The sequence below is a fragment of the Chenopodium quinoa genome, unplaced genomic scaffold, assembly GCF_001683475.1.
Source record: "Chenopodium quinoa cultivar QQ74 unplaced genomic scaffold, ASM168347v1, whole genome shotgun sequence".
Lineage (NCBI taxonomy): Eukaryota > Viridiplantae > Streptophyta > Magnoliopsida > Caryophyllales > Amaranthaceae > Chenopodium > Chenopodium quinoa.
The window spans coordinates 2350126-2413317 of NW_018742205.1; the positions used below are offsets into that span (position 1 = coordinate 2350126).

The 63192-nt window shown below is 35.9% G+C and overlaps 7 protein-coding genes and 1 long non-coding RNA gene across 10 annotated transcripts; 6 read left to right on the top strand and 2 right to left on the bottom strand.

Moving 5' to 3' along the window:
* The first annotated feature begins 6768 nt into the window (after positions 1-6768).
* Positions 6769-17605, top strand: LOC110728845 (glutamate synthase 1 [NADH], chloroplastic-like). 3 transcript variants are annotated; one of them, XM_021908518.1, is made up of 22 exons: positions 6769-7425; positions 7522-7641; positions 7762-7875; positions 8381-8533; positions 8780-8880; positions 8994-9090; positions 9541-9650; positions 9869-9972; positions 10097-10276; positions 10359-10702; positions 10827-10897; positions 10980-11449; positions 11574-12443; positions 12574-12728; positions 13016-13177; positions 13268-14863; positions 14948-15166; positions 15269-15537; positions 15634-15939; positions 16035-16302; positions 16437-16694; positions 16883-17605. In XM_021908518.1, the coding sequence occupies exons 1-22, from the start codon at positions 7066-7068 to the stop codon at positions 17162-17164; spliced, it is 6609 nt and encodes a 2202-aa protein (XP_021764210.1). In that variant the 5' UTR covers positions 6769-7065; the 3' UTR covers positions 17165-17605. The 3 variants fall into 3 exon arrangements, with proteins under 3 accessions (XP_021764210.1, XP_021764222.1, XP_021764217.1); XM_021908525.1 differs by lacking the exons at positions 6769-7425; positions 7522-7641; positions 7762-7875; ... (1 more) ...; positions 8780-8880; positions 8994-9090 and adding exons at positions 9173-9213; positions 9323-9386; XM_021908530.1 differs by lacking the exons at positions 6769-7425; positions 7522-7641; positions 7762-7875; ... (1 more) ...; positions 8780-8880; positions 8994-9090 and adding an exon at positions 9164-9293.
* Positions 17606-18118: 513 nt separating this feature from the next.
* LOC110728864 lies at positions 18119-20135 on the bottom strand. The gene is made up of 3 exons (XM_021908537.1): positions 19957-20135; positions 18517-18683; positions 18119-18393 (listed from the first exon to the last, which is right to left on the bottom strand). Exons 1-3 carry the CDS (start codon positions 20015-20017, stop codon positions 18376-18378), a joined length of 246 nt encoding a protein of 81 aa, XP_021764229.1. The 5' UTR covers positions 20018-20135; the 3' UTR covers positions 18119-18375.
* A 3010-nt stretch (positions 20136-23145) lies between these two features.
* Positions 23146-27877, bottom strand: LOC110728872. Its single transcript, XR_002512783.1, has 6 exons — positions 27402-27877; positions 26353-26416; positions 25811-26018; positions 25231-25340; positions 24045-24238; positions 23146-23531 (listed from the first exon to the last, which is right to left on the bottom strand). It is a non-coding gene; the product is annotated as an uncharacterized LOC110728872 (long non-coding RNA).
* Positions 27878-28426: 549 nt separating this feature from the next.
* Positions 28427-31533, top strand: LOC110728879 (putative RING-H2 finger protein ATL21B). Its single transcript, XM_021908550.1, has 2 exons — positions 28427-29369; positions 30961-31533. Exons 1-2 carry the CDS (start codon positions 28598-28600, stop codon positions 31455-31457), a joined length of 1269 nt encoding a protein of 422 aa, XP_021764242.1. The 5' UTR covers positions 28427-28597; the 3' UTR covers positions 31458-31533.
* Positions 31534-34541: 3008 nt separating this feature from the next.
* LOC110725617 (zeatin O-glucosyltransferase-like) lies at positions 34542-36126 on the top strand. Its single transcript, XM_021905091.1, has one exon. It carries the CDS (start codon positions 34592-34594, stop codon positions 35996-35998), a length of 1407 nt encoding a protein of 468 aa, XP_021760783.1. The 5' UTR covers positions 34542-34591; the 3' UTR covers positions 35999-36126.
* Positions 36127-47431: 11305 nt separating this feature from the next.
* Positions 47432-48349, top strand: LOC110726456 (RING-H2 finger protein ATL57-like). Its single transcript, XM_021905938.1, has 2 exons — positions 47432-47684; positions 48018-48349. The coding sequence occupies exons 1-2, from the start codon at positions 47432-47434 to the stop codon at positions 48347-48349; spliced, it is 585 nt and encodes a 194-aa protein (XP_021761630.1).
* A 930-nt stretch (positions 48350-49279) lies between these two features.
* On the top strand, positions 49280-51002 carry LOC110726467 (putative RING-H2 finger protein ATL21A). The gene is made up of 2 exons (XM_021905947.1): positions 49280-49946; positions 50593-51002. The coding sequence occupies exons 1-2, from the start codon at positions 49280-49282 to the stop codon at positions 51000-51002; spliced, it is 1077 nt and encodes a 358-aa protein (XP_021761639.1).
* Positions 51003-52856: 1854 nt separating this feature from the next.
* LOC110726475 (RING-H2 finger protein ATL22-like) lies at positions 52857-54186 on the top strand. Its single transcript, XM_021905956.1, has 2 exons — positions 52857-53427; positions 53714-54186. The coding sequence occupies exons 1-2, from the start codon at positions 52857-52859 to the stop codon at positions 54184-54186; spliced, it is 1044 nt and encodes a 347-aa protein (XP_021761648.1).
* The last annotated feature ends 9006 nt before the right edge of the window (positions 54187-63192 follow it).

The window sequence follows — 63192 nt, forward strand, 5'->3', positions numbered from 1 at the left end:
AAATTAACAGCAACTTTTGTGTGCAGCTTGCCACACCGTGTGGCCAGCTGACACACACCAAGTAACCCTTGATCGATGAGTAACCTCTAACCGAGTAACCCCTGACCGACTTAGTACCACTGACCGAATAACCCCTGATTGATTTAGTAACCCCTGACTGAGTAACCCTTGACCGACCGAAATATAGATCTAATAAAACCTGATTTGATATTCTCCCGTGTTGGGGTTTCAAAAAAAAAACCTTATTTGATATATTTTTGCAAATTACAAGATTAACTTATGTTTATGGCTAAAGTTTTGTCAAATCAAACCATTAGATCATGTCAAATTGGCTTAAAAAAATAAGGGTAAATTAGATTAAATTTTAAAAAAAAAAAGTTTAAATCAGATTAGATAAGAAAAAAAAAAATTTACACGGTAAGATACGGGGGTGCCCCTCCCATCACAAGAGGGGTGGGGTGAGGATCGAACTCAGGTCACTCTTGGGGGAGATTAAGGGACAAACAGTCCCTCCACTCCAATATTGTAGACTTAGGCCCTATTCACCTCACCTTAAAAAAATAATATTCAGTAAAAATAATTTCAGTTCAGTAAAAATCAGTAACTTTAAAGAAGAAATATAACAGAAAATCAGTAATTATAATTTCAGTTCAACAAAAAAATTTCAGTTCAGTAAAATTAATTTCACTTCAATAAAATTAATTTCAATTCAGCAAAAATAATTTTAATTTAGTAAAAATTATATCTGTTTAACAAAAAAATAAGGTGAAGTGAACGGGCATTAGCTTGGGTAAAAAATACAACAGTAAAAAGTTTACTTTGTAGAAATTTCAGTAATTTAATATATGCGTCAGCCATTTCGTCATCTAAGACGGTCAACCATTCACCTAACTCTGCACCCTTTACCATTTTGTCCTCCATAATAATCACAATCTAATCTAACATTCAACATGATTAATTAGGTGATACTTCCCCAGTTGTAACCAGATTTGCGTCAACTAAAGTATGCTTTTGAACATATTATATTAATATAAGATCTTACTGTTACTTAATTATACACTTATACATACACATGGTGTTTGAGCTCGTGTGGGCCACAAATGTCGTCAGAATTCAGGCCTAATTAAACAATTAACCAACTTCATTCATAAGTTTGATTACTATTTTTCTTCAAAAAAAAAAAAAAAATATTATAATTATAGTATGTTGGTATCTAATACTTTCAGTGGGATTAAGGGATACTATTATAATTTAGGCCTAACTAAAATATTTGTTTTATGGCTAGTTAATGGTGCCTAAAACTATTAGTGGGTGTGGGATCAAGGGATAGTAACCTGGGCACCGTGCCGGGCCGTGCCGCCGCGGGCCGTGCCTGTCGGGCCACGGGCTGGTTCGTGCCGTGCCGGTCGTGCCGGCGGGCCCAGGTTTTCGTGTCGTGCCGTGCCGGCCATTTTCACAGGCCAGCCCACGGCACGGCACGACCCTCGTGCCTGGCGGGCTCGTGCCGTGCCGGCCACGTGCCGGCCTGCGGGCTGGTGCAGTTTTCAATTTTTTTTTTTTTTTTTTTTTTTTTTTTTTTTTTTATGACAACATTATAAATTAATAAGTTTATAATGTATATAAGTTATAAAATTATAATTATAAGTTTTATAAGGTTATAACTTATAAGTTTATAACTTATAAGTTATAAGTTATTAAGTTATGAATTTTATAATTATAAGTTGAATATTTATGTTTTATAATTTGTATATTCAATATTTATATTTATATATTTACTTTATACTATTACTTTAAAATTTAATGTTTATGATTTATTAGTAATTGGTATAATTTTATTTTATTTTAATATGAATTTACAAATTGTAACAAAACGGGGAAAAAAGGCAAATTGGACTTTGGATGTGAATAATGCGTACTTTATATTATTATTACTTGAGTTGAGAAAATTGTACAATGATAACAATGATAAAAATCATACAATGATGGTATTAAACAAAAATTGGAAAATGATAAAATTGATATTTTTAAAATCGTACAATATACAATAATTGTCTATTCTTCTTCTCCTTCTTCTTGCTCGTCTTCGTCTTCGTCTTCGCCTTCGCCTTCAAGGTCATCGGCTAGTTGCATAGATTGGGAACTAGCCGAACCCGAACCGGAAGCGGAGGTTCCTTCTTCGTTGTCGTTGTGGTCGTAAGAACGGTCTTGTGAGCGATTTTCCGCATCCAACCAATCTTTGAAACACACGCACATTTCTAGTGTTTCGGGTTTTAGACTTGTTCTTCTATCGTCTAAAACCCTTCCGGATGCGCTGAAAGCTCGTTCGGAGGCGACGGAGGAAACTTGGATAGCAAGAATGTCTCGTGCCATTGCCGCCAAAGTTGGATGCTTCGAGCTTTGTTGTTTCCACCATGCAAGGAGGTCGAGGCTGTTTATCTCATCGTCGTCCATGCCTTTGGTGAAGTCGTAACTCAGGTACATCTGCAACTCCGAGACGTCGCTTTGCGTTCTCCTGATTGATGAATCACCTGAAAACCTTGAAATCAAGTTAGTAGCTTGTGAAAATAAATGTTTGGCCTTCTTACTTACGTTTTTGGATGGTTGGGAAGGCCCTGAGCGAGGAACGGTGCCATATTTGGCTTCATAGACTCTATATAAAGCAAAAAACTGATCCTTCACATTAGTCTTATAGTTTTCTACATCATCGTCAAGAAACATGCATTGAAAGTAAATGTCAACTAACATAAATGTGTTTTCATACTTTTGCCTAGGATCTAATATGGAAGCAAAAATATAAATCAAAGGAATCTCACTATAATATTTACGCCACTTTTTTTCCATTGCTGGAAGATACTGATCATAATCACTTTGATGGCGATGATCAGCGAAAAGTTGGGCGAGTAAGCATGCATTAGAAAGAAAGTTTTGAGCACAAGGATTGTAAACAGTAGAAAAACAATACGTCATGTTATATAATAACTGTAAAAATTGCATATATCTTTCACAGTTATTCCAATCATCATCATACAAAGCATTTTGTGGAAATTTTTGGTTGTAAAATAATGTTAACGGGCCCTTGTACTCAATTGCCTTTGTTAACATGTCATAGGTGGAATTCCACCTAGTTGGGCAATCGGTTCTAATTTTTATTACCCTTATCTTTTGTTGTTTTAGAAAACTCTTTCATTCTTGGTATCTCATGTTAGAGCTATTAATAGACATAATAGCATCTCTGATTTTGCTGTAGTATGGGCCAATTGCCCGAACTCCATCCTGTACACATAAGTTAAGTACATGGCAAACACATCTAGTATGAAGAGCTTCACCGTCTAATAGTACATCGGTTAAGTTTTGTTTGATAAGATTAGCTGTGTATGTCATAGAGGTTGCATTATCAAAAGTCATAGACATCATTTTATCTCGAAGGTTGTATTCGTCTATTGCTTGCATTAAATGGTGAGCAATGTTAATGCCGGTGTGTGGGTATTCCAGCATTTTGAAATGTATTATTCTTTTTTGTAACATCCATTGATCATCTACCCAATGGCAAGTCACACATAAATAGTGATATTTATAACCACTATCCCAAGAATCGGCTGTTAAAGATACTCTACAGTTAAGGTTACTCAATTCGGCTTGTAACCGGACTTTGTACTCTAGGAAATTTTTCATTGCGGCGGAACGAACGGTTTTCCTAGAGATTCTTTTATGTTGGGGTTGTAGTGCTTTGTTAATGTAGGTGTTGAATGCGTCACTTTCCGAGAAAAGAAAAGGTTGTTCGGCGTGTACTATCATTTTTCCTAGTTCATCCCTATCCCTCTCATAGTTGTATGTAAAGCCGTATGGATGGAATTGGGAAATTTTGGGCTGGGTTGGATCACTAGCTGGTTTTGCACAAGCTTTCATGTGTCTAGATAAGTGTCCCGTCCCGTTTTTGGTAACTGTCGTGAATACACTATTACATGTTTTACATTTTGCCCATTGTTCACCATCTTTACTTAGGACAAAATAACGCCATACCTCACTCCTTCGGTTTTTCAAAAGTAGCATCTCAGTTTCGGTTAACCATTCATGATGTGTGTGATGGTTAGTAGTGGGACTAGTGGGAGTGGCAGTAGAACCAGAGGGAATTCGGGTACTTTCTTGGCTACCTTGGCTAGAACAATAGTTTTGTTGATCACCGATATAATTAGGTGGAAATTGGTATGGTGGTAGTGGAAATTGGTTTAGTGGTGGTGCTGGAAATCCCGACGTATTATATGGCTCATAGCCCGGGGGGAAGTAAATGGGGTCATTGGTTTGACTCGTAATTTGGGGGCTCGTTGTATTTGGTGGTTCCCTAGAACTACTACTACGGATAAGTCGGCCTTTCCCCCTAGACCTACATGATGGGTTGTTCGATGCCATAATTAACAATTAATTTTTTAATAAAAAGTGGTTAACTATAATAATAATAATTAATAACAACAATTTTAACAATAAAAATATCAATAATAATAATTAATAACAACAACTATAACAATAACAATAACAACAAAAATAAATAATAACAACAATTGTAACAATAATAATAATTAATAACAACAATTATAACAACAACAATAACAATTAACAACAATAATAATTAAACAAGATTATTCTAATAATAACAATAAAACAATAATAAATTTAAGATTAGTTTAGATCTTACAACCGTGCTTCAACGCTCCACTAATTACGATTACGAACTTTTTAATTTTTTCCGATATTAGGAAAATAATTAGAGAATTTAAGAGAATAATTAGAGAATTTAAGAAAATAAGGATTATTAGAGATTTAGAGAATATAAGAGATAAGAAGAAGAGATTGTGATTTTGTGATTTGGGAATGAAATGGAGGTGAGTATTTATAGAATTTTTGGGGAGCAAATTGGCAAAAAACTAGCCGTTTTTTAGCCGTTTTTTTGGCTTATTAAGGAGCTAGCCGTTGCATTTAAACGGTAACATTACCGTTGGCCCGCGGGCCGTGCCTACGGGCCGGCACGACGGGCCAGCACGGCGGGCCATGGCCGTGCTCGTGTCGGGCCGTGCCTGGGAATTCTCAACCCTGTCCGTGGCACGGCCCGTGGCACGGAAGTTGAACTTCGGGCCGTGCCGTGCTTGAATTCGGGCCGTGCCGGGCTGCGCCGAACGGCGGGCCGTGCCGGGCGGCACGCGGGCCAACCCGGCCCGTGCCCAGGTTTAAGGGATACTAATGTTGGGAGGTCGTACAATAAATCATATAAACATTTAAGGGTAATTGTGTTTGGAATCCATTATAATTATATTGACCTAATATAATATTACTCCGTAGTAGATTTAAGATTATTAAATTGCTGAGACAATCACCAACTATCAATTCAATGAATGTCTTAATTATATTTTCACAATTTCATTAAAATGTAACACTTTTTTTGAAAATCTGGGGGACATGGACCGCACAAACTCATTACTAAATCCACATATGTATATATTTCAATGGACTCATAGGGTATTTGTAGCATTATATAAAATCGAGCATTAATATAATATTTTACATAAATTGCTAAAAATTTATAAAATACGGAGTACAAAATTATAAACATGAAAGTGCATTTAATAGTCATTAACTCATTATAAATGCCAACCAGAACAATATATATTACGTACAAGTATTTCATGCGTTCAACAGACAACACGATTATAATTTGAAGGCCGGAGTAGTCATTTAGTTATATTATTGTTAATTGAATTAGATAGTCATAGGACGTAGATTAATTACTCCATTGAAAAACTTATCGTCATTATCACATGCGCACATGTATAGTAATATGAGAAGCGAGTAGAAAATCATTAAACACTAACCTGTACAATTGTCGAGTCATCATAATTTATATTGTTCGACTAAAATAAAAGATCAAAAGTGGAAAATTATTGATGTTTATGAAACACTCACTTCAGATAATTAATTTGTTTTAAAATATTGTATGATATCTTTTAAATTTTAATATTTTGAAGGATTTTATATTGTAAATTATAGTACTTGTAGTATGAGTAAATAATTTAAGATTTAGTAATTAAAATTGTCCATTGATTAATGCATTAGCTCCCCTTTCCCTCAAAAAATAAAATGGCATTAATTAGTAAAATTAAACTAATGTCAAAATTCTCTCAAAATCACCCAAGTTGAACTTGGATAATCAAAGAGAAAAAACACAACTGCAGCTAATAAATTTGTGAAAAATCAAAAGGAATAAACTTCAAAGGAAATAAAATCAATAAATAAAGGAAAGTAATATCTATATAATCCATCCCCTACAAAAAAATCCATTACCCATAATTTACAGCTATATTTAGTACATTTTTCATTATTTTTTAAATTTTATTTGGATGGATAATTACTACATTTATCCCTAAATCCAAGATTAAAAACGACGCCGAGCCGCGGCGGTTCGGACCCAAACCCAGTGGCGGCGTAATCTTAACAACCCTTTTCACCTCTACCAATTTTGTAGGTTAACTCTATGAATTTACTTTTTTACCCCTGTATTTCCCTCAGCGGCTGTCGCGTGCCGCATAAGCTCATTCCTCCACGTGGCATCCCGACACCCTATTTCCTTCTGTCACGTCGATTGTGGTCCCCACTTTCCCAACTTTTTATTTATCTTTCACTTTTTTTTCCCGATTTTCCAAACTTTTTAATTACTCCGAATAAAAAAAAAAAAAAAACCGAGCTCAACACACTCTCTTTTTGTTCTATAAAAAGGCCACACAACCCATCTCTTTGAAACGCTTTCACCTCCTTTACTTTCTCTCTCCTGTGCTGTATTTTCTCTCTCTTCTCGCGGAAATCCGCCATTGCTGAGGAGACGGGAGACCTACAACTTCTCTCTTCTTTCTCTCTCTACTTCGTCAATACGACACCGTTTTCATCACCCTGTATAATCACCGGAAATCAATTTTCGTATATATTTAATCAATTATTATAATTATAACGACGATAATAATAACAATAATCTTAAATTAAATTAAAAATCAATCTTAAAATCAACCGGAAAAACTTGACGATATGTCGGTGGCAGCAGGGGTAGGTTCGGTATTAAACCTCCGAAGCAAAGTAGGTTCGGAGAACCATGGAGGACTAGTGGTGGTGCAACCACAGTTATGTAGGTTCGGTAAGAGAAGCTCCCGAAGCTACGCGGTTCGGAGGTCCGAAGCCAAGATCTGTGAGAGCAAAATCTTCGGAAATAGGTTAAGATCCGAGAGACTACGACCACTGCTCCGGGACCCGAACTCGAGGTTCGTTATTCGATCCGCATTATCTCAGGTTCCGGAGCAGCCTCTCGGGTTATACGACCCGAAAAATGATAAGGATTCTTGCGGTGTCGGTTTTGTTGCTGAACTTTCCGGCGAGTGCAGCCGTAAAACGGTAATAAATTGAACTTACCTATTTTTTAGGGTTTTTGATTTTAAGGATTAATTAATTTAATTTACTGATTATTTGGTAATTATGGTAAAAAAAAAGGTTACGGATGCAGTTGAAATGTTGGTGAGGATGGCGCACAGAGGTGCGTGTGGTTGTGAGACTAATACTGGTGATGGTGCTGGTATTCTTGTCGGTCTTCCGCATGATTTCTTCACCGAGGTAATATTTTACTTTTACTCGGCTTTATCTCATTTTACTTGTCGCATTTGACTTGTTTCAATGAATTGGATTGTGTTTATTTGGATTGTAATTTTATGAAGAGGTTGCGAATTGAATTAGGTGACAAAGGATCTTGGATTTGAATTGCCACCTCTTGGAGAATATGCAGTTGGGATGTTTTTCTTGCCTACTTCTGAGAGTAGAAGGGAAGAAAGCAAAAATGTGTTTACTAAGGTAATTTATTGATTTAGTTTCATTAGATTTGACATTTATTATTCTGTTACTTTTTGGTAGAAAGGAGGTATCACGTGACTAAATGCCTGTTTCCAGTGTTATAATATCATGTCCTCCTTGTGTTTTGTTGTTTGCGTTAACTTCCAATTTGTAGTTTGTTTACGGTTGAATGCATCAATCATTAAGATTATGGCAGTTATAGGGTCATTTTGCTTTGTCCTGGTGTGTGTTTAGATTTTTAGTTAAAAGAGATGCAAAAGTGTTGCGGAGTATAAGATAGTCGAGTTTGACACCTGGACATGAACCCACCCGAGTCTGAGTAACAATGGTCTTGGTCACAACAAAGTTTTTCATGAATACTTTTGTCTGAAGTTTAAGATAAAGAAATTTGACTGTTTGAATTATTTGTTAGGTTGCACACTTGCACAGCACTTGGTCATACAGTCCCTGGACTGGAGTTCTAGATTATGAAATTTGACTGTTGAATTCTGTGTTGTCTTTTTAGGTTGCAGAATCACTTGGTCATACAGTCCTTGGATGGCGTCCTGTCCCAACCGATAATTCGGGACTGGGTAAGTCTGCTCTGATGACTGAACCAGTGGTTGAACAGGTGTTTCTTACACCAACCCCTCGATCAAAAGCAGACCTTGAACAGCAGGTAGCTTTCAAATTATCTGAAATTTATATTTTTTCCTGCCTTAGTAACTATGCAATGCTGGTTATATTTTAGACGATGAGGATTTTGAAATTATGTATTTCCATAATTTTGATCTTGTTAGGCAATCAGTATCAGTAAAGCAAAAATATGATCTTTCTAATCTCTGTGATGTTATTGAGCTATTTTCTCTAGTTTTATGTTCTACCTTTTTCTAGCTAATTTACAATTTTTATATATTTCTAACAGATGTACATACTGAGGAGGGTTTCAATGGTAGCTATCAGAGCCGCGTTGAACCTCCAACATGGTGGTGTAAAGGACTTCTATATATGTTCTCTGTCCTCAAGGTTGGCAATATTCTCTGGCACTCTCTATTTAAGTTAATTGTGGTACTTAATGATTCTGATAGCAATATTTGATCTTGGCAATTTCTGTAATTTGGTGCTTGATTATTGCGCAGGACTATTGTTTACAAAGGTCAGTTGAAGCCTTCTCAACTGAAGGAGTACTATTATTGGGACCTTGGCAATGAAAGGTTTACGAGCTACATGGCCCTGGTAATTATATTTTCTATTCACTTGCATCTTTGTCTGCTAACTTATATCTTAACAACCAGAAGCATGGGAACTACGGGTAACTGACGAGGTGCAAGGTTGAGGAATGACTTCTGAGGCATTGAAGTATGAATGATCTCTTAAGTTCTTCCACTCCTTGATTACTCTATGTATTTGTATGCCCGATTGGATGCATGGGTGCGTTGGTAAGGAACTCATTAAATCATCTTTGCAGAATTTGGTGCTGTTGCTCTCTATGATGTTCTTGAGGAGAGATGGAAAAGAAAATGTGTGTCGAGGTAGTATAGGGAGTTCGGATTTTTGCTGGAAATTACCCTTACCAATAGTCCCTTAGAATGTAAAATTGAATACAAATTGGTTTCAATAGAGTTTTGGATGTGTATATGGTAGAGGATTTCTTTGACTGAAATGTATGGTCCTCATACTTTGCAGGTGCATTCTCGCTTCTCCACCAACACATTTCCAAGCTGGGATCGTGCTCAGCCTATGCGTGTATTGGGTCATAACGGGGAGATCAATACTCTTCGTGGAAACGTAAATTGGTAAGTTAATCAACTTACAAACTCTGGCTATGCTAAATTGATCATTTTGTGGATATTGTTGCCTATAATAACTGTCCTTGCTCCTTAAAAAAGTATTCCAGTGGAATTTTTACTTTGTATATGCTCCTTAATTCATCAGGTAAGTCTTCCACCTAGCAGAAATAGAGCTGAAACAGTTTATAGCCATCTCACTGTTTGTTCTAAATACTCTATCCTAGGATGCGGGCTCGTGAAGGTCTGCTTAAGTGCAAGGAACTTGGTCTGTCAAAGAATGAGATGAAAAAGCTTTTGCCTATTGTGGATGCCAGCTCTTCTGATTCAGGTGAGAACAATACTCTCAGTATCAGAAATACTGTCGGCTATTCTTGGCCTGGCATGTACTTTCCATATTCTTAGGATGAGCTGGTGGATTCAGAGAATGATCTTCTACTGTCTTACCTTTTTAGGAGCTTTTGATGGCGTTCTTGAACTCTTGGTTCGTGCTGGTAGAAGTATTCCTGAAGCTGTCATGATGATGATTCCTGAAGCTTGGCAGAATGACAAGAATATGGATCCTCAAAGAAAGGGATTTTACGAGTACCTCTCGGCCCTAATGGAACCATGGGACGGGCCAGCTCTTATAACATGTAAACATTCATTTCTGATCTCTTTGGTACATTAAAGTTCTAATAGTTTCCCTGCTGAGTGCTGACATTAGTTTCCTTGCAGTCACTGATGGCCGATACCTTGGAGCCACATTGGATCGGAATGGATTACGTCCTGGACGTTTCTATATAACTCACAGTGGACGAGTTATAATGGCAAGTGAGGTTGGAGTTGTTGACATTTCACCAGAAGACGTATCCAAGAAAGGGCGTTTGAACCCTGGAATGATGCTTTTGGTTGATTTTGACAAGCACATCGTTGTCGATGATGATGCCTTAAAAAAGCAATATTCAACGGCTCGTCCATATGGAGAATGGCTGAAAAGGCAGAAGTTAGTCTTGAAGGACATAGTTGATTCTGTGGCCGAGACAGAGAGGGTTGCTCCTGCTATTTCTGGAGCAGTTCCTGTAAGTACAGCAATTGTTTCCATTTGCCTGGAATGGATTACGGCCCGGACGTTTCTATATTTGTTTGATGAAGAAGCTTACATTATTGAAATGATCTAATTGGATTTTGTTTTTGTTGTTATAGGTGTCTAATCTGGATGAGGACATGGAGAACATGGGCATTCATGGTTTGTTGGCGCCATTGAAGGCATTTGGGTAGATGCCATGACTCAACACTATTGCAACATATTTATGCTCCATTTTTCTTGAAGTATTAACATGAGGTGCTTTTTTTTAGGTACTCTGTTGAAGCCTTGGAAATGCTGTTGATTCCCATGGCAAAGGATGCCACTGAGGCTCTTGGTTCCATGGGAAATGATACTCCCTTGGCTGTGATGTCAAACAGGGAGAAACTCACTTTCCAGTATATCAAGCAGCTGTTTGCTCAAGTCACAAACCCTCCCATTGATCCTATTAGGGAGAAGATCGTGACATCCATGGAGTGCATGATTGGTCCTGAAGGTGATCTCACAGAAATGACCGAGTTGCAGTGTCACCGTCTATCATTGAAGGGTCCTCTTTTGTCCATTGAAGAAATGGAAGCTGTTAAGAAAATGGATTACAGAGGATGGCGTAGCAAGGTCATTGACATCACTTATCCCAAGACCCTGGGTAGAAAAGGCTTGGAGCAGACGTTGGACAGGATCTCTGCTGAAGCAAGAGATGCAATAAAGGAGGGATACACTGTTCTGGTGCTTTCTGACAGAGGTAAGATTAATGAGTCACTAATTGTTTTTTCCTGGTTAAATGACAAAATAGAAATATAATTCTGTTTATAAACTCTGTGATATGACTGATGTCTTTTGGTCCTTATTTTCTTCCTCTTTTGTAGCTTTCTCGCCAAGTAGAGTTGCAGTGAGCTCTCTATTGGCGGTTGGTGCCGTTCATCAGCATTTAGTTAAGACTCTTGAGCGAACTCGTGTTGGTCTGATAATTGAATCTGCTGAGCCACGTGAAGTGCATCATTTCTGTACTCTAGTTGGTTTTGGAGTGGATGCAATTTGTCCGTATTTGGCCATTGAAACTATATGGAGGCTGCAAGTAGATGGAAAGATTCCACCTAAATCAACTGGTGAATTTCGCTCAAAAGATGAGCTAATTAAGAGATACTTTAAAGCAAGCAACTACGGAATGATGAAAGTTCTTGCAAAGATGGGAATATCTACCTTGGCATCATACAAGGGAGCTCAGATATTTGAAGCTGTAGGTCTTTCTTCAGAAGTCATTGAGAGGTGTTTCACTGGAACTGCAAGCAGAGTTGAAGGTGCAACTTTTGAAATGCTGGCCTCTGATGCACTGAAACTTCATGAGATGGCATTTCCAAGGCGGGCTCTTCCGTTTGGAAGTGCAGAATCAGTGGCACTACCTAATCCAGGGGATTATCACTGGAGAAAAGATGGTGAACTTCACCTCAATGATCCTCTTGCTATGGCCAAGTTGCAGGAAGCTGCTAAGTCAAACAGTGTTGGAGCTTACAAAGAATATTCAAATCGTATCAATGAGTTAAATAAATCAAGCAATCTAAGAGGACTTTTGAAGTTCAAGGAAATGAAAGATAAAGTCCCCTTGGAAGAGGTAGAACCTGTGAGTGAGATTGTGAAACGATTTTGCACTGGTGCCATGAGTTATGGATCAATATCCCTGGAGGCACACTCTGCTCTTGCTATTGCGATGAACAAGTTGGGAGGAAAATCAAATACAGGTATGTGGCTAATTTTGATCTTTCCCAATCTGTCCATGCTATCTAATTCTAATGGCTAAGATCTTGTCACAATAGGTCAGGCTTTTCTTTTTCTTTGAATAAATGTCTTGACTAAAAAGTTCTTGTCTAGGTGAGGGAGGTGAGAATCCGTCACGTCTAGAGCCACTCCCAGATGGTTCAATGAATCCTAAGCGTAGTGCTATTAAGCAGGTGGCAAGTGGAAGATTTGGTGTTTCCAGTTATTATTTGACCAACGCTGATGAGTTACAAATTAAGATGGCTCAGGTATGACATGGCTTAAGAGATTGGAGTACTTGTACCAAAATAATTTGGTTTTCTTTGAACTACATCTATAGATCAACCCCTGCATTCTTTAGGAATGGAGGTTTCCACTTGTTTATGAATTTATGTTTATGGACAGATGATGCTGTGTCTGGGGGCAAAGCACCCATGGGTGTCTTTGCTTCTTTAACTTGTACCTACATGTTAACTGTGGTGAGAATAACTTTTATGCCAAATTATTTTACTCGTTGTTGAATCTCTTGGCTAAGTTGTGAAATTTCCTTATTTAGGGTGCTAAGCCTGGTGAAGGAGGTGAGCTCCCTGGTCATAAGGTGATTGGAGATATTGCTGTAACTAGAAACTCCACAGCTGGTGTTGGACTTATAAGCCCTCCTCCTCATCATGACATTTATTCAATTGAGGACCTTGCTCAACTTATTCATGACTTGAAGGTACATATGTGGTTATGTATGACCAATTTAACATGTTTACCTGTGTAAGAATTATATATAGATGTTCTGATGTGTCATTTTGGAATTCAGAATGCCAATCCATCAGCCCGAGTAAGTGTTAAACTTGTGTCTGAAGCTGGTGTTGGAGTGATTGCTGCTGGGGTTGTCAAGGGGCACGCTGACCATGTTTTGATCTCTGGACATGACGGAGGTACTGGAGCTTCTCGATGGACGGGCATAAAAAATGCTGGGCTTCCTTGGGAGCTTGGCCTGGCTGAGACCCATCAAACTCTGGTTGCTAATGACCTTAGAGGCCGTACAGTTCTTCAAACAGATGGTCAATTGAAAACAGGAAGAGATGTGGCAATTGCAGCTCTTCTTGGAGCTGAAGAGTTTGGTTTCAGCACTGCTCCCCTCATCACACTTGGGTGCATAATGATGAGGAAGTGCCACAAGAACACTTGTCCAGTGGGCATTGCTACACAGGATCCTGTTCTTCGTGCAAAGTTTGCTGGTGAGCCTGAGCATGTTATCAACTTCTTCTTCATGCTAGCAGAGGAGGTCAGGGAGATCATGTCTCAGCTTGGGTTCAGGAAGCTTGATGAGATGGTTGGGCGCTCAGATATGCTTGAAGTTGATGAAGAAGTGACGAAAAGCAACGAGAAGCTGAAGAACATTGATCTCTCTCTCTTGCTTAGACCAGCTGCTACCATCCGTCCAGGCGCTGCTCAGCGCTGTGTCCAAAAACAGGATCATGGCTTGGACATGGCTTTGGATCAAGAATTGATTGTGAGCTCTAAAGCTGCCCTCGAAAAGGCCCTTCCTGTATATATTGAAACCCCAATCCGGAATGTAAACCGTGCTGTGGGAACTATGCTTAGCCACGAAGTGACAAAACGTTACCACTTGGAAGGACTACCTACAGATACTATCCACATTAAATTCAATGGAAGTGCAGGGCAAAGTCTTGGAGCTTTCCTTTGCCCTGGTATAACATTAGAGCTTGAAGGTGACAGTAATGACTATGTTGGGAAAGGATTATCAGGTGGTAAGATTGTTGTATATCCTCCAAGGAGTAGTGGTTTTGATCCCAAAGAGAACATTGTAATTGGCAATGTAGCTCTTTATGGAGCAACCTGTGGAGAAGCATACTTTAATGGCATGGCTGCAGAAAGATTTTGTGTGCGTAATTCAGGGGCTAAGGCTGTTGTGGAAGGCGTTGGTGATCATGGTTGCGAGTACATGACTGGTGGAACTGTGGTAGTATTAGGAAAAACTGGCCGAAACTTTGCTGCAGGTATGAGCGGTGGTATAGCATATGTTCTTGATTTGGATGGAAAATTCCATTCCCGATGCAATTCTGAGCTAGTGGATCTTGATAAAGTTGAGGAAGAAGAGGATATAACGACTCTAAGAATAATGATTCAGCAGCATCAACGCCATACAAATAGCAAGCTTGCTCAGGAAGTGCTGGCGAGTTTTGACACCCTCTTGCCCAAGTTTATCAAGGTCTTCCCTAGAGACTACAAGCGGGTGCTTGCAAGCATGAAAACTGATGGAGCATCCCAGGAGACTGGCGGTAAGGTGGCTGAGGAGGAAAAAGATGAAATTGAAGTGACTGAAAAAGATGCATTTGAAGAATTAAAAAAGATGGCAACTTCTGCTTTGCAAGAGCAAGACAGTCAGGTACATTATGTTGTGTTTTTGATCTAACTTATCTTGATGGCTTGACATGGATCATGTGGGGCTTATGTTTTCGTGATCATGCAGGAAGAGGACGAAGTAGAAGAGTTCAAGCGTCCTTCTCGGGTTCCTGATGCTCAAAAACATCGTGGTTTTGTTGCATATGAGCGTGAGGGGATTCAGTATCGTGATCCAAATGAAAGGATGAAGGACTATAATGAGGTCATGGATGAAAAAAGACCTGCCCCCTTATTGAAGACACAAGCTGCACGGTGCATGGATTGTGGTACTCCATTTTGCCATCAGGTAAGTGTAATTGTTAAATGTGCAAATATTCATATTAACACGTTCTTTCCAGAGGCTTAGTAGTCTTATTGTGAGACTTGTTCTATTTTGCTTAATTTGCAGGATAATTCAGGGTGCCCGCTAGGAAATAAAATTCCAGAGTTTAATGAATTAGTTTACCAGAATAGGTGGCGTGAAGCTCTTGACCGACTCTTGGAAACGAATAACTTCCCAGAGTTTACTGGTAGAGTTTGTCCAGCACCGTGTGAGGGTTCCTGTGTTCTTGGCATCATTGAAAATCCTGTGTCAATCAAAACTATTGAATGTTCTATCATAGACAAAGCCTTTGAGGAAGGATGGATGGTTCCAAGGCCTCCACAGAAAAGAACTGGGTACATACTATTATTCAGAAATTGTCTATTTTTTGGGTTAATAAATTCTACTTCCTAGATTTGTGATCTGATGGCTTCCATATAATGTGATATCAGGAAAAAAGTTGCTGTAGTTGGTAGTGGACCTTCTGGCATGGCAGCTGCGGATCAACTGAACAAAATGGGTCATTTTGTGACTGTTTATGAGCGTGCTGATAGAATTGGAGGGCTAATGATGTATGGAGTGCCCAACATGAAGACTGACAAAGTGAATGTTGTTCAACGGCGTGTGAATCTCATGGCTGAGGAAGGTGTTCAATTCGTAGTGAATGCAAATGTTGGCAAAGATCCACAATATTCCATTGACCGGCTTAAGGATGAGAATGATGCCATTGTGTTGGCTGTTGGGGCTACAAAACCCAGGTAAAACTGTGGGAAAAGTTGTATTGCAACTTTTCTATTCTTCCCTTCTATGGCTCAGAATAAGACTTAACTATACCTTTTTTTTTCCCCTTTAGGGACCTTCCTATCGAAGGACGGGACTTGTCAGGAATCCATTTTGCCATGGAATTCCTACATGCAAATACTAAGAGCTTGCTTGACAGTAATCTACAAGATGGTAATTACATCTCTGCTGAAGGGAAGAAGGTTGTGGTCATTGGTGGAGGTGACACAGGCACTGATTGCATTGGTACATCTATTCGACATGGCTGTACTAATGTCGTCAACTTGGAACTTCTTCCCCAACCACCAAATTCGAGAGCTCCTGGCAACCCTTGGCCACAGGTTTAGCATTCCCTTCAATCTCTCTAAATCTTAAAAACTTTGCCGAAATTCATGTCTTATTCCCCATCTTTCTCTAATTAATATAAGTGTTCTAATTGGATAATTATCTTATCTATTTATTCTTGGTCTTGCAGTGGCCACGTATTTTCCGAGTTGACTATGGTCACCAGGAAGCTGCTGCCAAGTTCGGTAAAGACCCAAGGTCTTACGAGGTTCTCACAAAGCGTTTTGTTGGTGACGAGAATGGTAAGTTAAAAGGTCTTGAGTTGGTACATGTCATGTGGGAAAAGGATGCCAGTGGAAAGTTCCAATTCAAGGAAGTTGAAGGTTCGCAAGAGTTCATTGAGGCAGATTTAGTACTTCTCGCTATGGGATTCCTAGGCCCTGAAGCGGTTAGTATTCTTTATTTCTCATCTCAAAAAGAGAATGATAAATAGTAAATTTTGTGAGTATCACTTCTGTTTAAATGGGAGAGGGGGACTAGAATTGAATTTTAGATGTTCAATACATCTAATGCCTCATTTTTTGAAATTTAACTGGGGGATGGTTGCTTACCATTTTTGTTGCTGTGCTCCTGCAGAACGTGGCAGACAAGCTGGGCGTGGAGAAAGACAACCGGTCGAACTTCAAGGCTGACTATGGCAGGTTTTCAACCAACGTGGAGGGTGTATTTGCTGCTGGGGACTGTAGACGAGGGCAGTCCTTGGTGGTGTGGGCCATCTCAGAGGGCAGGCAAGCTGCTTCTCAGGTTGACAGGTATCTCATGGGTGAAGAAAAGGAGGTCGTTGATGTCAGCTCTCCAGTAGAAGAAGTTGCCGGTAAGAGGCAGCTGGAGAGTGACAAACGAACTGTGATGACATAGGTTGCTTGTCTTGATCAATTCTTTTCTTTATGCCCAAAAGAACCAGCGATGAGGAACTGCTGCTTCGTAAATGTGAGAATTTAGAGGTGTTTGATTGATGACCACCAAGCTTCTTGTGGCTAGTATAAGTAAAAGAAAGTGGTCGTATTTGTTTCTTTGCCACATTTTGTTTATATGGACTGCCCATTACCTAAAAGGCGTTATCGGGTAGTAGCGAAGCTAGATAGAGCAATGTACAGTTTTGTTTGAAAGCTATATATGTGAAAGTTAGAGCTGGAAACTTAAGATTGCGTATGATGCCAGGTTGTAGTTGAATCTGAAGCACCAATGTGAGATTTTTTCTTTGTGAACAAACAATATGAGAAGCCTCGTCCACCTATAATTATTAAAATTTGAGGCTGTAATTTTTCAGCTTTTTTATAAATGTTGCTCTTTATTTTTCTTGTTCGAGTGTTTCTAGCCTTTCATGTTTTTCTCTTGCAAATTTTACTGTCTGTGACACATCCCTGTTGCAAACCGGTGCTTGAGCTATGTGCATTGGTGAATTACGCATCATGTTCTCTACATTCCTGGGTTCCCATTGTAAATTTTAGAAATTGCAATTGCACAAGCCACATTCAAGTGATGAGATATTCAATTCAATCTCTGTCATATTCGGGTTGGATCATATCTGTGACTAATTTCATTTGCCAGTGCAAAATCAATTGGGTTAGGTCAATATTGGCTGTAGATTTGTAACAAACAATATTGATCTGACCCGATTATATGTGTTTATAGGATGAGTTATCTGAGCCAGATATAATTTGTTAGGTCAAATCTCAATAATAAACGAGATCAAATCAGTCGCCATTAATTCATTATGTGATGTGTAGATTTTCATCGGTTCTGTTTATAGGGCGGTTTATCCTCAGGGGAGATGATTCTCCGAAATGATTTTCACTATATTAGCCATTCTGCAAAGATCACTGTGAGTCTGTTAACTCCATAAGATAAAACTTATTATATAGACAGAAAACATATTGCAGTACATCTGATGGTTATACAGAGTTGCGAAAACAACATTCCCAATTTGCCAAGTCCAAATGTGTCTCACACCAATGAGGTTGGAAATGCAGTCTTCAGCTCATGGTCACATTTTCATTGGAAGGATAAGCAACAAAAAAATTGAAAATGCAGAAGGGTCTTTGTTTTGACAACTTTCTGAAATGAAACTAAACGCAGCCACCCAACTGCAAGGACATAAATGGGGAAAGCTTAATTATTCCGCACTTGTTTCTTCTGTGTCATTATTGGAATTGATTGAATAAAGGATCTGAAATGGAGGAACTGTAGTGGGAGTAAGTAATTCTTACCAAGATAGCTTCCATCTCTTTGTCTGAGACTGGTGTGCGTTTAGGCTGAAGTGAAGCTTTACCACCCCCTCCCGTGGAGTTAGGTGGTGCAGGAACGTCAGACTTTGATGTTGAAAGCTTGCGAGTGTTCGTGTTTCCTGAAGGTGGCTTTGGTTGGGACTCAACACCTATTCAGCAAAGCAGATAATGTAATATTGCTGAAAGCATACATTGAAGAGCAGTAAAAATAGGGGGATTGTTCTTAAGGTTCATGTTGAATTCAGCTTCATCTCAAGAAAAATAAAAAAAAACGAATTCAGATAGCAGGAAAATATTGATATCAATGGTACATTAATACTACAACAACATTCTCTATCTGAAAACATGGAATGCAGTAAAGTACTCAAAAAAGTGGAACTCCTCACACCATGCACATATGACATTGAAGGCGTCTCTAAACATCAATCTTAACAAAATCAAAGGCTCGAAGCATCAAGGCTCGAAACATCCCTACTCAGTCATTGATTAGCATGTAATCTGTCCCTAGAATGTGACAATAGAAAATGCAACTGTAAGGTCAGTTGTAGTATGCGAGTGAACTCTACTGGTAAGGAATCCGAAAGACCGAAGCAGTCAAAGTCCCACTTACATGAATCAGGCATGAACATTACACACTACAAGTATTATGTAACATGCATACTGCAACTAAGCATAATTCTAAACCAAGCTAGAACATCTGCTTTGTTTCTAACACCAGCATATATATGCTAATGATCAACTGTTCAGATTGAAATTAAATAAAATCCAAACCCAAACTTATTGTAATAATAGCATAATTCTAATCCCACTTGCAACCCCTAAAAAAGTCATGTCTAGATAGACCACAACAATAATAAATACTAATCTTACTCCGTATTTCGGAAGGTCTAGATGTACAAAAACTTGATCACTTGCTTTTTGGCAAGCCCAAATTTGATTTGTGACAAAGGCAAAAGGCAAAAATGAAAAAGTGTGGACAATAGAAGAAGGAATCTTTAACTACCCACACTAATAAAGCAATCCCAAATTGGCCAATTATGGCAATAAAGTGCACCATAGTGAAATCAAGAATTTTCAAGCCGCCATTGAAGAACAAACACACTAATGAAAAAGCAGAGAAAAAAAATATAGGTTTCTTTTTTTATTTTTAAAAAAAAATTTAACTTTTTTTTAAAGCTAGATTATGACTGATGATTAAAGCTATGGAATTTCTTATAATTATTACAAACTGTTAAGAACAACATACCCAGAAAAAAAAAAAATCACCCAATAATAAAGATTAAACACAACAAAAATTAATAAATTTAGCAGTAGAAGATTAAAGATTACAACTTTAACTAAAATGAAAAGTAAAAAAAATCAAAAAAATATTGCAAAAAACAGAGATATTCAGAAGGAAAAACAGGGGAAAAAAGTTAATACCAGAAGTTGAAGAAGGTTTAGGGTGTCTATCAGGAAATTTGATGCGAGGTATCCTCTTCATTCTTCCTGCTTTTCTTCTCTCACTTTCTCTCTCTCTCTCTCTCTCTTTCTGAGATGTTTGATTGTGAAATGGATGAAGTGGGTGATAATAATTGGGAGGCTTTGATGACAAAGAATAATCTAAGCTTTCCCTTTTTATTTATTTATTTATGTTATATATATATATATATATATATTTTTTTTTATATTATTTCATATCTTTATATCTTTATAGATGTTATTCAATAAAAAATCAGCATTGTTTACTCCGTTTTAATAACGGTTAAAAGGTTATACGTATCTTGAAAATTAAAAGTAGCATAAATCACAAAAGATAGTTAAATGGGGAATTTCAATTTCAATAGTGAAGAATAAGAAATGAAACAACTATAGAATAAATAGGAGAAGCCACTATAATTTTTAATGAAAATATATCTATTAACCTACATAATTTATCTTTCTTAGCTTTACTCCTGTTTTGTTGTTTGTGAACCATTTGTGGTTGATGCTCTTTGAGTAATTTATTGTTCTTGAAAGAGTGAGGAATAGCTCAAGTGATTAGAGCTTTCTTCCCGATTTAAGGAGATTTTGAAATCGATTCTCAGCCCCGCCTTTGTGGCTTTATGAACACACACAAAAAAAAAAAAGGGTAATTTTTTGGTCTTCATTTTCATTTCAATCCTGTTTTTGGATAAGGACATAGTAGAGAAGGAATCTAACAAATAACAAAGCCCAGTCCAGTAATACAACCAACATAGAGAGCAACGGTTAGTTTACTTGTTTTGTGCAATAGAGTGGGTTGTTATGATTTAGAATTTACTTAGAAAAATCACTCCCTACACCCAAAAATATAATGGGATCTCGAGTCAAGCTGAGCTTAACTGAACTTTTTACAAGCTTGTTCGCTTGGCTCACGAGTAGATTGTTTAATTTTGAACTTGATCCAAGTAAAATCAAAGTATAAAGTGATTTTGATAAGTTTATCCTGATAAATGAGCAAGATTGCATTTCTCAATTTTTTTACCGAGGAAGCTATTTATTTACTTGTCTAAACTTAACGGACTTCATATTTGTAATTTATTTTTCCTATAGTGATAAGTTAAGCTACATTTTACTAATTTTAAGACTTCTCTAATAGTCTTGAAAAGTTAAAAACTTGAAAGTGATTAAGAATGAATGTATTATTTATTTGCGACCCAAAAAATGAGCTATATCATAGTCCTTTTAGACCGTTACACCGATTCTTTTAGTTATTTTATAATTTACTTTATACAGAATATTTGAGAGAGTTATATACTTATACAACTTGTATTCCATTAAATAATTTTATCTGTTACACTAGGTTATACCCCGTGCAATAGATGCACGATTGTTAAATAATTTTAATAACAAAATTATAGAAACAATATAAATAAAAAAAGACTCGATACACCAATTAATAGAGAATATAAAATATAGTTAAAAAATATCCATATATAATTTGTTACGATGAACCATTTAATATTTTATAAAGTTTATAAATTTAAATTTTATGTAAAGCGAATATCATAATTTAGATACAATTTTTTACATTTTTTTTTGGTAATATTTTTGGAGGGAAATATTTTAATATAACGATGCCAAGTGTTAGTTTTGGTTTCGCTTTTAGTAATATGTTATAGATAGATAGATTTTTTTTACATAGTTCCCAATACAAACAATAACAATATCTATAATAAGTATTATGAAAAATTACATATTTAAAAGCTGAAACAGCAAAAAAAAAAAAAAAAAAAGAAAAAAAAAAAGGGGATTCTGCATGAATATGAGTTGTTTTGTTTAGTAATCGATGACCAGTTATATTTATCGATAAAAGGATAAATTTTTAGATTCCATTTGCAATAAGATCTCTAATGATTTCAAATTGGACACCAAAAAAAATATAGAGGGAGTAAATTTTTGGTCCACTAAACTTTGTAAATTAAATTGTACTTTTTTGAAAGAATTAAATTGTACTTTGTATATAGTCAAATTGGAATAATTTCTGCTGGAGACTAGGGTGTTGTTTGGTTCACTTGGGAATTAAAACATCCCATGAATTGCAAATTTATGGGAATTAAATTTCTATAATCAAATTTATGGGAATTTCATAAAATTGTTTGGCTGACAATGAAGAAAGTAACTTACCATGGGAATTTCTACTTACCTAGGGGGGGGTTAGGTAAGTAAGTTCCTACATTTTGTAGGAACTCAAAATTTCTAGGAAGTTCCACTTCCCCCGTTTCAACAAATTTTTGTCAACCAAACAACACACAGAACTTGCAATTCCTAGGAAGTCTCACTTCCCATATTTTTTATGTCAAACAAACAAGCCCCTTATAAAAATTGAAAAAAAATAACAAAAAAGGGAGATTATGTTTGGCCGTGGAATGTCCATTGTACCCCCTAATTAATATTAAGGGATACCTCTAAAGGCTCTTAATCCAATCCTTTCAACCTTATCCACCTAATCAAAAGCTAAAACAACCAATAATCATAATAATTGCCAAATCTCTGTGCAAACTTCCATAACTAATACAATTATCAACCCAATTTGTTCTACTTGTTAGAGAATAATAGAGACCAACTGTATAGTATATTTAATTATATATGATACTTTTATGCTAATTAGTTGTGGTATCGCACGCATTGTGCGCTACCCCAAGTTATTGTAATTTCTGTATTTCAATTAATGGTAAAGTTTTGTAAAAATAAAAATGATAAAGTTGATTTAATTTAAGTATCTTGATTACAGTTAGATAAGTTTAGACTAATTTGTATTAACAACATATGTATGTGATACACGGTTATAAGCACAATAAACTCTTAGAACTACAAATGTAAATGGTTTCGCATAGTTTCAGGTCCATCTTGTTTATGGTTACGGCTTGAAACCATGCAAAACCATTTGAAAATAGAAATTACCATGTTAGAGATCAGTGCTTACATAACCTTTGTAAGACATTACTTGAGATTTTCAAACAATTTGACTTAGCAAAAATATAAGTTTGTAACTATAACAATGCATTGTAGAGTACCTGAACCCATAGCAAGTCATAACTTTCGGATATAATACTAAGAAAATTTAGCGAAGACACTCTGAGAATAAATTTTAGAGAATGTGAAGAAAAATGAAACAAAAGGTAAAGAACACGTTACATGTAAGTTTAATGAACACCACAGTACGTATGTAGTCTTTAAAAAGCATATTGCTAGTTCACAGAGAAAAAAAAAGGTACGAGTAAGCTTGCAATAAACTAAACACATCAAGCAGCCTCGAAGATTTTACAATAGATCTCTTGGGTTCAGTTCTTTGTCCTAGCATTGCTTTGTCACGCCCCTTCTGGTTCTAGCTACAGATTTTTCATGCTAAGCAAGAACCCTGTCATCAAGAGCATATTTACGAGATTTGACCAAGTCTTCTCTAGCTGCATTAATTTATTTGCCCCTAGTTCTATTCTTGTTTTTCCCCATATGTACAATGCTGTGACGTTATTTTCATCGTCCTTGGCTAGAACCTAACACCAAATCAATCAGTAAGTATTCGGTATCACAAGACCTAAAGCAGTGTATTGTGAACTGAGAAAATAGCACAAAATAAGCTAAATATTTTTAAACTACAAAAAGTAAAGGAAGCATAACAAAGATTTGATGTATGAATTTCCTCCCCTACATTCAGTTCAGTAAGTTTCTGGCTGCCAGATTACTAATTCACTTTCTAGTTTCCAACAAGGATATTGACAAAGATTATACACTCCTAGTTTGCTGTCATTCCTTTATGTACAATTTTTTCAAATTCATGTGGCACTGGCTTACTGCAGATAATCTTCAAGCCTTTAGTGGTTTGGATGCTGACTTTTGTACTGAATTTTTGTGGTACTGGCTTACTGCAGATAATATTCAAGATTGACTGTAAAGACTATCTTACCACATTCACCCTAGTAGTGTTAGTAACCCTCTATGCACTAATATGAAGCTAAATAGTATAGATATACTTTACATTGATTGCTGAAATAATATAAAAGTGTTACCTTGTTAGCAAGGATGTCCAGTGTTCCATGATTTGTTGTCAGATTTGAAGATACAACACAAGAATGCAATTGAAACTACATTGTTATAGAATCAATTCTCTTTCTAGGATCATGCTGCACTCCAACCATAAACACTGACACGACAAGCACCAGAATCTAAAGTGAATTGTGGCTTGACATATGTAGAGGTAAGCCTGCAAATAGAAAAGAAGATAAAATAAAGTAGTAAGGCCCAAAGAAAAAGCTAAGGTAGCCAATGCATGGAAGAATTAGCTAGAAGTGTATGCGAGTTTCTATCTACTCATCTTTGTAACTCATAAGCTTATACAATCAATCAGGTGCATCATCATATAGCTTAATATGAAACATTTGGGAAGAAGAGAGAGACGACCCAATTTCAAAAACCAAATATTCAAGTCAGGTAAAATAGATATATTCATCAAATTTCACAAAAAGCTATTAAACAGTGATTTTATGTCCATATAAATACCTATCTAAAACCACTAAATCGATGAGCTCCAATGGACACTAAGAACTGAGCCTCAAATGAGTCATAATTAATCCTAAGATCATTTTCAAATGTGTTAGTTTCAGTTATACAAGAAATCATAGAAATTTTTCACAAAATAGTTGAGTCGGACAGTTGGACACGTACCCGTGTCGGCCATGGGTACCCTAGTCCGAGTAACATAGGCAATATGTGAACGTTATCATCAACAGATAACCAATTATATATAAAAATTAGAAACACAATTACAATGACAAATAAATTACTATCTGAGATGATTCCTAGGCTTGATAAATTAAGATTTTGTCGAGTAATTAGAGATTCAGTCACTAATTTGTTCGGTAAAATCTTTTAAAAAAAATGAGCACTCTTCTAATCTTCATTACAGATTTGCAATGGTAATGCCTGATATCTTGAGAACCTTTGAATTGAGACAAGAATGAAAGAACAAAGAGCTTAGTGATTGATAGTCTCCGGTAATCACTATCTTTCATAGTCCAACGTAATACTACAGTAAAAAGAACATAGGAAAAACATAAATTTAAATTTTTTTGCAAGTAGTCACTGATAATCACCATATCCCTCTAATATCACAGTGTAATGTAAAACTACAATTATTTCAAGGTTTGTGAGAAAAGCTACCCTTTTTTTTTATTGAACAAATGTGAGAAAAGCTACCTGATATAATGTTTTTGGGAGCTTTAATCTATTTTAAGCAGCCACTTTTCCTCATTCAATATATAAAGACGTTGCAAGACAAGCTCAGATATTATGAGCTCCTGTCTTTCCTGCATATTACAGACAAAGATAGAATAGTTATAACCAATAAGTTTAAGAAAACAAAAGAAGCGTCAAGCCATCAAAAAAGGAGGGAATTTTTTTTCAATTTTTATGGTGACAAATCCTTATTCAGTAGAATTCAGTGAAGGAAATGCAAACATCTATCAATCCTTGTCTTTATGGACTAACATCTCATTATGATAACGGAAAAGATGCCACAAAAGTAGTAGCTCAGCATACAACTAAAAGACTGAATTCACAAATACTTTAACAAATAATTTTATAAATTCAGGAGTAACTTAGATGGTAAAGTATGAACCAGAATAATTAACTGAAATTGAAGGAAGATTACAGCATACGCCCTTTTCTAAACTTTGCTTCTACCACCAACGACTTGTAGAGATTAAAAAACCATAATTTTCATAGCATATGATATAAATGCTCAGATTATAGTTATGAAAACACGAAATTTTCTTACCGAGTAAAACTCATGCTTAGGGCTTGACAGGACAGATTTCTCATTGTATGCATTGTAGCACTTCTCTACGACTCTACTACATTCAGAGTCTCAGACTGATATCTTCTTCATTCGCTAGACGTCCTAAGATCATAAGTCTTTCTCTAAAGGGTGTTGTTGTCTCTGCTGAAAAGTCCTTGACTTTCTCAGTCTCGTCCTCTATCAATCTCTGATTCAGGAAATAAAATGTACAGTTTATTACTACATATATACGAATCAACTACCTCAAAGCAAAGGATGACAACAATTGAAATCAACTACTCATAACCAATCTCTTTTTAAATTTTATCCAAATTCTAGTTGAGAAGGAAATTAAAGATCACTTCTAAAGAAAAAATTCCAGAAATAGGCAGCTGCAAAAGGTATCATCAAAGAAAAAAGAATATACTCTGGAATAAACTACAAAACTTCTTCTACAGATTAGTTACGATTAATCAAAGTTCATTTAGAATCATTAGACAAAAGAACGAAAAGAACAAATATATTGTACGAGTAAAATCAACCTTCAGGGATTAGGCATCCAGGACCGTAGATACCAGTTGGGTGCAATTGCAAGAATTCAAGATCCTGCAAAACAACAATTAAGCTTAAATTTTGAACTTTAAAGCCACCAAAAAAAAAAAATACTAATGAGCTGAAATTTCGGTTTCAATTAAGCTTTTGATGTTTTTCGTTGTCCCTGGTCTTTCTCCCTCCTACCTTCCTATTTATTTTCTGGAATCCTGTTGCAATTTCCATCCAAAACTCCAGATTTTCATGATTTTTTTTTTTAAAAACTTGAGGCCCAAATATTATAATCTTACCCCTAATTCATAGAAACCCAAGCTCTAATTTCACCCACGTCAATTTTCTAATTACACTGGATTTTAGTTCTCCTCAACTTCCTGATAAATCAAGCAATCAAATTAAAACTAAAAGAACCAAGATCAGCTTGTCATGCATAAATTTCCACATAATCCCATTAGCTTGATTCACATAGCTCAATTCCCAAATAACAGCCTTCCATTAAAGCGAATTCCACCAGAACCTTAAAATTTTTTTAATTTTTTTTGTTAAAAAAAAAACACCCTATTCTAGGACATACAACACAACCTTTCAATGCCAAAATTCAATTCTACTCAAACTTCAATTCAGATACAAAATTAATCTGAATATTAACCTATCTTATCAATGGAAATATAAAAATTTATTAAAAAAAAAAAATCAGCATCAAATCAGCTCATCAATTAAAGCCAAAATCAAATAAATGATGAAAAAACTAAACCTAGTAAATAAAACCGACAACAGTGGTACCTATACCATCTCATGCTAATTATAGATAAGATGATTAATTTAATTCTAAAATCTTATTTTGTCAAGTGGTTAAATCTATATCCTATTTAAAACCCTATTTTCTTTCTTATGATAATTCCCCAATTCACTAAAACCCTAAATAAAACAGAATAACGAAAAATGAAATCGAATAGAAAGCATGTTGAGGTAAAAAAATTGATGTAAAAAACCCTAGATTGTGAAATTGAAATTTGATGATTGATTAAAACAGACAGATTACCTCAGAATTTGAAAAACCTGTCTGATTGATTAAGACGCTTTGATGAAGAATTGAGAGTATACTTGAATGGAGGTACATGAAGTAGTTAAATAACTTTTTTACAGAGTTGGGAATTCCTAAATTAATTGGACAAAAATACCTGTAAGCATTGAATTGAAGAAGACGCAGTGTTCAAAGTGAAGCTTAATTTTGGATACAATTCAATTTCAGAGGAGAGAGAGTGAATCAGTAGGAGAGGAGATATTAGATGATTGAATCAAACTCAAGAAGATTTAATGGAGGAGAAAGCTCAACTTACACTTCAATGGAGGAGAGAAATAAAGAGAACTGATCTCAAACAACATGAATGAAAAAGGAAAAAGGAAAAAGCAAAATAAGAGGATGAGTAAGCAAAACAGGCAAAATCAGAGAACCTGATTGCGAGGCCAAAAAGGGAAATCCCCTATTCATTTTCAACAGTAGCTCAGTTACTGTTCATAAGCTACAGTAACCAACTTCTCATATTTAGGGTGAGTTATCCCAGTCCCAGACTCGGACTCCATACTCTGCCACATCAGCTTTTCATTAAATTTTAATTACTTTTTTATTATTCAGACTTACACAAGACTCTTTCCATTTTCACACATTATCCCAAGACTCAATCCAGACTCACTTACCCTCCTAAATAATAACATTAATTATTCAACAACTTGTGTTAAGTTGGCAATATATTATTGGCCATGCAAAGTTTGTCAGCTTATTGCCCCCACATACATAGTTTTAAGATGGGTTTTCATCTGCCAAACCGCATGCAAGACTCATGATAGTCTTTTATGACATTATTGTCAAAGTCTTGTATGAGACTTTTTTTGAGACTCCGCTTCAGACTTACGATAAAGACACCCTTATAAAAAGGATTTTAGATAGGATCTCCTGAAACTAATATACATGCAATGTCATGCATATTGTTTATTGGTGCATATTTATGCCAACTTGGCCGCTTGTTTATTTGTGAACACACTACTAATCTACTCATTACTCAATCCCTTTTCTTGATTAATTTAAAAATACCATTTGAGAGTGACTAATTAAGATTAAATAAGTATTAACAAACCTATAATAACACAGTTTACTTCTTCAATCAACCCCTCATAATTTGAGCAACAAGTCTTATATGTATCCAAAACAACTAGTTCATTTCTTTCTAAAATAAAATCATGGATCTAAACACACTGATAATTGTCCTTTTATTCTTTCTTCTTACCTTGATTAGCAACTTCCCTTACAAGGTGATGAGCAACAATTGTTCCATCTCCAAGTGTGGTGATTTTTCCGGTAGTCCGACAATCCGATTCCCTTTCCGGATCAAGAGTTCCGGTAAAGAAGAACCCGACTCTTGTGGGCACCCGGGTTTCGACGTGTGGTGTGATGAAGGATCCAAAAGCTCCCTTATTGAGCTTCCAAGGTCAGGAAACTTTAGTATAAAAAGTATAGATTATGTTGCACAAGAAATGTGGATAAATGATCCAAATAATTGCCTACCCAAAAAACTTTTAACTTTTAATCTTTCAAACTCTCCTTTTGTTGGAATTTATCATCAATATTTTTCCTTCTTTAATTGCTCAAAAACCCTAAATACCACCAAAAATAACACCACAAATAATTTAAAAGGTCTTATAGGTCCAATCAAATGCCTTAGTGGATCACATCATTTTATTTATGCAATCCCTTCAAATGGGACTAATAACAACCATCCTTCAAATTGTTCACTCATTGCACCTTTGGTTAAAGTTCCTGTCCAATGGCCGCCTTCGTTGCACAACAATAACACGAATTCATCCTTATCATCGGAGCTCCATGACGACCTCCGGCTGTCTTGGTACATGCCAGAGTGCCGGCCATGCGAGTTAAATGGTCAAATGTGCGGATTGAAGACTAATAATAATAACGGTTCACAGGTCATAATATGCTCGAATAATCCGAATCAAGGTACCCTCTTTAGCTAATATATATGTTTCTTTCTGATTATTTAATCTTGCTTATGTAAGTATAATCATCATCTTCCTCAAAATAAAAATAAAAAAAGTATAATCATCATGTTGGTGTGGTTTTTGTTTGCAATATAAAAAAAAAAAAAAAAAAAAAAAGTATAATACCACCTCCGCTTCGCATTAATAGCAACAAAGGAATATTCTATGTCTCACAAATAATATTCCTTTGTTGTGAGTACTGCGAAATACAACTTGCTTATAAAAAAATACATATAAATTTTGTCTGTCTATTTATGGACCAGTAATTTGCTTGAATGAATATTTAAACATGGATAATTAGGGTTTTCATGAAAAGCATAAATGTAAGTTGATATGAAGAGCCCCTTATAATCTGGGAAAAAGCACTGTTGACTGTCCAACAAGTTTGATTAATTTTAATTAATTAGTTTTCCGTATTTTTTGCCGGCCTTAATCTGCTTCTTGCATTAAAATTATCCACTTTTTTCGGCTTTGAAGTTTGATTTGTATTAACATGAAGATAGAGGCAATGGGGGCATGGGGCAAATCACATTAAACAAGATGATTAACATTTTAACAATGTCCTCTGTGATATTTTTTCCGTTTCTTTTTTGGTTGCAACATTTTAATTTTACACTATTCACATACAGTTTATAATGACTGCTTCCAATGATTTATAGTTAGCGGAAAAAAATAAAATGGTATGTGATCATGTTACTCAAATCAATGGACATAGAATACTTTTAATATAATTTGATACTATATCAAGTGTTCATAATCTTATTTTTTGATAATCAAGGATATTAGTGGTTGAATATATATGGTAACTATTACGGAGTATGATTTAGCTCGAAGACAAAATTAGGATTGATAGTTGACTTGCACGATTTTGTTTGGATCTGTAATGAGTATCTTACTTGCAATTATGCGTGGGGCTGATTATGGCAAAACCTTTCAACACTTCTAAACACATTAGCAGCATTAAACTGCTAGGACAACCATGATGAAATTAGCCATTGACAGAAAACATTCAACTACTGATGAAATAAATGACATAGAAAGTCTTCATTCAGTTTAAAAGTTGCAAAATATAATCATTCCACATCTTATTATATTATACACCTGTCTCATTCCATACATTACCATGGGACAAATAAACTTATTTTTCTAAGGCATTCTTTATAAACTTGTTCTTAATACAGATTATTCAACTCGATAATACATTGAATATGTATTACTATTATATTTTACAATATAATCCAGAATCCTATACATCTTCCTTTACCTAAAAAAGCCTGCCTTTTGACATAGCTTTTTATCTAACTTAGATGTGATTTTTGCGAAAGTGCCTAATAATCGAAAGCAATTACATCCTATACTGCTAATGGATATCTATCCACCCAAACTCTTGTCCGACAAAAATATACTGTACCAGATAAATTCGATACAAAAAGGGCATCGAGTAAGCTCATATTACGAGTATAAACTTGATACAATGGGTGTGGACAATGCGACTATTATTTTCAAACTGTAAGTGCTTAACGAGAATTTATACATTTTTCGAATTTCAGGTATGGTTGGGAAATTGCCCATAACCACGTTCATAGCAGTGATATTAGTGATATGCTCACCAACACTAATTTGTCTAGTGGGCTCACTAATTATTTGGATCCGGGCTTGTCTTAGACATAGGAGCTTAAATCGCGATTTACAACTCGAATCAGTTGTCACTAATGGGCCTGATCGCATTGGAGAGTTGGGCCTTGCAGAACTTAACATAGAGTTTGCAATGCAAGTAGTTCGACTGGGCCAGAATGAGGAAGCTAGCCCAGAATATCGGCCCACTATTGTAATAAGTGAGATAGAAGAAGTGGGCCAAGGCCCAAATAGTGAGAATGAAAATGCATGCGCAATATGCATGGGAGAATATATAAGGAAGGACAGAATTGGAACTTTACCTGTATGTGGGCATTATTTTCATGCAAATTGCGTAAATAAGTGGCTTTTATCTCGTGGTAGGTTTGGAAAAACTTGTCCAATCTGCAGGACTCCAGTTGATTCATCGTGACGAAAAAATATACTTTTTCCGTTCTTTTTTTATTGTTCCATGAGAGATTTCACGTTTGTCAATGCTTTACTTTAGTTATTAATATTTTTGTAAAAATTATAAAAAATTTAATATTTGAAAAATATTTTTTGAGACGAATCTAACTAGATTCTACATGACTATGTTTTTCCTAATGGATAAATCATAAATAATGGTCAAAAAATATTAAATGAATTGTGTAAAAGTCCTTATATGGTGCAACAAAAGAAAAACAGAAAAAGTATAAATTTGAGGAATTTTTATTGTAGAGTGATGTTAATTTGTTGCTTGAAATCTTTGTATTCGATGTATCATAATATATAGTTAGAAACTTAGAATCATTCGATGTATGTTACTAGCTATACATAAAGATGTAAATCTCACAAGTTATACATGTCTTTTTAGTTGAAAATTGAACTTTATTTTAGGATAGGATGGAGGGCACATCGGCACAGTGACCTATGCTTAAGATATCCTCAAATACGGAGTTTTGAAATTTAAAGAAGTTATAGAGTAATTTTAGAATGATCATGTCATTATCCATCATTGTATTAATAAGACTTTTCAAAATTTAGGGTGTGATTACTTATCTGAATTTATGTTATCTTATTTGACTAATTAGACTTTATTAAACTTATTTTAGTTATTATTTGAATTATAATAACCATTATAAAAATTTATTTTTCTTAACTTATCTTACTTGAATTTATGAGAATTAAAATAAATATATTGAACTTACCTTTATTTGAACTTATAAGAATAAATAAGTGAGCCTTATTTGGTAAAGAGATTTTTGAAAAACTTTTAGTTTATTACGCCCTTATTGAGGTTTGACCAATAATTTTCGGTGTTTGGTAAACAACTTATTAAAGAGTTTTTCTTTTGGTCAAAAAGCTCTTTTTAAAAAAAGCCCATTATAAGAGTTTTTTGAAATTAGCTTATTGAACAATTAGCTTTTTAGATATTAAATACACCGAAACAACTAACAATTAACAGTTATTTACCAAACACTTTTACACAACCAGCTATATTTACAACCAGCTAATATAACCTATTAGTCAAATAAGACAATATAAGTAGCTATATCAATCAATTATCAACTAATTACCAATCAGGGTTAAAATAAGATGAATAAGACCAGGAATAACTGAACTCCCAAAAATGGGGAGTGGTTGAGCTTCATTTATTATGGTAACATGTGTTTAAGTTCAATAATGGTATATTGGTATGAAGATATCATCATCAAATTCACATTGGACAACTCAACTAAAAACCAAACTTATTAATGAACACTTACTCAAATAGAAAGTTAGTATGACAAGTATGACGTACCATTGTATAAATTTTGTGGTAGAATCAACATACCATTGTATAAATTCAGGATGGGGACCTTAGTGCCCCCCCCCCCCCCCAAAAAAAAAAAAAATAAAAAAAAAAATTTGTGGAACATAACAGTGATAACACTAGAAACAAGATAAGTTGAGGCATGGGAGATTTGGGTAGTTGAACATACTTTTAAATGAGGATGTCTCAGCTTATATTAACGTGTGTTTTCAATGACTCTATTATTGGCCTTAAGATAGATTTAAGATGAGTGTACTAAGCACAATTTAGTACTTAAATTGCAAATTTAATTAATGACATAAATATGCGCTAAAGCAAGGTAATGAGCCCAATGGCTTTTATGAGGAGTGAGGCATGAGCCTCTTAATACACCCTTTTTCACTAAATAACAAATGTTGCTTTGTGTAATTTAAACCCATTTACAGAATACCATATTGTAAACTTTTCAATCAAATAAAGGAGTGAAAACTAAAATGGATGAATACATCATTACATTATTAGTTTATTATTATTCAACAAAAAAAAAAAAAAAGTTATCTTAAATAGCATGAAAATTTATCCATCTGATGTTGTTGACATAAACTTTATCCATTTATCGCTTTTTGATCACTGATATGAAAATGTCCATCGGACCTACGTTATTGATTACAACAAAATGCTTTTCACACTATGGAATAATGAACCCTAAACAAAATGGTCCAAGGAAATTAAAGACCTTCCCATGCTAGCTAACATATTATGCAAGTAGATTGATTCATGTTATCTAGGCCATGCCAGCTAGCAAAATGTTGCAATAGGGAAAGATGGGAAGAAAAGTAGTTATAAATCAATCACTTCATTGCAACTACTATTGAAACTCAACAAGGAGCTTAAGTGCTTGACCAATGTGATGGGAACCGTAACACAACATTTTAGCAAATAATAAATGTCCTTTACATCATTAACAACGTGTCCAATTTTCTTAATTTTTTTTTTGAAGGAATGTGTCTAATTTCATTCCTTACTTTTTAACTTTTGTAATGTCTCTAGTAACCATAAATTATTAATTAGCTTTTGTTTCAAAAAAAATTAATAATTATTAATTAGCTTAGTTGACAGGGTTTTGGGTGGTGTGTTACTATTCTTCTAGCTCTCTATATACAAAAAATTAACAAAAATAATTCTTATTATCAGATAAATTAAGCCTTGATATGAATGCTCTACCAACAATTAATTTCAAAGCAAACATCAAATGACGATTTCTAAGCAAAACTAGTGCTCTGAAGAAAGACCTAAATTAGTAAAGAGGGTTCTACCAACTTGGTTTCCACTATCAATCATGGCTACTTGCCTTCTTTTCTCATGGTTAATTACTGAGCTTTACAGTAATCAATGACATAAGCACACTATTCAAGCAACCATGACAAGGACATGAAGTGATTGTCTTCAAATTGTCAAATAAAGCCGCAATGTAATACAGTAATTTTTCACCGTCTGAAATTAATTACATTGTTTAAGATATTTTGAAAAGTAGTCACTTTTTAAATCAAATAATAATGGTCAATCATTAGATTTTTCTTCCTAAGAATTATAGGCATTATTCAACCCACAGTGTCACAACTCACAATAGAATCACAAAAGTAGCACAAAAGTATAATGAAGAGAGGCTTGAATATTAGGATAAGTATGAGCATAATAAATGACATATGTTTGTACGGAGCATATTTATGCTAATCTTCTAGCTCTATATAAAGCTACAACCTCAAGACCAAAGATGTAACCCAAAACCCAAAATGGCTAATCAAAATTATGGCCTTAAACATCCCTCAATTGCAGCAATCATAGTACCCTTTCCAATGCAAGGGCACCTCAATGAGTCTCTCCATCTTTCCATTCTTATAGCATCATATGGTATACCGGTTCATTTTATCGGATCCATAGCACACAATCGCCAAGCCAAGCTACGTCTCCATGGTTGGGACCCGAAAAATACAAGTAAAATGCACTTTCATAACTTACAACTACCTTCTTTAAGCTCAAATCCTCCCAAACTCAATGCCTATACTAAATTCCCTGGGCACCTCCAACCACTTTTCGATGCTTCTTTACAGCTTCGTAAACCTGTGTTTCAACTTCTACAAGAACTCTCAGCTAAGTATCGAAGGATCATCATTGTTCATGATACTTTGATGGCTTCAGTTGTTCAAGATGTAACACTAATCCCAAATGCAGAGTCATATGCTCTGCATAGTGTCTCTGCCTTCACCATCTTCTTCTACATTTGGGAGTCAATAACCAAGAAACCTTTCCAACTAGATTGCGATATCCCAAACGACAAAATCCCCTCGAGTGAAGGGTGCTTTACACCCGAGTTTGAAGACTTTGTATCCAAGCAATACAAAGTTTTAAACTTCGAGAGTGGAAGACTCTATAACCCATGTAGACAGATTGAAGGTAGATATATGGACTTACTAGAAAAGCTACCGACAAATGCTAACAAAAAGCAATTTGCAATAGGACCTTTGCATCCGGTGGAGATAAAAAGCGGATGCAGCAACAGCAGACATAGATGCCTCGAGTGGCTGGACAAACAAGAGAAAAATTCTGTGATATATGTGTCATTTGGAACGAGCATATCGATGACAGAAGAGCAGATCAGTGAGTTGGCTGTTGGATTGGAAAGAAGTAGGCAGAAGTTTTTATGGGTTGTTAGAAGTGCTGACGGAGTAGATATTGCTGCAGAAAATGATGTGAGAAGGCCTCGGCTGCCAAAAGGTTACGAAGACAGGGTACTGGACAGGGGAATGGTAGTAAAAGACTGGGCACCTCAGCTTGAAGTTCTTGCACACCCATCAATAGGCGGGTTCATGAGTCACTGTGGTTGGAACTCGTGTATGGAGAGCATCAGCGCGGGAGTACCAATAGCAGCATGTCCTATGCATTCTGACCAGCCAAAAAACAGCATTTTGATAACAGAAGTCTTAAAGATTGGCTTATTAGTCAGGGATTGGGAACAAAGAGCTAAGGGAGTAACATCAACCTCTGTAGAGAGTGCAGTAAGACGATTGATGACATCAAAGGAAGGAGAAGAGATGAGGAAAAGGGCAATGAAGCTAGGTGGTGCAGTCCGAGGATCAGTTGCAGATGGTGGAAGTTCTTGCTTAGAAATGGATTCTTTCATTGCTCACATCTGTAGATGATAATCTTTCTCATCAAATTACACAAGAAGGGATAAAAGCCGATACATGAACACTGATTCTCTTAGTAAACTTGTCTTGTGGATTGAATACTATTTTATTGATAAATTGCAATGCAGTTTTGCACGAAACTACAGTTGTACAGACAATAGTACGGAGTAATTAGTTTGATAAGGCTCTATAAAGCTTAACTAACGGTATTATAGACTTCTCACTTCCTGAAAGTAGGATTTTTAATCAAGTCTAGGACACTGTTAAATTGTCCTGAAATATTTTTACTACCTCAATCACATTCAGATGTCACATTGTTAGTTTAATTTCACCAATGTGACAACAAATTCCGGATGGAGGGAATGCTATTTAGCAGTTAGAACATTTACACATAGAATTTTTATGTACGTAAGGCATGTATCCTCCACTCCGTACGACCACCAGCAAAGTAGCAAACTGCCTAGTTCATGATTGCAATCATCGATTACTTGAACATGCTACTAGACACTAAAGGCTTGTTAGAGCACTACAGGAAGTACCACAAGAATCTAGAGAAACTATGAGCAAGAATTCCATGATACTTGAGAAAGCAACAGAGTTGGACATATTATCTAGTGGTCCAAGTGCCTAGCTCAACCAATTAATGGAAATCTTGCGTCTTTAAAACGTGTTACTGTTATTCAATTCACTTATATCCAAATGTCGAGTATCCGAAACAAGTACTTAATAGAAAGAAAGGACCTGTGTAACATATAGCCGCTTCTCACTATCACTTTAACCCTCTATTCTATTGAAAAATCAAAGATAGCTATTAGTTGTTGGGGAATGTAGTTACCGGGTCACAAAAATTGCAACGAACAAGGACAAATTCAGAGTTCGAGGCGTGACCAAAATCACTTTCTCAAAGTAATATTTCGACCCTAATTAAACACATCGGGTATCACGAAATTACTAGGAGATACAACAAAGACAATCACAATAGTGTGTAGTATATTTGTGATCTAATGTAAAACAAACTTTAAGGAATTATTATGATTATAATTGTGACTTGCAATAGTATTCAAGAAGAAAAATAATAAAAATGACTTATCTCTTCAAAAACTCTCATCATATCTTATTAAACATATATATATAAAGCATAATACCAAAATCAAACAATGCAATGAAACTTACTGCCACATGCAACTGTCACTTATTACAAGCCAAATGACACAAAGCATTGTACAGCCAAACCATACGATTAAAACCGAAGACAACATTCAATTATGGTTATTTGTATTAATTACTTATTTAATTAATAATACAACACCTCAACCAGAGTAAATCAATTAAATAACATGAAATTAGTCTACTCTCTGAATAATTCAACTAGTAACTATCTCATCATTACAGATGTTGCTTTCTATGCACCTTTTTTGTGCGTGTGTATTTTTTTTAAAATGGTAATAGGCTGATTAAGATCAAATTATACTATTAATCCAATGAGGAAATAAACAAATTCTTGATCCACAATGGTTTAATTGGATCAGAACATCAAACTATGCAGATCTAGTAACTACTACATCACAATTAACAAAATTGCTAGAAACACCTATCTAATCTACTTGCCTTCGTTCTATCTATTAAAAGTAACTTAACATTAAACACTCCAAGAAATTTTCATGGAGCCAAGCATAACTCAACCATATATAAGCCAAGTAAGATTTCATCCTAAAACCGGTGGATTAGCTTGCCAAACTTATATGTTAGCCATCTTCCTCCCTCTTCTTCAATGCGGCACAATTAGTTCCAACTCACATGTACAATTTTCTTAAAACATACACGTGGCAACTTATATAAAACTAAGACTTAAGAGTGGAGCATGGAAATTATTAGCACCCAAGATCATCCAATAATAAGTCTACATTTTGCAGTTGTGTAAAACAATCATAAATTCTTTAAATTATACGATGTGAGAATATAAATTTCTTAAATTTGTGAGCTTTGGTACAAATACGAGCGAAAATTAGTGTATAAATACTGTATTAAAATTCAAGTTATCAATTAAAAAAATAATGAAATTACCGACGATTTTGGAGCCTCCATTTTGTGAAAATTCCCCTTGATGCTGCGCCCAAGAATTTGACAAAAAGACTAGACAGAATCGTTTGAATCATATTCAATTTGGGTAGTAATTCAATCGATATTCAGGTGATCAATTATTCGATTAATTTTTGGGATTTGTTAAACGTCGCCCGCAAATCTCCACATAAAGCCCACAAATATTTTTATTTTGACTCTTTTGCCCTTTTTCTAATTTTTACCGAAACCGTAATTCACTCTCACGAAGAATGTGGAGCTGGAGTGGATCGCCGAGGGACACCGAAGAGCTGTCATCGTCGCCGGAAAGCGAGATAATCCGGGGGAAAAATTACGAAAAGTAGGGGTGGCGTCTGGTCAGGACGCCGCCACCATGGCTGTGGCGTCCTGGCCAGACGCCGCCACCATGGCTGTGGCGTCCTGGCCAGACGCCGCCACCATGGCTGTGGCGTCCTGGCCAGACGCCGCCACCATGGCTGTGGCGTCCTGGCCAGACGCCACCCCTACTTTTTGTATTTTTTTTTTTTTTTGTAATTTTATTTAAACTTTTTGTAATTTTTTTTAAATTTTATTTAAAGTTTTTGTTTTTTTTAATTAAACATTAACACAAAAAATTCTGATTTAAAAAAAAATATATACATTAGAAATAAAAACATTAACACATAAAACAAAAATATTAAACATTAACAAAAGAATTCTGATTTTCCAAAAAAAAAAAAATATTAGACAAAAAAAAAAAAAAAAAAAAGTGGTAGGGCGCCTGGCCAGGACGCCCAGCCCCTGGTGGTGGCGTCTGCTCCGGCCGCCGGAACCAGGGGGCTGGCGTCTGACCTGGACGCCTAGCCACGGCGGTGGCGCCTCTGGAAAACGCCACAACCGTGGCTAGGCGTCCAGGTCAGACGCCAGCCCCCTGGTTCCGGCGGCCGGAGCAGACGCCACCACCAGGGGCTGGGCGTCCTGGCCAGGCGCCCCACCTCTTCTGTTTTTTTTTAAAATTTTTTTTTTAAAAAAACCCTGCCACCGTGAGCCGTCCTTCCCTCCGCCGCTGTGGCCGCCAAGTCCTTGCCTTGCCGCCTCAACATTGCCGTATTTTCGGGTGATTAGAGTGTGGGTATGGGTTAGATTTTTTTATTTTAGGTTTAGGGCAATAAGGTAAATTCAATATAGATTTGTGGGCTTTATGTGGAGATTTGCGGGCGATGTTTAGCAATCCACTAATTTTTTGGGGATGATTAGGGATTTAGGGTTTGGTTATATATTTTTTTTTTTTTTTGAGAGAAATAGGGTTTGGTTATATAAATCGACTATAATAGGAGTAGTATGCTAGAAAATCAATTAATTGAAGCGCCTTATTTCATCTCTTACGGAGTATTTTTTTTTCCACATCATCCCTTTTTCATCTTTTTTTATATAAATCAATTCATTAAGGAAAATTGGCTTAAGATAATATCAACTATCAACGTTGTGTGCAGAATAATACGAAACTCAACTATATGCTATTAGCGGTACCACCTTTTGTACTATATGTGCAAAATAGTACGAACTCAACTATTTTCTATATGTGTAAAGAAATTTTTTAACATAATACTTCATTGTATTTTGAAAAGAAAACAGAAAATCAATAACAAAACATAATAATAAATATAGACGTTAAATTTTCGGTGACCAGCGTACTATTTTTCACATATAGTACAAAAGGTGGTACCACTAAAAGCAAATAGTTGAGTTCGTATTATTTTGCACACATCGTTGATAGTTGGTATTATTGTAAGCCAATTTTCCATTCATTAATCAAAAGCCATATGACATCTACAAATGAAATCTAAATCAACAAATGCATAAAATTGAATCAAATAAGGGTTTTCTTCATCAAAGCTATGATCGTTGAATAGATTTTGCACTGTGGTACATCCCTCGCGCACATTGCTGGAACATACATCCTTTTTGGAGAGACGGTCTAACGATTTATTGCAGCCGTAAAGATGATTTTCATATGATTTACTTGAACGCCTTTGATGATTTGACAACCGTTGCGATCCCGGAAAACTCTTTACCAACGAACTGATAATAGAGCAAAAGATGATTACCTTTTTAATAAACCCTAACACACAAAAAAACCCTAAACAAAAACAAACAACTAATAGGGAGATGGACAAACATCTGCACTATTCGTGTAGATTTATTGAAATCTAAATTGCAAAATTAAAGAAAAATAAGGGGAAAAGGGTCGGAAATTAGACTATTCTGGCCTAAACGGCCAAAAAATTTAGAAAACCCTAGAAGAGAGGAAGAGAGGAGGAGAGAGGAGGAGCGTTTAGTCCTTTATAATATTTCATTTAAATTGACCAAGATATAAAAAAAAATTAAAAGCAGTCATATAAGCATTTAATACACTTCCTTCTTTAGTACGGAGTATTAAATTGAGAATTTATCGACAATTCACGAGTAAATCGATGTAATAAATATTTATTTAATGACTATTCTTTCTTAGGGCAGCATATATCTTTTTCCTAAGATTAATAACAACACAAATTTTTATATGTGGTTGACTAGGGGTTATTTCGAAATTACTCAATTAGTGTTCTAAGGGTTAGTTGGTCAAGATTATAGGGATTATTTTGTTTTTTTATAAGCGGCCACGTGGTCTGGTCAGCCGCACACAAAATACGTTGGTGCATATAGGGAGAATTGTGTGCATATGATGGTTTAGATTAGTCCTATTTAAGTATTACCAATTAACCATAATTTCTTCATACACAAACATATTGCCAAATAAAATATTTACATGCAACACTTTGCAAATTGTTGAAAGCAATAACAAGGCTATCATCAACATTAAAGGAGTGATTCTAAGAATGCCTTAGTAGTTTATTCTCATTTACTATACAAAATCAAACAACCTGATTACCTGAAACAAAACCTCATATAGACCTACCAAATGTATGATCAGAAGTTGAAAAATTCAGCATTGAAAGCGGCAAACAGGGCAAGTTTGACTCAGGGGAAGCCATTGATCAATGCAATGAGCATGAAATAGATGGAAGCAATCCAGAAACTCTACCATTTCGCCGTCTTCATAATCATCCAAGCATATCGAACATCGTTTTTCATCCTCCCCTTTAGGCATGGACTTGGAGGTGTAGGCCACTTTTGGCCTCAAAGTTATTAAAATCTCCGAATCAGCTTCGTGGCACGCGACATTAATACAGCTTAGGAGACATAATGCACCCACCACTGGCATCAAAGATAATATTTCAACAAGAAACATGATCAAATGTACAAGATTTGATTAAATATAAAGTTTTTTTTGGATGATGAAGATGATTGAGAGGTCAGTTTTTAGGGGGAGACTAATTAGTTTGCACGTTCAAGTTGAAAGTTTTCCCCCACTAATGAAAATTGTTAGGCCTTCTTTTATTTGGGGTTCTAGGACATTTTCAACAATTTTTTAAATTTGCAATTGCAAGTTAAAAGTCTTTTATTTTAAATATTTTAGCTTCTTTCTGCTATTTCTTTTATATTTCTGATGTTCTCTAAGCAAGGACTAAGTAAAATTTTTTGTTTCATAATTACATTTTGTTAAGAATAATCAGATGTATTCTTTCAAAAAAAAAAAAAAAAAAAAAAAAGAATAATCAGATATATGATACAACTTCACTTCCAAAAAGAGGAGTTAAGCTCCAATATGAAATTTATGAAACTTGATTTTAAGCCTCTTTATATTAAACTTTATTGGTTAAGCTAAAAGTAGAAATATTAATCATGAATCAACAAAAACAACACCAATTGATATATTGTCATAAATAATTGAACTAATACAAATTCAGAAATTATATAAAAACATTTGATTAGCTTTTGCATACATCAAAATTGTTATATTAAATTCCATGTATAGAAAAAGAGATTACATCAAAATATTCAAGTTTTAACAGACTTCAACAATATGTATCTCAATCATACTCTGTATATCATTTATCTACAAGCATACATCTTGCATTTGAGTAATCAAGATCTATAAAATTAGTTGAATTGAAAATCAATTGAGACTTTAATTGAAGTAATTAAAATATGTAGGAATTTAGGTATTATATTGAATTGGTTATCAATTAAGGTGTATTTTCTCAGAAAAAAAAAAAAAAAGTGTATGCTTAAGATCCAAATGCGTGGTGAAAATATGTATAGGTAATTAAAATCTTCATATTTTACCAAAACATATGAGCTTGCTTCACTATTTTTTGTTTTAAGATAATGATATATACTCGTAGTTGATTGACATTATATGTATGGATATTATCCAAATAGTCATTATCAAGAATTAGTTGAGAAAAATGAGTTCGAATTCTTGATAACTACAAAGTTTCATATGTGACTGGGCACACCGTGTGGCTGGGGTTACTTGGTAAGAGATAACTCGATTAAGGGTTACTCAGGGTTTACTCGGTCGGTCATCAAGGGTTAGTTGGTCGGTTAGGGATTACTCGGTCAGGGGTTACTTGGTTAGGGGTTACTCGATCGGTCAGGGGTTACTTGGTCAAAGGTTACTCAATCGGTCAGGGGTCACTCGATCAGTGTTTTGGTGTATGTCAGCCGACCATACAGTGTAGCCAGCCACACAGAAAACGCGCTGCATGATAATGAGTTCCAAGCATTAAACTAGTTTATGAATTTGAATGAGTACTCCTAAATTAAACTTGGACGTGCCAACCAATCAATTTATTTCATACATTGTCAAAATATAATGCCCACAAATAATGCTTTTATTAGCTGGATCAATCATCTTCGTTCATAATTCAATTCACTATTGCTAGAAATATTTATAAGCAAAAATAAAAGTAGCCGTTTATTAAGAGCATGGCGTTCATAGCAGTCCTAGCTATAGTTCCTGTTATCGCGATTTCTTGTTTGGCTACGTGTATTGCATGCCAACATCCTCCTACAACCTTGACTACACCCAACTTATGGCCTTTCTTGCAACAGGAGAAGCCAAACTCGTTCCGAGGTTCCTTTATTAGTCTTCCCATTGATAAGCCAGAGAGTTCAGCCCAAGGTGCTGCTAGGAGACCGAAGAGAGCAATGTAATTACGCGATATATTATTAAGTGCACTAGAGATGGCCAACTATTATATACATATTCAGAGGAATTCGTATTTTCTCAACTTACGTGGTTGTTGCTGGAATATCGAATATACTATATATAGTTTTGGTGTTACAAGTATCTCAATATTTTTTTTTGAAGGTTCTACTCAGATTTTCATCATTTTCCCAAACATATTGTCATTAGTGGTGATTACTTTTTTTTTAATACTTATGTTGCTCATCTGATTTGTATGAACTCATGTATCAAATGATTTGTAATTGTACCATGAACTTGTGGTACTGTTATGAAAATTCTACAGTCTACCACAATTTTTTAAAATTGGACGGTTGAGATTTAATGATTTTTGAATTATTTTTAAATGCTAAAATTAATTGTAATTCATTTTCCTTGTTCAGGCCGGAATTCATTTTAAATTTTTGAATATTAATTAATCTATTTATTGATTTTTTTTCAAATTAGTTTATGAAATTCAGTTTTAATAATGAATAAAATTGAAAATAAAAAAATAAATTTAATTTTTAATCAGGAAATAATTAACTTAATTTTTAATTAATATCAACATTTAAAAAATAAAAAATCATTAAATCTTAACCATTTATTTTTTTTAACGAAACATTTAGGATTATTTAGACGAGTAAGTAAAATATCAAGATGTGGGTTTCTAAGTATAATATCCATATTGATGTGGGTTTTTGAGGATCATAATATCCAATTGATGTGAGTTTTTAAGTATAGTATCCAAATTGATGTAGGGTTTATGAGTAAAATATCCTAATGGATTTCTAGGTTATCCTATAAAATATAGGGTTTAGCGTACTAGAAAAGTATGAAAGTTTGTCGAGGAGAAAATCATGAAGAGGATTGATTATTATACGGAGTATTATTTTGTGAGAAATTAATGAAACAGTATTATTTGATTTTTGTGGCACATACATAATAAATAACAAATACAATAATTGTTTTGAAAACAAATCGTATTATTATTGGGTAAAAAGGAGAAAAAACAAAGCATGAAAAATTCGAAAAAGCCATTCATTTTCCCTCTCATCTTCCTCTATTTCCTATGTATGCTAAAGATTAGCAAGGGTGAAGATGATTGCACCACTATGAGCTGCAAGACTTTAAACGACATCTTCGATATCTCAGTCGCCTATCCTTTCCGGTTAGTAAATGGTCAGTCCGAGTCGTGTGGTTCTCCTGGATTCGACGTGTATTGTGATGACAAATTAGGCTTCCTCCTAGAGCTCCCTAATGCGGGGAACTTCACTATCGATGCCCTCGACGGCTCTTTGAGACTTATAGAGCTTTCGGATCCGAATAATTGTCTTCCAAATAAGTTATTGTCTCTAGATCTTTCTGCGATAACTCCATTGCAACTAATTGACAAAAGTGAGGACTTTTGGGAGTATAACTGCTCTAGTGTTGGTGACTTTTCTGATCCCTTCGGCTTGTACGATAAGATTGATTGTCTAAGCGGTTCAAATTATACCGTTTTAAGTGTGAGCTTAGGTCCTATGCACGACGAATCTAATTGTGCGTTGCTTAAGACCGTGTCGGTTCCACTAGCTTCTGCGACTTTTGGCAATTACAGTAAGCTTAGTAATTTTTCAAGTATCGAGCTTAGTTGGGATACTAGCGAGTATTATTGTGATTCATGTGGTAACTCTGGTAAGTGACTCCTTTTATTTCAATCGCTGTTTTTGTTTCTCCCATTCTTGTTCCACAATGCTTATTATTCGCGTATATGCTTACAATACTTATTGTTGAATTGATACTCAATATATACTTCATCGAGCCATTGTGTATGTATGAATGTGTGCGTTCGTTTACTTGTGTATTGTTAGTTAGTGTGGTTTACACTCTTTATAGTCTTTATATAGGCTCGTGTTGCATATAATAGGGCAATTTAATGAGGTAAATCTTAAGAAATTGGGTCAAAATTATATAGTTACTTAATCTTTGAATTAGGTTTTGTTATATACTTCGTCAAATATAATTATAAGACCTTTCAACTATTGGACTAAGCTTGAAAACCGCTAATTCCCTGTTACTCACTGTGAGTAACAGGTTTTGTTACTCACAGTGGCATTTCGGAAATTAAAAACAAAACAAATACAACTTGTAACAAAACAAATCGTATTGGACTATTGTGTAAAAGCAGTAGGAAATTAAACCACAAAAATTCAGAAAGTTGTTCATTTATCCTCTCATATTGCACTATTACCTATGCATTCTAGAGACGAGTAGCGCTGAAAATTGTAGCACAATGAACTGCCACAACATACATTCTTTCAAACACATCCCTATCGCTTTTCCTTTCCGCTTAGTAAATCATCAGCCCGAGTCCTGTGGTTCCCCTGGTTTCGATGTGTATTGTGATAACAAGTTAGGCCCCCTCCTTGAGTTATCTAATGCTGGAAACTTCACTATCGAGACCATAGACATCTCTTTGAGACATATAAAGCTTTCGGATCAGAATGATTATCTTCCACAAAGGTTGTTATCTCTAAATCTTACCGCGATATATCCTTTCTTACCAAAATACAAAATTAAGGATTTCTGGATGTATAACTGCTCTGGAGATGATGATCTTGATTCGGCTCGTACGATAAAATTGATTGTCTTAATTAGCAGTTCATATTTTGCATGTTTAATTAATTAGCCTGCTTATTGCTAAAAAAATTGCAATATACTATGCCATTTTTGTATGTGCCTACACAATTAATTTGTAAGGGAATTGATTAGTTGCTAGTCTTGCTACTAGAACACTATAAATTGTGGAATATTATTTGCACTTTGTCTAGTATTTTTGATCTGAATTCTTACTTCTACAGCTTCTAGCTCCGGCAATGGCGGCAACACATCAGATTGGTCGGTTATTGAATTCGCAGGAGTAGCACTCGCCTTGTTGATATTTTGTGTTTGCTGCAGAGTCAGACCTCAGCCGCCGTCAGGGAGAAATGTTGTAGCACCTGTTGTTGCTACCACAAGTACAAATCAGGCAATCTCACAAGGGCAAAGTTCAACACCATCTAATAATGTACATCGAGGAGGAGGACTCGATCAGGTCACAATTGACTCGTATCCAACCGTGTTGATTGGCAAGAGCGGCCGCCTGATCAAACCAGATTATGGCATTTGTTCAATTTGCTTGATGGATTACCTCCCTGGTGACAACCTTAAAATATTGCCAGAGTGCCTTCATCGCTTCCATGTTGGTTGTATTGATTTATGGCTATTGGCTGAATCCACTTGCCCCATTTGTAGAACTTTTCCATCTCGCAATTCTTAATTAAGCTCCTTGATCATCATCATCATATGTAATTTGTTATACTGGCAATCTCATATGGTGTGCGTTATAAAAATGCCATATTTTATGTTTGTCATTCATCAATTGTATTAGTAATACGAATTCAAGTAGTGTTTTTTATATAAAACAATTGGGTATATTCAAGGTGTAACAAATTTTTATGATAGATTTTCTGTATGTTATGAAAACTACTGTCTTTTCTACTAACGAACATAATTTGAAGTACTACATCCAAGTATCCAACCGACTTTACAAAATTCAAACTGAACACCATTTGACCAATCTGCAATCATCACTTGAAGCTATATATTGAATTTATTGATTCAAGGCATATTCTATAATAAATTGAAATATAGACTAGGCTAAATTAATGTTATTCCTTTTAAGATTTTAAAGCAAGTCAACTATACAGAATTCAAAATTTCCATCTTTGAATTAGCACTAATTATTTTTGTAACACAAGATGTCAATAGCAAGATTAGCAATTGGACTATGCTTGAAACAAATTATTTAATTTGCAACTACCAAATTGTATTTGGTAAACACAAGGAAAATAAGGCATGAAGAATTCCATAAGACTTTTCCCTCACATATTCTTCTATTTTCTATGTATATCAAAGATGAGCAGTGCTGAATATTGCGGCATAACGAGCTGCCAGAAAAAAGTATCTTCCGATGTCATCAATGATATCTCAATCATGTCTCCTTTCCGGTTAGTAAATACCCAGCCTGAGTCCTGTGGTTTTCCCGGGTTCAATGTGTATTGTGATGACATGTTAGCCCCCCTCCTTGAGCTCCCTAATGCTGGAAACTTCACCATCGATGCCATATATTACTATTCGAGACTTATAGAGCTTTCGGATCCAAATGATTGTCTTCCACAAAAGTTGTTATCTCTAAATCTTACCTGATAGCTCCTTTCCTACCACAAACCCAAAATAATAGTAAGAATTTCTGGATGTATAACTGCTCTGAAGATGGTGATTTTATTGACATCTTCGGGTCGTATGAAAAAATTGATTGCCTTAGCGGTTCAAATTATACCGTTTTAAGTGTAAGCGGCCCAGATTTTAATGTCGATGAATATAATTGCACGTTGATTAAGATTGTTTCTGTTCCACAACTGCAACGTTATACTGCTGGTTTCAGTTATTTGAGTTATTATTCAAGGATTGAGCTTACTTGGGATGAGAAGTATTGTGATTCATGTGGTGAGTGACTTCTCTTTTCGTTTTGCTGTATTCGTTTCTTCACTTCTTGTTCAGCCTGCTTATTTCTTTGAATTTTAGTAAAATGTACTAAACATCAAAATTAGTTGCTAGCTGATTTAGTCTTGCTATTAGTATGTTTTAAATTGTGTTATTTTATTTGTACTTAGTCTAGAAAATTTGACCGTACCTAAACCCCTCCTTCGACAGCTTCTAGCTCCGGTAAAAATCCAAGTACAACACACTTCTATTGGATCGGAGTAGCAGCCGTAGCAGCAATAGCACTCGCCTTTATAATATTTTGTGTGTGCTGCATTTGTGGCTCTGAATCGTCAGGGAGACACGTTGAGGCACCTGTTGTCAATGCTACCACAAGTACAAATCAGGCAATTTCACAGAGGCAAAGTTCAACACCTTCTAATGTACACGGAGGACTTGATCAGGTCACGATTAACTCATATCCGACGGTGTTGATTGGCCAGAGTGGCCGCCTGATTAAACCAGATGATGATAAATGTTCAATATGTTTGACTGAATACTTAGCTGGTGACACCCTTAAGATATTACCTGAGTGTCTTCATCGCTTCCATGTCGATTGTATTGATCTATGGCTATCGGTTGAATCCACTTGCCCAATTTGTAGAACTCTTCCACCACGCAATTCTTAATTAAGCTACTTGTGGATCATCATCATGTGTAATTTATTACTATATCGGCAATCTCATATATTGCTCGTTATAAATATTTCCATACATGTATGTCCTTCATTCATCAATTGTATGTAGTGTTTTTTTCTTATGAAACTATTGTGTATATTCTAGGTGTAAACAAAATTTTGTATGACAAATTTCGGTCTGTATGTTTATGGAAACTACCTTCCACGCCCTCCCATATAAGGTCAATTATTTACTGTAAGTGAGATAAAAAAAAATGCTTGTATTTAATGTTTAGTTTTACTAATGTATATCGGTCATGCATATCTGTTGAAACTCCTTTGTTAATTTGTCTTTATGTGAGTTGTCTCATATTGGAGAAATGGGAAAGAAAAGTCCGTCTTATAAAGTACAATATTTTGATGGGACCTGGGCAATTTGCTCTTAGACCTCATGAGTCATATAATTTTTAATTCATAGACAATCACTTAAATTAGCTACCATCTATGGTTGTAAGAAAATCCCTTAAGACAATGACATGACGATACTCCATATATACTAGCAAATTAAAGTAGCACAGCATAGCCAAATAATCATTTATACATCGTTTTTGGAGCGATTAAATGATAAAAAGTCAAAGCAAAATTTAGCACAACATACCCAAATAATCATTTATAAATCGTTTTTGGATCTTGACTAATAAACAAGTCAAAGCAACATATGCTAATTTAAACATGTATGTTGCCCTTTTCCTAGTCTAAAGAGTTGGTCCATGATTTAAGGACACTACAATATTACAAATCAACTCGATTTCTTGCAACAATCAAAGCAATGACGAGAGCTAGAATAGTTCATATTTCGATTCTTTCGTAGTTTTTAATGAGTTACAACACCTCATAAACTACTTCATATTGGACTAGTTTAATTAAAATCATGTCAATAACCATGAGAAAATCCAACACGCTCATCTTATATTCTCTCATCTCCATCCAATTCCTATGTATGCTAAAGACGAACAATGCCGAGACATGTGACACAAGAATCTGTAAGAAAACACCGTCTTTCAACAATACTAGTACCATCGAAAAAGACTACATCTCAATACAATTTCCATTCCGCTTAATAGATGGTAAGGTCAATTGCACTTGTGGTTCTCCCGGGTTTGACATGTATTGCGACGACAAGCTAGGAGGGCCGCTCCTTGAACTCCCTAAGGCCGGAAACTTCACCGTCGATTACATAATTTATCCTACAAGAGATATAAACCTTTCGGATCCAAATAATTGTCTTCCACAAAAACTTTTATCTTTGGATCTTACAACTTCACCTTTTCGGCCAGGAAGCCTAGTTAGTAAATATCAAGTGTATAACTGCTCCGGGAATGCTGATGATTACCGCTTATTCGACGGTAAAATTGGTTGCCTCGAAGGTTCAAATTATACCATTATAGGTGCGGGTCCATACACTAGAGTTGTCAATTCCAATTGTACGTTTGTGAAGAATGTTTCTGTTCCAACTATCTTTGACTATTACCATCTCAATGAGCTGAATCAACATTCTAGTATTTACCTTACTTGGGATATACAAGAACATACCTGTCTTCATCCAAGTGGTAAGTAACACCATTTTAAATTGTTTTCTCGGTCTAGTTACTTAATTAGCTTGCTTGATTTAGAATACCATACATTTCGGAAGAAGCCCCAATTAATCACGTTGATCAACAAAATATCACATGCAGGGCAAAATCGTAATATAAATAAATCAACAAATTTGCCTATTCAGCACGTCGTGTATTGTATATTTATGGGCCTATTTTTAATAAAAAGTTATTGATATATTTATAGTTTTGCAAAGGAGATAAACTCGTGTTTTTTTTTTCTATTTATGAAATTCCCTTGAAAACCTTTGTAGGAGTAATCAATAACGTTTTAATTTTTGAATTATTATTAAAATAAATATTTAACCATGTTTTATGATTTATACTTGAAAAGTAATAATCAATGACTCCTTGTTAGATTCATCTCATCTTCATTTACATATCTAAGTCAAGTTTTTATAATTAGAGTTATTTTGTATAGGACTATAGGCAAGCCTAATACTCATAATGTTGCAAGTTAATTGACTACACCTTATTATATCCTTAACAATAAGTATAGAATATTTTGTGTATATTTTGCATCAACATATAAAAATTATTAGTTGGTACTTTGTCTAGACTCTAGCTAGAAATTTTAACACGGACTCCATTCCGCTAACAGCTTCTAGCTCGAGGGAGCAAAAACCACGAAAATATTTTTGGATAGGAATAGGAGTAACAGCACTAGTAGCTGTCTCCTTGATTCTATTACTAGTTCGCTGCTATCGCGGTTCTCTGTCCTCATGGAGAAATGTTGAAGCATCAACCACTGCCACCACAAATACAAATCATGTCGGACTAGATCAGATCACGATTAACTCATATCCGACGGTGTTGATAGGCAAGAGCGGACGCATGATCAAACCGGACGATGACAATTGTCCAATATGCTTGGCGGATTACATCCCTGGTGACTCCCTTAAAGTGTTACCAGGGTGTCTTCATCGCTTCCATGTTGATTGTATTGATTTATGGCTTTCTGCTAAACCTACTTGCCCAATTTGTAGAACTTTTCCACCACTTAATTCTTAATTATGCTACTTGCTGATCATCGACAATTTGTATTTATAATTTAATTAAGTTGCAATCTCACATATTGCGTGTTATAACAATGATGTATATATGTTCATGTTTGTCATTCAATTTTTTTTTTTTTTTTTAAACCATGTTTGTCATTCAATTGTATAACGTTTTCTTTGTGAAACAGTTCTGTATATATTAAAAGGGATAAACATTATCTCCGTTTTTTTAGGGAAAGATGGAAATTTTCTCGATGTTGAAATTAGTTTGTAAACTATTTTGAATTATAGTGATCCAAAAAAGTTGTGGGAGAAAATGACCAAACTGAATCTTTTAACTAGAGTCTTAGTAAGTGATTTTTTTTTTTTTTTTTTTTTTTCGTATGAAGGACCTTATTAAACCAGCAAATGTTAATTTAAGTACATGGATCACAAGTTCGAGCCCACCCACTTCACCAAATTAGCTTGGTATACTATTATGTATTATCTTTAAAGCTTTATTATATTATAAAATATGCAACTAATATACTCCACATGTTGATGCTACTACGTAGTATGTACATTATACTTTTCAAGAAGTTGTTGATACGTTGGGCTATAGGCCTTATCCTATGCGTAGAAGTCCATATTCTTTGTCTTATATAGTTAGAGGCAAATTTTGGTACGTCCTAAAGAGTTATTGTCGTTTATAATTTGGAGGCCAATTGACTAGATTGGTAAAAAAAAAAAAAAAAAGACCTTTAGCGATAAATTGGTAAAAAAAATTGCTCCAGAGACAAATTGGTAAAAAAGCCCAACCTCAAGCGACAATTTGGTAAAAAAAAAAAAAAAAAAAAAAAAAAATCTCAGGCGACAATTAAGCCTAAAAATACAAAATTTCCAACAAACTACTTGCGATTGTTATCGTTTTCGTGGTTTTTTTAAAAAAAAATATATATATTTTTCCACATAAAATTCCAACCCTTTATAAGGAAATAAATATTTGAAGAAAAAAAAGGATTAAATACTAATTTTCACTTAATTTTCCTAACCATTATTAACAATTTTTTTTTTTAAAAAAGGGTTGGAAATAAATTTATATAATTCAAAATTTAGCAAACTAAAAAGAAGATGACATAATAATTTAAATTTTAAATGAAAAAAATAAATTTTAAAAAATACAAAACAATTTAATTAGGACTTTTGAAGAGTTTGCTGGAAAAAAAAACAATTTTATGGTTTAAATGTTACCTGAGTTTATTTTTTTTACCAAATTGTCGCATAGTGTTAACTTTTTTTACCAAATTGTCGTGAAAGGTCTTTTTTTTTTTTTTTTTTTTTACTAATTTGGTCAATTGGCCATAATTTGGATGAACCATCCACCACTTTTAAATTAATTTTCTTATCATTTATAAGGATGAATACTCAGGGAACTAAAGTCAATGACATGCATATATAATTATGCAAGCTGGTACATCATTTCAATTTCTAATAGTTTGCTCTTGGCGTTGACTAATAGTCTAATAAGTAATAACAAGTCAATACTATATATAATATATATACTTATTTTAAGATTTAAATGGGATTTTGCCTTTTCCTTGGCTTTAAGAGGTGCTCCATAATCCATAAAAAAAACACAATTATTATGTATTGAATCAATCTCTTTCTTTGCAACAAGCCAACATGAAAAGTGCTAGACTAATTCATCATTGAATTAGTACATGTTTAAATGATTTTTTCAGCAATTAGATTAAGCCTAAAGCTTAATTTTATAGGGTAGAAGAAAAATGTGGAGACCACTCAATACAACCTTACAACATCCCAACAAAAATAAAACATGAATTTTTCTAGCATTTTCATCATATTTCTATCACTTCATTTGCTATGTATGCCGAGGACTTGCAACGCCGAGCCTTGCGAGGCCACGGTTTGTAATGGAAACGTTTCGCTCGTGCCAATACCGATCAAGTTTCCTTTCCGCATAGTAGGCCAGCAGGCCAAGTCTTGTGGTTCCCCTGGTTTTGATTTGTATTGTGATCATAAGTTAGGCAACCTTCTACGTCTCCCAAATGCTGGAAACTTCACCGTTGATGCTATATCCTATTCGTTAAGGGAAATAAAGCTTTCGGATCCGAGTAATTGTCTTCCGCAAAAATTGTTATCATTAAATCTTACCACAACCCCTTTTCGAGGGGTAAGGCAAAAGGATTTTTGGGTGTATAACTGCTCTGGAGTTGGTGATCATAGCGATTTATATGATGAAATCGACTGCCTTGGAGGTTCGAATTACAAGATTGTTAGTGTACCGCGAGGAGTTAATGTCACTAATACTAATTGCAAGTTAATGAAGATTGTTTCTGTTCCAACAAATTATGGATTATACAAACTTAACATAACTAAGCTGAGTAATCATTCAAGCATCGACCTTACTTGGGACAAACAGACATGTGAGTCATGTGGTAAGAAATACATACTACATTTGTAGCGTTACTCTTAATTTGTCACATATCTAATGATACCTTTATTTCCTAATTAACTTGTTTAGCTTTCTGTCTGGCATGGAAAAATAAATATTATAACTCTTTAGCTCTGTCATGCGATTTAAAAGTTATTCCCCAGTATCCCAATTGAGGTCTACAAAATGGCCTGCACTTGGATTTTATGTTAGATTTATTTTTATATTTTGAAAACGAAGAATTGAATATTGGATTATAATTTGTTTTTGTGTTTTTTCGACTTTTATAGAAAGCTTCACTTGGACATCTCCAGCAGCTTCGGACTCCAACAAAAACTCGTTAGAGTACCGCACATTGGTAGCAATAGTAACAACATTCGTAGTGTTATTTTTAATCTTCATCAGCTGTACTTTGTGCATTCTGCTGTCAAGAAAAAATGTTGAACAACCAGCTATTATTACTACGACCAATACAGTTTATACCGACTCTGATAGATATAGTATTACGCTAGCAGATGTCGCTGGACTTGATCTGACCACGATTAACTCGTATCCAATGGTGGTGATTGGCGAGAGTAGGCGCCAGATTAAACCCGGCGATGACAAGAACTGCCCTATATGCTTGACGGATTACTCACGTGGTGACACCCTAAAAACGTTACCGGATTGTCTTCATCGCTTCCATGCTGGTTGTATTGATCCGTGGCTAAGAGCTAAAGCTAGTTGCCCCATTTGTAGAACTTCTCCTCGTCAAAATTCTTGAGCTAGTAGCCTCTTGTAAGTATTATTTGATAACAAATTTTTGTTAAGGTTAATTTGGTTAGCCATGTAACTTTTCACTATTTTTTTTTAGAGAAATTTCAAACATAAACACATATTCAACGATAGCTCATAATTGGTTGTATAATACATCATACCTAAATTGTTTTTATGATAGATCGATGTAGCTTTGTTAGGCTAATATGTGGTCACCAACCTCGGCTTCGACCTTTCGATGTAGCAAACAAGTTTGGTGGACTACTCTAATCATTATTAGCAAATTGATTATATGATAGACTCACATACGTGGGAAAATGTAATGATTAGTAATTTTTTATTTTTTTTTTGAAAGATGTAATGATTAGTAATTAAATTAATTAACCTTATGTTATGAATTAATCCCTTTTCATGCAAATTTTAATACGGAGTACAACGAAGAAAGATAAAATGATTCAACGTTGAACTAGTAACGGTTCGAAAGGAACACAGAACTTTTTCAGCCGTTGGAAGAAGCCTAAAACTACACCACCAATTACATGAAAAAAATTTATTGGGTTGGATGCGTATCAAGCATCAAGGTTTAGGAGTCTAGATTTATTTTCTTTAGGATTTATTTTATCGTATTCATATGATTTATTAAGGATAAAGATTAGGAAAAATTATCATTTTATAAGATATAATTAGAGTTTGTTAGGATTTTATTTTATCTTTTAGATTTGTTTATCCTATCAGGCATGGGATTGTATGCCTATAAATATTTGTTTTATTAATGAGAATTTAGATGTTTTGAGTTTAAAATTAAAAAATAAAAAAATTGTGAGATTGATTTGTGTGAGTTAATTTTGAAACGTTCTTTTCTTCTCCTTTGAGTCGAAAAGATCAAAACTTATTGAATTAGGTTTAACCCTAATTGCTAGTATCCCTTTTCGTGGTTTAATCCACATCAGGGTTAATGCGTAGGACAATGTGGAATACCAACATCCTGCACGATTGATAACGTATCGTAATATCTACATACTTCACGCTAGTCATGTTTATATATATTACAATTACAAAGGAATGGTTTATTTAAGTTCTTTTCCTAAAGTTAAAAGTTAAGGTAACACAATTACTGATGTAGTAGCAATATAAAATGTTTATTATATTATTTAAATTATTTCCTTTGGATAATCTTAATTTGGTAGAATTTGAATTGCATACAGTGAAGATAATAAGCGCTCGTAAAAATTGTTACTTTTTAAATTGGAATTGAAATTTAAGTATTGCTTCAAATATTCCTAACTTTTTTAATACCTACTCTAGTATGGGTCGAAGGAATGAAGGCACATTTATAAAGGCCTATTCAGATATAACCAGGCCCATCCAGACAAAGTTGGTCCAACATATAACAAGGCTAGTTACCAAAAACCGATTCAATTTAATTTTTTTTTTACGACACTTTAAATACGAAGGATTCTCTCCGTCTTATAACGTAGTTCCTGTTTTCCTATATTAGAGACCTAAAATATTGTTTTTGTTTTAATTTTTGGATAGTATGTGTTTCAGGGTTTTTTGATGTGTCCTGGGGAGAGTTACAACACCAGAACTGGTAGCCGACCGCCTGTACCTGCAAAAGCACGGAGACTCCAGTTGGTTGGAGTTCCGTCTCCGACGATCAAGTTAGAATACGTTTGAGTGAGTAAGGATGCGGAAAGTAAGTAGTCTCTCGGATTCCGGGAGATTCTGCAATTAATATTGCTCGGTATTTGTGTTTGTATTTATGACTGTGCATGAATCCATAATAAATGAGGTATTTCCTCTATTTATAGTAGAAGAAGATCTGTTCCCCTATTAGGGTTACTATGCCACGTGTCAGCATCCTATTGGATCCCATTGGGCCTCTAAGGGACTGACACGTGTCAGCTTGCTATTGGACCACGTGGCATGGGTAATTTTACCCCAAACAACGCCCATTCGGGTGAATTCGTCGTAGAGAGCATCTCCCATTTGGGTGGTACATTGCTCTATGATCAGTCGAAGGCCAATGACCGGATGATCAAATTGAGGCCAATGGTCGGAATGATCAGGCGAAGGCCAATGGCCGGAATGATCAAGTGAAGGCCAATGGCCAGATGATCTTATTAAAAGTAAACAATCCGTGTTCTCCAGCAGGAGGAGGCGTCCGGCGACGCCCATTCAGGTGAATTCGTCGCAGAGAGATCTCCCATTTGGGTGGTACATTGCTCTATGATCAGGCGAAGGCCAATAGCCGGATGATCAAATTGAGGCCAATGGCCGGAATGATCAGGCGAAGACCGATGGCCGGATGATCTTATTAAAATAAAACAATCCGTCTGCTCCAGCAGGAGGAGGCGTATGGCGACGCCCATTCGGTTGAATTCGTCGCAGAGAGCATCTCCCATTTGGGTGGTACATTGCTCTATGATCAGTCGAAGGCCAATGGACGGATGGTCAAATTGAGGCCAATGGCCGGAATGATCAGTCGAAGGCCAATGGCCGGAATGATCAGTCGAAGGCCAATGGCCGGAATGATCAGTCGAAGGCCAATGGCCGGATGATCAAATTGAGGCCAATGGCCAGAATGATCAATCGAAAGCCTATGGCCGGATGATCAAATAGAGGCCAATGGCCAGATAATATTGCGCGCTTACCCCCACTCTATGGTCGACAGTCCGCCTAATCTGGGGCTATCAGCATAAAGGGGCTAAAAGCAATAAGAGTCGACATCTGTCTAGTTCAGCGGCAATCATTATTATGAGTTGATTAACTTAGAAAATGTCATACCGCTCAAAGTATCAAAATTTTCCAAGTCAATCAAATCCCTCCTTAATTGAACTAGACAAATGCAGACCAAAGAGGCTCAAGGGGTCTCATATTCGAAAGGAACAATCCCTCTTAAAAGAGAGATTACTCCTTTCGAGGGGCTAATGTTTGGGGGTAAAAATACCCCTGACAAATGGACAACTGTTAATACAACACGTGTCCCAATAGCCTGCTGGCATGAGTCAGTCTTAGAGAGGCCTAAAGGGATCCAACCCTCTACTGACACGTGTCACCTAAACCCTAGAAGGGGAACTGATCCCCTTCCCTATAAATAGAGGAACCATCCTCATTTATGGGGCATTCATTTATTGAATACACATTCAATCCACACAAAAATCGAGCAACATTTATTCCAGAATTCTCTGAATCAGAGAGAAGTATTTACATTACGCACTATACTCCTCATACGCGTTCTAACTTGATCCTTGGAGGCGGAATTCCCACCCCTAGGAGTCTCTGTGGTTTTGCAAGTACAGGCAGCCGGAGGTCAGTCTTGGTATTGTAACTCTCCCGCAGGACACATAAAAAAACCCCGAAACATGTTCCAAACACTAATAGAAAGAGAACAATAGATCAGATGAATTATAACTGATTTATAATAGTCCACATTTAGTTCAAAATTTATCGGATTTGTTAATTTTCAATCTCTAATAAGGAGTACGTATAATCTACTGGTTTGGACTAATCTAAAAATGACAAGTCTAAATAACTTAAATCCGAGTTGTGAACTTGTGATATTGAGTATTAATAGGGCTATCTGATCTGCTTCTATAATTTTTTGTACAAATAAACAAAAATAATGAATATAGTATTGTATATAGTTTGGAAATAAAGGATTATGTCTTCTGATTTTTAAAACAAGCAAATACCTCTTTCACTTTTTGTCTATAAGACTATAACCAATATGCAAAAATAATTCCTAGCAGTATATATCATTAGATGATCTTTGAGAGTGAGGGATAACTCAATAAATGGTTAGAGCTTTCTTCCCGATTTCAAGAGATCCTAGGATCGATTCTCATCACCCGTCCTTGTGGCTCTCTAAACACCAAAAAAATCATCCGATGAGCTTTAAATTGAATTTCCTCCAATGAAAATTAGAAAATAATGCATGTGTTTAGTTTGATTGAATAAACACTAAATAAAAAGGGTTTTACATATGTACGTCAATCGCATGCATGCAACAGTGCAACTTAATTACCATATATACATACACTTGCTAAGCTACTTCCATCAATTCATTTTTGTAAGATGTTGTAACAAACTTATTGCTTTCTCCCCTAATTGCTAAGCTTAGCTTATTGAATGCTGTATAAATACATGTTTGTAAGCATTATTACAACTTAAACTATTCAATCAAAAATTCACAAAATCTTCTTCTTCATTTTTTCTCTCTATTTTCTTCCAGAAACTTCTGTTACTTTTCACCATTATTGTTGAACCTCTGATCTGGTTCAAGCTTAAGATCTTAACAACCATCTCTCTACCTTCCGCCAATCAAACCCACAAAAGTCTTCCTCTTCGTCCCGTTGTCCTCAACAAAAAGACACTCTACTAGAAAAGAGTGTAAATTATTAGGGTCATATCAACCCCGTAGCCAATAACTAGTGTACACTATTTCACAATCTACAAAATGCAGGTCCTTGAGAAAGGCAACAAAATCAAGGGTAAGAAGATTGCATTAACAACAATTCCAGAAACAACCCCTGACAATTTGCAAGCACTAGGACCTTGTTTTTACAAACTTATTGTTGCTCCTTCAACTCAAAGTCACAACCTAGTAAGTTCATTATAATTTTTTTTTTTATTTCAATGTATTAATTTAGGGTTCATGCAAAATTGTTGCTAGTAGTTTTTTGATGATTAATTTTAAATGACATATTTTGTGTTGCTTCATTTTATGGGAGGCAGAGAATACCCGAAAAATACGTGAGGACGTATTATGAAGAGCAATTAGCAAATGATTACGCTAAACTAAGCGTAAATGATGGTAAAGTTTGGAGAGTAGAGTTGTTTAAAGAAGGTGGCAAAGTGTGGCTAAGCAAAGGTTGGGAATGTTTTGTGAAGAACTATTCACTTAAATATGGTTACTTCCTTCTCTTTAGATATGATGAGGTCAAGTATGAATACCATGTCACTATTTTCGACATGACTTGTTTCGAAATAGAGTATGATCAAGAGTTCGATAATCATACTAAGGATCAAGAAGTGATAAAAATTTCACCACAAGAAGAATAGGTGGATCAAGATGACAATGATGATTATGGAGTCACTTTAGCAGGTACAATGTTTTATTTCCTCCATTTTTTATTAGTTGCGAGTTTTGCATGCGACTTAAGGTGAGGTCATACTTAACCTTTTCGTATCGTGTCTAATTGATATGAACTTATTTTTTAATGTAGATGCAGAGGGTGTTGGTGTGGATAATGAAAACAACACAAGTGTTATAGAAAGTCTTGAAGTTTTCAAATCAGAAAATCCTCATTTCAAAGTTGTCATGGAATATCCAAAAATGAAACTTCTTACACAAAAACAGCCAATATTGATAAGAGAAGCCTAACTAGCTACTTAGTTAGCTAGCTATTTTTTTCCCTAATTATATTAATTAATATGAATTTATAAGATTAGTTGATGATTGATCATATATATCCTGATTTGTGTAGGTTGTTCCATTTGCCTATGCCAGAGTGTTTTTTAACAATAAAAATAGACGGAATTCAATTTTAAAAGAACCCGATGATGAAAAGAGCTATAATTTAAGGTCATATTACTACAAGTCCAATTCTTGGGCGAGTATTATTGAATCTGAATGGTCAACCTTTGTAAGGGACAATAAGCTACACGTTAGAGATACTTGTGTTTTCGAGCTCGTCGATGTTAATAGCAATACTTATAAGGCTACCATCTTTCATGATCCGAACCAGTAAAGTGTTTCCCTTGCTTCTTCCTTTGCATATTGCTCAGTCATTACTTGTATTGACTTGTTATGTGTTGTAGTGATATTCATATGTATCCCCTTCCGGAGACTTGCAAATTATGCCTGCACCATAACCGTTCATTGTAGAGCTCCCGTCTACGTATACCTTCCAAATCTGATCAATGTTTTCCGGATGATCCATCCTTGTCATTTCAACAATGAAGTCAGCAAACGCCTAACCCTTCACCGCCTTTCTCGGTTCGAAGGTTATCTAAGCTCTGCATCTCAATAGCTCATTTTAGCATCCTACCGGATGACTCCAAGGTTGTCATTGGCCGCTTGAGGGGTTGGTCTGTGTAGACCACCACCGGATGTGCCATGAAGTATGGTTTCAACATCTTTATGGCCATGAAAAGGGCAAGGCCAAAATTTTCGACCAGGGGGTACCGTAATTCGGAATTTCTAAGCACATGGCTAATAAAGTACACTAGGAGCTGGTTGTCGTCTCTTTCAGCCAGGAGAACGGCACTGAGGGCGTGATCTGAGACAACTAAGTACATGTAGAGAACCTCCCCAGCAAAAGGACTGGCCAGCCGGGGTAAGGAGTGAAGGTGCTCTTTTAGCTTTTGGAACGCCGCCTCAACATTTTCTCCCCATTCAAATCTTGTTTTCTTTTTGATTGTTTGAAAGAAGTAAAGGCATTTGTCGCCTGACCGGGTGGAGAATCTTCCCAATGCCGCCAGGCAACCGGTTAATTTTTGGACTTCCTTGACAGTGCGGGATGACTTCATGTCAATTACCGCCTGTACCTTCTCCATGTTAGCCTCTATTCCCTTTGATCAATCAAAAACCTGAGAAACTTCCCAGACTCAACACCAAAGACGCACTTTTTGGGATTAAGCATGACTTTATGCCGCCTGAGGGTGGTGAAGGTTTCTCGAAGGTCAACAAGGTGATCCGTCTGCAGCTTGGATTTGACTATCATGTCGTCGATGTACGCCTCTACATTCCTCTCAATTTGATTAATGAAGACGGTGTTAATCATACGCTGGAAGGTAGCAGGCGCATTCTTCAACCCAAACGGCATCACTGTATAGCAGAATAGCCCTTGATCAGTGACGAATGCCGTCTTTTCTTGATCTTTTTTCCACAAGGGTATCTGATTGAAGCCTGAGTAGGGGTCCATAAAACTCATCACGGCATGACCGGCTGTAGAGTCGACCAGACTGTCGATCTTTGGAAGTGGATAACTATCCTATGGACATGCCTTGTTCAGATCTGTGTAATCAACACACATCCGCCAGGTTCCATTCGGCTTTTTCACCAGAACAACGTTAGCTACCCAATCCGGGCAGTAACATTGCCGAATGAACCCGGCATCCATCAACTTCTTGACCTCGGCGGCAGCCGCCTAAGACCTTTCCTCGCCGTGATTTCTTTTCTTTTGCCTAACCGGCTTCCTCTTAGGATCCACGGCGAGTTTGTGGACAGCAAGATCCGGGCTTACGCCTGGCATCTCTTCCACTTCAAAGGCAAAAATGTCTTTGAATTCTTTCAACAGTTGGTGCAAGTCTGCACCCAACTTTGCAAAGGTAACCTTCCTCACCTTCACAGTTCGTTCTGGCCGGCTGTCGTCCAGAACAATATCAATGCTATCACCAGTTGGATGGGGACGGAGATCATCTGATCGTTCCCCGATCAGTGATTGCTATTGTTTTTCTTTCTTGACGGCCACTAAGTGGTCCGCCTTTCTCTTTTCGCTGGCTGCCTTGGGAGCAGGCGCGGTCTTGACAGTCGTCAAGGTCAACAGACTTCCTACTTCGGCCGGCTGCAGCCACGGTGGGTTTGACATTTGAGAGATAGCATTCTCTCGCCGCCTTCTGATCCCTTCTTAGGGAGCCTACTGACCCATCATCCCTCTCGAATTTCAGCAACATGAGGGACGGGATGATGACTGCCTTGGACTCGTTGAGGGTAGGACGTCCTAAAATCAGGTTATAGGAGATCAATTCTTTGACCACCAAAAATTTGACGACCATGTGTCGCCCTTCCCCCTTCTCACCTAGCCGGATGGGTAGGTCAATCCTCCCCACCGGATGCACCACTCCTCCCCCAAAATCGACCAAGGGGTGGGAGGCCTTGTGCATGCTGCTAGGCTTGTACTTGAGATTTGCCAAGCACCTACAACTGATAAGGTCAGACGAGCTCCCGGTATCAATGAGGATCCGGCCTACTCGCTGGTTGACGACTTTGCACTCGATGACTATGGGGTCATCGTGAGGCCGCCTGACCTTGCCCCGGTCTTTCTCGGAGATGATGACCTCAGGGAAGGTATCCTTTGACGCCTGGCCTTCATCCACTGAATTGACCTCCAGCTTCTAGATGTTATCCTTTGTGTCCCGGATGGTTGGACCACCTCAGGCGAAGCCACCTGCTATGGTCATGATTTGCTCCCCATCAGTGTTAGAGCTTGTAGCAAGGTTGTCTGCCTTCTTGGACGGCTGTCCATTGCTTGCCCGGGGGTTGCCCTTGGGTTTCACAAGGTAAGACTTTAAAGCCCCCTCATCAGCCAGGCGGTTCAGTAGCCGCCTGAGGCTATAACAACCATTGGTGTCATGGCCTATGTCCTCGTGAAAGTTGCAAAACTTATACTTGTCCCGGCTTTTGATGGGACTCTTCATTGCAGCCGCTTTCTCTATAGACAACCGGTCTTTGACCTCCATGAGGATGGAAGAGCAATCCTTGTTGAACTCGTAATTAGGGACGTACGGTCTCAACTCTTTCTTCTTCTTCTGAGATGACTGACCAGAGTGGTCAGCCACCCAGACTTCTTTTCTCTTTTTGATCTCTTCTTTTTTGACCAGCTGAGCTGGCCGGCTGACTCGTTTGTCGGACTTTTTAGGGTCCGACGGCTGCTTGACGGCACAGAGCTCTGTCGCCTGTATGTAGGCTTCGGCTTCCATCAAGGTTTCCTGGAGGGTTGCTACTCTCTATCTGACTAGGTCGAACTTGAAGGTCGACCCGTCTTTCAGACCCTTGAAAAAGTCTGTGTAAGCGACTTCGTCAGACAGTCCCTGAATCTGAATTCTCATCAAATTGAACCGCCTGACATAGGATCTCAGCCCTTCTCTATCTCCCTGCTGTATAGCCCCCAAATCGAGACTTGTCTTCTTAGCCGGGATGTCCATAGAGAAGTTAGACACGAACAGGTATGCCAGTGTCTTGAAGTTGTTGACGCAACCGGCTGGCATGTTACCAAACCAGCGTTGG

Coding starts and splice junctions, on each gene's coding strand:
- LOC110728864 (XM_021908537.1), bottom strand. CDS start 20,017: ATGAAGAGGATACCTCGCATCAAATTTCCTGATAGACACCCTAAACCT. Junction 18,684..19,956: donor TAAACCTTCTTCAACTTCTG/GTATTAACTTTT, acceptor TTTGCTGAATAG/GTGTTGAGTCCCAACCAAAG.
- LOC110726475 (XM_021905956.1), top strand. CDS start 52,857: ATGCCGAGGACTTGCAACGCCGAGCCTTGCGAGGCCACGGTTTGTAAT. Junction 53,428..53,713: donor ACAGACATGTGAGTCATGTG/GTAAGAAATACA, acceptor CGACTTTTATAG/AAAGCTTCACTTGGACATCT.
- LOC110725617 (XM_021905091.1), top strand. CDS start 34,592: ATGGCTAATCAAAATTATGGCCTTAAACATCCCTCAATTGCAGCAATC.
- LOC110728845 (XM_021908518.1), top strand. CDS start 7,066: ATGTCGGTGGCAGCAGGGGTAGGTTCGGTATTAAACCTCCGAAGCAAA. Junction 7,876..8,380: donor GCAAAAATGTGTTTACTAAG/GTAATTTATTGA, acceptor TTGTCTTTTTAG/GTTGCAGAATCACTTGGTCA. Junction 12,444..12,573: donor GGGAGGAAAATCAAATACAG/GTATGTGGCTAA, acceptor GTTCTTGTCTAG/GTGAGGGAGGTGAGAATCCG.
- LOC110728879 (XM_021908550.1), top strand. CDS start 28,598: ATGGATCTAAACACACTGATAATTGTCCTTTTATTCTTTCTTCTTACC. Junction 29,370..30,960: donor CTCGAATAATCCGAATCAAG/GTACCCTCTTTA, acceptor TTCGAATTTCAG/GTATGGTTGGGAAATTGCCC.
- LOC110726456 (XM_021905938.1), top strand. CDS start 47,432: ATGTATAACTGCTCTGAAGATGGTGATTTTATTGACATCTTCGGGTCG. Junction 47,685..48,017: donor GAAGTATTGTGATTCATGTG/GTGAGTGACTTC, acceptor CTGAATCGTCAG/GGAGACACGTTGAGGCACCT.
- LOC110726467 (XM_021905947.1), top strand. CDS start 49,280: ATGAGAAAATCCAACACGCTCATCTTATATTCTCTCATCTCCATCCAA. Junction 49,947..50,592: donor TACCTGTCTTCATCCAAGTG/GTAAGTAACACC, acceptor TTCCGCTAACAG/CTTCTAGCTCGAGGGAGCAA.